The sequence below is a fragment of the Micropterus salmoides genome, unplaced genomic scaffold (genome assembly GCF_014851395.1).
Source record: "Micropterus salmoides isolate LMB-PRFRI ecotype aquatic unplaced genomic scaffold, ASM1485139v1 Ms_hic_scaffold_9, whole genome shotgun sequence".
NCBI lineage: Eukaryota > Metazoa > Chordata > Actinopteri > Centrarchiformes > Centrarchidae > Micropterus > Micropterus salmoides.
The window spans coordinates 208,074-280,162 of NW_024044681.1; the positions used below are offsets into that span (position 1 = coordinate 208,074).

Below are 72,089 nucleotides of genomic sequence, written 5' to 3' on the forward strand. Positions count from 1 at the left end.
TGTGCAATGATCTGTGAGGTAAAATTACTCTTTTTCTCAATGGAGTCTGGTCAGGTTTGTTTTGGTTTGAAATGCTGAAGCTCTAATGTGACATTTAGGCACTTGGAGCTCCTTTTTAAAGGAATTGTTTGACATTTTGGGAATATTGTTTTTTTTGTTTTTCTGAAGATACCACTGTAATATTGATCAATTTAATATAAAGCTGCAGCCAGTTAGCTGGGGATGGGCTGAAAAAAATACATATGTCTGCTGGACGGGATTAAAATCTCTGACTTGGGTAGTTAATGTTAAAATCACCCCACCCCTGAATGATAAATCTAGCCTGAGGTCTGGGCTTTACAAGATTTTAAAACTGTTGTACTTTCCATTAGTCCAGTTATTCATAAAATAAGAATGTATTTATTTTTTATCTAAATGATTTATGGAACTGATTGTCTGCATATTTGATTGGTTGGTAAAGAGATTGTTTGGTTGTGTTTTCAGGATTCAGAGCCAGATTCAGAGCGCAGCCACCAGATGGCAGCGTTACGGTCTCTCTGTCTACCTCGCCTCAGCTTCTTACTGCTCAGTGTGCTGCAGAACTCCTCCAGACACCAGGAGGCGCTGCGCCTCGCTGACATCATCTCATCAGACCAACACCGCCTCTACCAGGTAACTACAACTGGGCTGACGCTGTGCAATTTGTTGAGTGTTTTTAAATCCCAAGAAATCTGCTAAAATACTTTTATTCTAAAGTTTGCAAATAGGAATAAAAGTAAAGGATTTGTACTTTTTTCTGTGAACAGTTTGATTATTCTGGCCCCTTTTCTTTGAGGATCTTGTTTCTTTCTATGATAATGTTGATGGTCTGCTGGTTCTCTCTTCATCAGGTCATGTTTTTTTTATGGTCCGCTTGTTTCTTTCTGCCTTCTTCTCTCCACAAATTCAGGTTTTCTCTAAAGAGGAGCTGAGGAGGTTCCTTCAGAAGTTGAGGGAGTCGTCGCTCTCTCTGTTGGACCAAACACTCGACCCGCTGGGCTACGAGTTACAGCCATGAACACACAAATAAAATACACACACACACACAGCAGTGTTTGAATCGCTGTCTTTTCAGATTGTTTTGTTTGATTTTGTTTTTTTTGCAAAATAAAAGCCTGTGTTTCCTGTAGTGGTCTAGTGTAAACTTTATTTAAAGCAGGTTTTTCCAGGAATAAAACTGATAGTTAGGTTGCCTTGAGAGAAAAATGTTATATGTTAGACTTAGATTAGGTTAATTGGATTACATGTGCATGTTTTATCATTGTTTACGTTATCATTAGTCCCAAGTGTAGACCTCAACATCCAGCAGGAGGAGTTGAAGTACTAGTCAGAGCAACTTCCAGTATGTCCCACAGTCCTTTTGGCCTGTCTGGCAGATGGTTATTTAGAACTGATGAAATGAAATATTCCTTATAATGTACATTGTAGAACTGAAGGGTTTATCTAAAGGCTTCCTTTGGGTTCCTGCTCATGTTGGTGTGGAGGGAAACGATCAGGTGGATACTCAGAACCAAGCACATGTAACTGTAAAGCTGAAGCTAAGACATATTTGCAGCCAGTATGGCAGGAGTATTGGGAGAAACAATGAAACTGGAAGACATATATACTATACCCAGGAGAATGGTGTGCTGGAAACGACGGGAAGAAATATAACCAGTTGTCTGAGAATAGGTCATACAGGTCGAAACCATAGATTATATAAAATAAGCAAACCCGCTGGAAAATACTGAAGGTGTCCAAACAGTTTCAGGGGAGGCTCAATGAATTGAAGTGAAAAAATATTAGTTATCAAACAGAAATCACATAGAACAGGATAAATGTGTGATTCGGTTAAAGAGAGAGTTCAGAGATACAGTAGTTTTTGTGGATTTTTACAGTTTTTCCTTTATAAATTCCTTTTCCACTTTGCCAGAGTCAGGAACTAAAACATGTCTTAGGACAGACCTTTTCTGTTTGTTTTAGTCTGAAGTTATTTTAAACAGCAATATTTACCAGCCATGGCTCAATTCTTGATCAAAATCATGATCCCATAGGATTAAGCGAAACTTAACTTAATGAAACTTAACCTGCTAGTATCTATTCTACTTTATCAAAGATGTGATGTATTGTGTTACATTATAATAAAACAGACATTTAACAAATATATGAACATAAATAACAATGAAAAAGGACATTTTACAGCAATAAACGTCAATTTCCTACACACGAAATAAGTATTATACTCACATACTATAAAGATATCAATTTTAAACATGGTTCTGTTTCATTTTGGATGCTGATATGTTAAAACTGAGATGATTCAATATGAAGTTTGATTAGATAACAATATGCTACTGAGTTTTCTGCATACATGTAACTATAAATACCACCGTGAGTGTTTTTCCTCTTTTGTTCTAAATGATGTGTTTTATTGTTAATTTTCAATACATATTCATACATAGCATAACATAAAAACAAATATTTTGCATAATGTGTTGTTTCCACACACTCCAGTAGCTTTCTACACTTCTCCCAGTAGAGCAGCTCAGGCTGCAGTGTCAGGTTTCAGCCAGCAGGAGCGCTACACGAACGTGTGTCTGCAGGATCACTGAACGGTAAACAGACCGACTATTAGTAGTTCAACTATCAGGAAACGCTGTTGTTGGATATTATTTAATCAAGAGTAACTGCCAAGGTACGTACAATTGTCTTTCCATTTAATTACGCCAGTGTTTAGTGCCGTAACAAACAGCAGGGGCACAAAGTTAGCAGGTGCATTGCAGCAGCGTGCTAGCAGGCCGCGGAGCCTCGTGTTTTCTTGGTTGAGTAGCCCTGGACGGAGGAGCAGCGACGCGGCCGTTTGTCGCCGGCTGGCCTCCTTTGTTGACAAGGTTGCGAGGTAAAAACAAAAAGGCTGAATATATTAAGCTTGGAAAAACTAAAAATCATCACTGCAAGAGGTTTTACTTGAGGCTCTACGTTCGTTGTAGGCTTGTATAGTAGGTTAGCTAAATTGTTTGACTTGAGGTAAGTTAGCTTTAAGCTAAGTTGTAAGTTGGTTAACGTTAACTAACTTTTTTTGTTACGCCGCTGCGTTTGCATTTAATTTGGGGGTTGTTCCTAAATTATATGTTGTCGTGAATGTTGTGCTGACCTAACGTTAAGTTAGAAGTGAGTACTGTGTTTTTAGCCTGCTGGCTAACTCACAAGAGTGAGTAACGTTAGACTTACTGGTTTGCTTTTAGGCAGAGGTGCTGTTGTTATGCATGCTAACTTGTAGTTGTTATATAAATTAGTGTCATAGGCGTTATTAAACACTAGCTTAACACTTAACTTTTTATTTAATATACCTAAAAAGAGAGATATAGCTGCCACGTGAAAACAGCAAGACGGAAGTTTTGCATTGGCATCAACACACTTAACATGCAAAATGTTTAACCTCTCTAATCTTTTTAAGTCCATCAGCTGTTTGAACCAGAGTTTCTGCGCATTAATCTTCCACTGATGTGCAGTTAAAGTCATGTTATCCTCGTGGTGATGAAAGAGTTCAGTCTGCCTCGTTCAGTTGTGTTTCTGTGCAATAGAAAGTCAGAGAGACTCGGGCGGGACGAGCGGGACAAGTCCGGGCATATTTTCACTACGTGTGTTGCTGTTGTAACGGCAACAGCTGACTCACGCTGTCTGTCAGCTGTTTGTGAACAAATCATTCTTTCTGTACACCCACTCAGACCTCTGCCCGGACATATTCACACACTTTAGGGCTAAACAAGGCTGTTTTATCGACTTTTGACATATAAGACATTTTGCGTCTTTGCTGTTTTACTGTGGATTATTTAAGAAGCTGAACATCACTTATAGTTCAAAGCTTCAATATGTGTTTAACCAGCCTGGTGAGCATTTTATACAGAAGATTAAGATCACATTTAGTGATTCCACAGTTTAAATGGGTAGAAGAGATGTTTGCTGTGCTTGTAATTTATAAATGTATCACACAGCCTTACTGTATAAGTATATTCATGTATTTCATCTTTTTATTTATGATTTATTAGTTAAAGTAATTCACTCTTGCAGAATTTACTGTCAGTCTGGAGTTTGAAATCCATTTCCAGGCAGGCTTTTATAAAAGAAAACCGTGTTAAAAAGCTGGCAGAGAAAACGTTAATGTTTTGGAATAGGATGGGTTATCAGTGCCACTGTTAAGGAAAACAATCTGAGGTTTTGGGAATTAAGACATGCTTATCACAATGACATAGATATAAACTATGGGGTAATATTTTGAGAATAAAGTCACAACATTTCCAGAAAAGTAATTCTAAATTTATCGTAGTATTTCATGAACAAAAGTCATCTGTCACATTTCTAGGCAGAGTTTAAATGAAGTGGCTGCGGTGCTTTTGCTTGTCGTTATTATCACACAGCCTTATTCTATAAATATTTTTACTCCCCTCTTTTCGTTCTTCTTATGATAGAGTATATTCATATATTTGAATCCTATTTTTATTCATGATTCAAGTATTTCACTCTTTGATATCATACGTTAAAGAAGTATTTTTTCTTCAGTCCATTTGATTGCTTATAAATCCACTTCTCTCACAGTTTTTACAGTGAGTCTACAGTTTGAAATCAATTCCCAGGCAGGCATGACAATAATATTACAATAAAAAAAACGATATAGTATATGTTAATATTTTGAGAATAAAGTCATTTCAAGATCATCATCTTTTGTCATGATACTTTATGAACAAAAGTTACATTTTCAGGCAGGCATTTAGGAAAGAGAACATTATTAAATGTTGTAAAAATGTTTGTGGGCGGGACTTAATATAATTTAATCTGCTGTCCAATTAAATTTTCCTTAAAGCCAGAAGACAGTCCTGCTGTGGAAACATGCTCAGACCGAGCAGTGTCACATCCAGTGTTCAGCCCTGGTTACCATTAGTTAATATGTTTATCTTTAGCCTAGTTAGCGTGGTTATCTAATTTTGACAGTGATGAGTCATCCTGGACTAGTCCTGGCATGTCTGCACAGAGCTGTGTGATTAAATCAGCTGCTACAGTCAGTTTGAACATAAACACACAGTACTATGCAAAAGTAATTGCTTTTTTAACAAGACATGTTTTAGCCAACCTACCTCCTGAGTTCCCTCAAACTATGTGCAAGTGAAGCATTCATTTGATTTAGAGTTTTGTTCTGTTGACTCACTTTGCATTCACTTAGTTGATTCATTCTATTTGTGAAAGTATTCCTACACCTGCCTAAAACATTTGCACAGTACGGTACAACACACTGCTGCTGACTCAGTCCTGATAGGCCCCAGTCAGACTAGGCCAGGCCCAAGTCTGGTCTAGTCCTGACATGTCTGAGCAGCACTATAAGAGGCTGCAGCTCCTCTCTGCTCCACTCTGACTGCACTTTATCTGCTTTGTCTTGCACAGGATGGACAGCTGATACTTTCTGCTCTGTATATACTGGTAAGACTTTTCATTTATGTCCAAAGACACAGATGAATGCCTAAATACTAGTAATAAAACTGGTTAATAATAGACAAGTAACTCCTTTCACCTGATAACTATTTGCGCTAAGTTGTTGTTTTACAGAGTTCTGTTATTTTTTAAATTAGTGGTTTCAAAAATTGCAGTTTTGTAAAACTATTACAGTTTTAACAGTTCATTGCACTGAACCTTTTAATAGTTATATTTGTAATTTGTTTGGCATATTGTGACTTATTCGATATGGGGATTGTATTATTGTTATAGTAAGATTAATAATTAAATTTTCAGACCAACAGTCCAAATCCCAACAGTAGTCAATGTACTATCATAGATAATTTAAAAGTAATCAAATGTTCACTCACAGCAGCAGGAACCAGTGGTTTTTAAAAGCATTTTTACTTTATAAAGATGATTTTTACTGATTAACTGATTAAATATACACCCAGTTTCCAGCTTATTTGGTACACCTATTGTAGTTAAAATTTAATTATTTATATTCCAACAGCGCTGCAAGCAATCCAACATTCAAAATAATAGTAATAATAATAAATTAGGAAACTTCGCCATGAGAAAACAAGCATAAAACTTGTAAAAAGCTTGGCTGAAAAGATGAGTCTTAAGTCTACTTCACAGTAATTTTGGAAGCTGTAGTTTTTAATGCTGTTGTTTTTACTTTTGTCCACCACATTTATATCTGTCAGGGCTGACTAATAATTAGAAATAACTAATAAGTCACTGAGTGTTTTAATATACATATATCAACATTTTAATCTAATCAATTAAAAGTTCTGTCTCAGGACCTTCAATCTTTGGAGTAATAAGCTGAAGTACAGTTGGCTGCGGGTGTGTCTGATACATTTAATCATCATTAATTACATTAACATTGATTAGACCAACAAAAGGTGATTAGACTTGTTTGTGTTGTAGCTATTTTGGCCTGTAGTTACTTGTAAAAGTTGAAAGGTAAACCTAATAAGTGGTTTTCAGTAAATAAAGCTCTGATGGCTGATGACAGCTGGTGAGCTGAGTGGATGTTGAGTTGGTAGAGATCAAAGCAGGGCCAACATGATGGTGAATATTATGTTCATTTGGTAGCCAGAAATATAACTTGAATATTTGCCAATGTTGCTGTGTGTCTCTGCTGAATGTGTAAATAGACAACAGTTTGCTAAAAAGGTCACCCCAACAACTTTACTCCTTGTTCTAACAGCAGCATCGGATTTTAACATTAACTACTCATGGGCTGTCCGGTGAGATCACAAACAAGTTAAAGTGTGGATTGTGGTGGACGTACAGTCCTGTTATTTTAATTTTTTTGCTGTTGTAGAGTTTTAGTCGGCACCATCACCGTCTCTACTGCTACAGGAAGCTTATAGTCTGAAAATGTGCATGTGTCTATTTTAGCAAAAACTGAAATCATTGGTTAATACATCAATAAACTTGTCCGGGTCCAGGTTGCGTTGATTAGTTCATTAGTAGGGTCGGGTATTTTGGATATTTTTTTACAAATCAGTACTTTTTAAAACAGTGCTGAACAGATCCTAAAAAAAAAAGAAGAGGAAGTTTTCTCTATTTAAAATGATTAAAGTTGAACAATGTATTAACTGTTTAATGTATACTCAAATACAACAAATTTACGAAACTTATTCACAATCCAAATACAGTAATTTAATAAAAAACAGTACTAACAGAAACACAATTTAATTTAAAAACCAGCTTCACTGTGTTATGACTGTTGCATTAAGGCAGAAAGGGGCTGTTTGTTGTAGTTACCGTGTTCTCCAGTGTTTCCAGGAAGTCAGTGAATGTGTCATGGCTGTCAGCGAATGTGTGATATGTGTCATTTATTTTCCTACCTGTGATTGGCAGAGCGTTGAAGTTAACACGTGTAGCTCGCTGTTGAGCCAGGTTTGGTGAATGGTGGTGACGCTTCTTACGTCCGTTTCGGAGCACCAGCGGGGGAATATTTCAGTGGACACATTTAAGTGGCACCAAAATATTGCATTTTAATTCGGTCCAGTAGATATTGGTGATATAGGGTCCAGTTCCATATTGGCACCCGACCCTAATCATTAAGGATTATTATTCTACACTATTTGGAATTACTGGAAATAATGTCGTCCCTACTGGTTTTCCATCATTCAGACAGTGGGATTGTGATATAAATAAATAAATCAGTCTAACCATTAATAACCTGTTTGTGTGCAGAAACTTTCAGCTTCAAGATGTCCGCTAACAGGGAGCTCAACACAGACGGCGCTGACGACAACGAACTGGTGAGAGAAACTACTAGTTACTGACTTTAGTGGCTGTTCGCTGACTGTGAAGTTCGTGTTTGACTAAACATTTTCCTGTTTGTGTGTTCAGGTCAGACCAAAGTTAGAGTTTTGTTCTTTGCTCCATCACGCAGGAGCCACAAAAGATGTTTTCACCATGAAGGAGGTACGGGCAGAACTTGTTTGGCGTTTTATCTGTATGGAAAAATACTTCGCTTTAGCTCATTTAGCATGATGGGGTGTCGTGAGTCCAACTGGCAGTTGTCTGTTCAGTCTGGGTATTTGCATTTCTTCCATCGCGCATCTGTGTTTGTCTTCCTGCAGGTGATGTTCTACCTGGGCCAGTACATCATCCAAAAGCAACTGTATGATCAGAAGCAGCAGCACATAGTCCACTGCTCCCAGGATGCACTGGGGCGGGTGCTGGGAGTCGACAGCTTCTCTGTCAAAGAGCCACGGTGAGAGATACGCACACGATTTGTTGTCACAGTCTGCTCGGTAGTGCTCTGCAATTACATTAACGACATCAACCGACTCAGAGTTTCTGTCAGTAATTTAAAGCGTAATATTTTCTACTTACAATAAAAAAAAATAAAAAAATAAGATAATACAATCCTTTTATTGGTCCCCAGAGGGTAAACCCAGGTGTTGCAGCAGCACAAGGGCAGAATAAGTACAGATGAATGGAGAAAAGTAAAACATAAATTATATTAAATTAGAATAGAATACAAAAATAGAAACCACACATGAGCAATTAATCTCAAAATTACAAGGCAAGCAGTACTCATTTACATAGTACTCACAACTAATATGTACTTAATAGTGCTGTGCAGTCTTAAGCAAACTGAAATATATGTAAGAGTTACATACCATCTTATATAGAATATCATGTAGTACATTATGTAATGAAGCAGTATAACATTAACATAAAATATAGTATAATGCCACAATATGCATAGAATGTTGAAGGTTTTTCCAGTGAGGTAATTAAAATATGTTTGTTTCAGAGTTCTCTTTGCTATGATCACTAAGAACCTGGTGGCTGTAAAGAGCCAAGGTAGGACTGCTCGTTCTCCTCCTTTGTTCAAGAAAAAATTCCTCCCATTTCCCTCTTTCCTACCTGTTGCTCAGATTCCGACAAAACTAACCCATTTTACTCTATTTTCCTTAGAGTCGTCGCCATGCTCGAGTCAACCACACAGTAACAGTCAGGCAGAAAGAGGGACGGAGGTAAGACACACAATATAGCTGTGAAATGTTGATGTTGAAGTATTTTACGGAGCTTAACAGATGTAATTAGTGCTGCTGGGAGTAATCCAACGCAGCGTTTGTTAGTAATTGTCCTTTATTTTACTGTTGGTAAAAGTTAAACTGCAGCCTACAACATAAAGGTTGAGTGAAATTTACAGGGGAGGTGTAGACTGCTGCACACACCTCAATGCAAACTAGACCTGTGTCCACCAGCAGGTGGTGCTATAATCAAGCAAGCACGTACATTTTGGTCAGCAACCCCCACATAGTATGTTCACATTCAAACACTTTATATACACGCATTCCTTGAATTGAGCTGCGTCTCGCGATACAGGCCTCGCCTATTTCAGCTGAAATGTGTGAAACCTGCTTTTTCAAACTCCTCCTAGGCGGTGAGTCCATCTGCGCATAGAATCGCGATCAAGCGTTACTGAAAGAATTGATACCCCAAAAAATGTGAAGGAAAATCATGTACTCATGCAAAGGAAGTCCGAAAGTGTCCGAACTGAAGCACTGTGCTTCATTCAAACTATTCTTTTTAAATTGAATGTTTGCCAATCTGCTTTTCACTTGCTCATGGGATTGCTGCTCCGACTGGCATCGCCTCCGCTTGGACCCTGTTCATACCTGTAGAGGTTACAGCTCTAGTTTTAGGATCTGTTTCTATTTTGAGAACACAAAACTTGCCAGATTTTTGAGTCTGGTGAACGTCTCCCTGTACAAGGAAGTTCATAAAGAGTGAATGTTTGAGTTATATATTATTTTTTAAACAATACAAAGTGGGAGACAGAATTTGAGTTCCACGTGTTTCTGTTTTTAGGAGGCAGATTCAGAAAGTCGCTCTTCATCGCCGGACAGAAGGAGAAAGGGGAGGAGGAGGAGGAGGAGCCGCCGGAGCAGTGACCCAGGTGAGTTTTCTCCTCTTGAAGTGCTTCCACCTCATTGGAGCTCCTAAACAAACCTGTGATGTTGTGACTTTAACTCCACCCGCCTGATCTCCTCAGGACCTTCCCACAGTGCAGAGGATGGTGAAGAGGAGGGGGAGTCAGAGGAGGAAGAGGAAGAAGGAGGTAGGAAGAGGAGGAGGTCTGACAGCTACTCTCTGACCTTTGACGACAGCCTGTCCTGGTGTGTGATTGGTGGACTGGGAAGCGTGCGGGACAGACACAGTAGCCAATCATCCGACTCGCAAAGCACGGTGAGTGTTACACAAGCACACACAAGCTTTTATTTTTATTAACCTAGAATTGTTGTACTGGTTTATAATGCAGAGTGTGTGTGTGTGTGTGTTTTAGTCTGGGAGGTCAGAGGTCACGGTTGCAGCCTCAGACTCAGATAGCGACAACTTCAGTGTCGAATTTGAGGTTGAGTCCGTCGCGTCTGACGATTACAATGAAGACGATGCCTCTCTGTCTGCAGATGACCAGGTAAACACCCCGACTACTGAAGGATAAATCTGGTAATATTCTGATTATCAACAAATCGCATGAAAAGACCAAAGATGTTTTCATGACTTTCCCAGCCAAAATAAATAAATCACTTCGGTGAATCTGTACCTAAACCCAAGCCCCTCTTCTTACCTGTCTGTCTGTGTCCAGGTATATGAGGTCACCATCTTTGAGGCAGAGGATGAAGACTCCTTTGATGAAGACACAGAGATCACTGAAGCTGTGAGTCTACAAGCAAACACACACATAAAACACACACAGTCTTGTTGTATAAGTCTAACTGTGTGTGTGTGTGTGTGTTTCTCTCTCAGGACTACTGGCGGTGTGCGAAGTGTGACGAGTTGAACCCCCCTCTCCCCAGAAACTGTCTCCGCTGCTGGACACTGCGGCAGGATTGGCTGCCTGACCTGTCCTTCGATCTAATGAAATCCGCCTCCTCCAGTCCGAAAGCCCTGCCCCCTAAGCCAACCGACCAATCAGCGGCCAAAGAAGCAACCGGTAGTTATTAGCGCCAGACGTTCACTAAGTCCTGCCTGTTGATTGCTATCAGGCTCATATCTTGACTTGGATGTTTTTCAGTCTCAAAGTGAAGTGTCTGTGTGTAGCTTTTATTTGAGGACTTCTCATTAAAAGCTACCAAAATAAGTTTTGAAATGTTTGTTTTAGACATGAGAAAGCACATAACAGTGGAACACAGATTTTGATTATTATATTTTGATCATGTTAAGCGATTATGCATGTTTGTTATCTGGAGAGACATAGAAATATTGGTAAAGAAAATCCATATTAGTATGGTGACAGATTTAAAACCTAATGCACGTTTGTTCCACTGTGAAAAAGTTATAACAATTTATTTTTTGTCTCTCTGTTTTTGCGACTCATAACCAGCACTTTTGCTATTGATGATTGATTGGTTGGCTTGTTTGTTGTGTCCCCTGCAGGTTCTGATGTTGAAGAGAATGACGGAGTCGATGTTCCAGATGGAAAAACAGCGAAAACTCCTTCCCTCCCGTCGCAGTGCCTCTCAGACTCCACTCTTTCTGCTCCTGACTCCGCCTCCTCTGCTCCCAACTCCCAGGATCTCCTCTCATCCTCCCAGCCTTCCTCCTCCTCCCAGCTCAAAGTCTGGACTTCTGAATCCCAGCCCTCCTCCTCCTCCTCCACTGACTCCCAGGAGCTTCTCCCATGTACCCCCACTGACCATCCTCCACCACCTCTTCCTCCTACTGTGGTCCCCGAGCTGGAACGCAGCGTGTCGGCGGAGTGGCGGCTCCCGGACTCATGCCTGGACCCCTGTCTGATATGTCAGTCCCGGCCGAAGAACGGCTGCATCGTCCACGGACGAACCGGACACCTAATGTCCTGCTACGTCTGCGCTAGGAAGCTGAAAAAGAGGAACAAGCTGTGTCCGGTCTGCAGGCTGCCAATCCAGTCTGTCGTCCTCACCTACCTCAGCTGAGACACCCAGTCTGTCCTCACCTACCTCAGCTGAGACACGCAGTCTGTTCTCACCATGACACCCCTTTATACAGCAGGTACATGTAAGACGAACATGCGTTTAACCCAAATTGGCCCCATTAATTGGAGACAGCTGCCACAGGGTTGTCTCTCGTAAACTATAAAGAATTATAAGGAATGATACCAAATGAAAGTTTAGTTTTATTAATCAGCTTCACTTCTTCCCTTCTGTCCACCGGCACATTTCCGCGTTTTATGTTTCTCTTAGTCTGTTATTTTTCGGCAAGCTGGTGCGTCTAGCATAGTTAAACATTAGCCCGTCTTTCAATACTTCCTGTCTGAGGCTCTCATTTCAATTTACAGTGATACAAAACGGGGAAAAGCAGCAAAACATCATATTTGAAAAGCTGCCGCTGCTAAATATTTGGCATTTTGGTTTGAAAAATTATTGAAGCAAAACAGGAGCACACAGTGCATTTGTTGGACTATTTTCAGCGGCGGATGAATCCACATTTGGTGAGCGAGTAATTGGGGCAGCAGGAAGGTATATGTGGGATTCTGGCACAGAAAGAAGAAAGATCAGGCTGTGATACACACACACACACACACACCGGAGTTATTAGGAGATACATTCACTTTTGCTTTTGTTCATGGGGATTTATTGATAAGTAGTAACATGTAGAATATCACCTTTGACACTTAAACCTCAATGTCATTAAATTATTTCTTTTCACCTTCAGCTGAATTTGCTCACATCAAAAAAAAGGACACTCCGAACCCTTCCTGTTTTCCATCTTTACCCCAAATCAGATGGATAATATCAGTTTCATCTCTGTGTCCAGTACAAGAGATTCTCAGCATGACAACAACTGGAGCAGGAGGAAACTGCTAGCCTTTGTAACAACGGATTCACGCCTTCTAATCTGAATTTGGGTAAAAAACAAAATGTCGGATTGTTCCTTTACATCTTGTCCCATCATCCAGGTAACGCTGTCTGTGGTAAGATTTTATTTTATGGGTCTATAATTTCATTCATATTTCTTGGAAAGAATTCTATAATTTGATTCTAATTATAAGGAAAAATAGGAGTTTCCTTTTAAAGAAATGTTCTGTTTAAACTAAAGTAAATGTTCATAATGTTCAGTTCTGACTGAAAGACTTTTACTTTAGCAATTCATTTGAATGAATTATTAATAAGCACACCAAGTGAACAGCATTTTCCCTGTAATGAGTAACAAATTAAACTGTTCTTTCGAGGAGATTTTGTAAATAATTAATTAGGAAATTATTCAAAAATTATAGACCCATGAAATAAAACTTTAACCTTTTTGCTTTTTACAGGTCTGCAATTTTCTAACCCTTTCATTGAAGGTTTCCTGGAAAGAAATTAAGTAATTTGGTTAAAAAAAAATAGGAATATCCATTCTCCTATATCTGCATTGATTCATTTATCAGAAACTTTTTTTTGCCAAACACTTTAATTGATATGTTGTTTGTCCTGCTGTGCACAGACTAAAATATTGTTCAGGTTAAACAGGTGATCAATTACAACTGCTCCAATTAAAACTGTTTTTTTTCATGTAATTAGTATGAAATTACATTGTTCTTTCCAGGGAACTTACAAGGAAATTATTAGAAAATAGCTGCCCATAAACGGAAGTGTCACTTAACATGTTTATTATTTATTAAACATTTATTTAAGATCTATTTTATTTAAGCAGACACTTTTCTATCTTTAAATAAGATGAATATACAAGATCTCTAATTTCTGATGTCTAAGAGTTTTCTGTGAGTTTAATAAAGTTTAATGTGTATCAAACATGAACCTGTTTATTATTTATTGACTTCTCCAATAAATAAGTCTGATAAAATCTGAGAGTTCGTGAGTTGTGATATGTACATTTATACAACTTTTACTTTTCTTGTTTTAATCTGTAAAGTAACGCAGATAAATGTAGGAGTAACAAATAAAATATTTGCCTCTGAAATGTAGTTAAGTAGAAGTATAAAGTGCCATAAATTGAGAATGCGCCAGTAAAATACCTCAAATTTGTACAAACACACGTTAGTACAGCAGCTGAATAAATATATTTAGTTACATTCCACCACTGATGCAAAGTACTCAAAGAGCTGTCCTTTTTCTGTTTACACACATTACACACTAATATTATCCATGTAATTTTTACTAAATACAGTTGCTCATTTCTGCTCATTTTGTATCAATGAGGAAGACTTCAACAGTCCCTATACTGCCCCCCTCTGGAGACATTTCACTCCAAAGCCTGGCTCTGTCCAAAAAGCTAAATCCAAAAAATTTAAAGCTCACTGACTATCAGAATCAGAAATATTTATTTTAATTTGTTTCATTACAGTTGCTCACATAACAAGGCATAAAAGAAATATCAAAGAAATATAAATATATAAAATAGAAGTTTGTGAAATTATGAACAGTACGTGACAGACGCGATGAATAAATAGAAATGAGTACTGATAATGTTGAGAGCTGTAATGGATTTAAAACCTTAAAGAAATGCTGTATTTGGCCAAAAATCTTACAATAAAAAATTTCATATAATTTGATATTGATAATTATCAGGATAAATATCAAATCATTATTTCTTTCAAGTTAAAAGGCTGATTTTTGCTCCTGAGTGAAATTTAAAGAAACCAGATGGTTGATTGTAGTTTTAAACTTTTCTTTATGGTCAGAAAAAACACATGATGCCAAACAGTGGATCACTTCACAAATCTGAGGTAGAACATTCAAAACTATTATAATAAAGTCTTTTTTCAGTCCGAATTGTTCGTGATTCAAATGGATTAAATCAAACATTTATTGAACATTTGTTATATTGTTATTGAGGAAAATTATATTGCGATAAGTATCATTATTGTTTTATTGCCCAGCCCTAGGAGAGAATAAAGCCAGAACATTAACAAGTAAAATTCCAAAGGTCCTGTTTCTCAGTCTGACTCTCTGAGGGAGGGGTTAAAGAGTTTAATAGGCAGGAATAACCTCCTGTGGCGCTCTGTGGTGCAGTTTAGGAGTGAATCATCACGTTATTTCATTTGTTAAATCTGCATAAAAACTGAAAAGTAAAAATTTTATAGACTTTATATTTCAGTGGAAATGTGTTTGGTCAAAAGCACAGAGGTTAAAACCCATTTCGGGTTAGTTGACAATCAAAACAAAACCACTGCAAGAAATCGTCTTATTTTGACACACAGGGCAACAGAAGCCTTAACTCCTAACAGAAACATCTCTTGTCATTCATTTCCTCTGTACTAAGACATTGCTGGTTCCTCTAGCTGATGATAATCTCTTGTGTGTTTCTGTTATACTTGGTCACTTTGCTTAAACTACTAACTAATCTAAAATTGCCTGTTGTTTGGGCTTCTCTGATATTTGTTTTAACTGCCACTTTATGAGTACAGAGAACACTTTATCCAATGTTACTGTGTGAGGTCTGTTTCCATCTTTACACTAATGCCTGATGCGTCAGAAGCAGAAATGTAGCGCTCAGTTTGAAAAGTAGATATTATAACAGACAGAAGTTAAAGAGCAGCAGCAGAAGAAAAAAAATGGGAAGACAAAGAAGAAAATCTGAGCGTGTTGAATCTAAGGCTGTTTTACAAGTGTAAGTCTTCATTAAGTCCACAGAGAGGCAGCATTGTCATATTTATCTCTAGTACAACTACCTGATTAAAAAAGTACTGCTTTTGCTGTTGACAACAGTACTTTGATTTGTCTAATTTAAACTGTTGATGTAACCTGTGCTCTGCATTTCTCTAATACACAACACTCGACGACAAAGTAGGAAAACATAAATGCAACAATTATTTAACAAACTGCACAACTTCACTTTTGTCCACGTCAGGTGGAAGTTCCATAGAAAAAATCTGTGTTAGTGTATTTTTATTAGTTTATTTCTCATCAGACCATCATCATCTGTTCAGGGCAGAAAAACAGCTCTGGTCAGTTTATTTTTTCCTCATAAATTAACATAGACAGAGACAAACCTTTCTTTTCCCAGCAGCTCTAAGTGATGCTCATTCAACACAAAGAAAATAAAATTGTGTTTCAAAACAAACATCCATTAATAATCTTTTTTCCTCATTCAGTGACCAGCCGGTGAATTTGAATCCAGTGTTTTGCAAAGCTGCGTCTCTGTCAGGAGTTTAACGGGAGTTGTGTGAGCAGATCTCTGAAGTGAATGATGAGTTTGTCTAGATGATAAACAGGACGCTCCTCTCTAAAAATCTGTCTGAGCAGCATCAGTGTGTTTGTTAGTTAAACACAGTTTCCTAAACATCCTGACAGGGCTCCTTCAAAAGCATGAATAAACGAGGTGCTCCCAGTGCTCCGACCATTTGGTTTTTTCTTGATAATGAATTTCCTGTTATTTTGGTGGAAACTGGGTCTTAGACTTTGATTTGACGTCTCAGAACTACGTCGGTTTCTGGAGTAACGTCAAGCTGCTGCCAGTGTTTGTGATTTTGTTGCAAGCAAACTAAATATCTCACCCTCTAAAGGGTTGAGTGGTGAAAGCAGGAACACCGGTAAATCTGTTGACCTATAACTGAATAGGGCAGTTTGGGGTAAGATACCCCCTCTAAGCTCAGTGTATTTGCTGACACATGAAAATAATATTTGAAAGGTTTTTTTGTATCTTTGAGATGACCATGCTTAGCGTAACATAGGCTAATATAAAGTAAAATAAGTAGCCTACCTACAGTTGACAAATTAATTTTAATTTAATTAAAAGTGAGTTTTAGGAGAAAGGCATTTTCCCCAGCTACTGGGGTAAGATGCTCTCCCTAAGCTCAATATCTATTTTCTGACACATTAAAGAATATTTTTATTGATTTCTTTCTTGTGGGGTACCCCAGGGTTCAATTCTTGGCCCAATCTTGTTTTCGTTGTTGCCGTTAGGGATTATTATAGGAAAGCACAACCTGTCCTTTCACTGTTATGCCGATGATTTGCAGATTTATTTGCCTTTAAAACCGAATGTTAGTGTCGCTCTAGACTCCTTACTTAGTTGTATTAATGATATTAAGTTGTGGTTGTCGCAACATTTTCTTAATTTAAACAAAGCTAAAATTGAGTGCATCATCTTCGGTAACCCAAATGGTTCAGCGGTGAATTTGGGGGCTCTGGCTCCATACCTTAAGCCTGCTGTTAGAAATTTGGGGGTTACTTTTGATTGCAACATGAAATTTGACATGCAAATCAGTAATGTTGTCAAAATGAATTTTTTCCAGCTTAGTCTTCTATCTAAAGTTAAGCCTTTTCTAAACAGGCATGACCTAGAAAAAGTGATTCATGCCTTTATTAGTTCGAGGTTGGATTATTGTAATGCTCTTTATGTTGGTTTAAATCAAAGCTTCATCTCACGACTTCAACTTGTGCAAAATGCTGCTGCTCGGTTTTTAACAAATACATCTAGGCGTGCTCACATCACTCCCGTCCTCTACACTTTACATTGGCTCCCAGTGCTGTATAGAATAAATTTTTTGATGAAAAAAGATTTTGCTGTTCGTTTTTAAGGCCCTAAATGGCCTGGCCCCGGAGTACTTAATTGAGATTTTAACCTTGCGTGAGCACAGCCGGTCGTTACGGTCTTCAAACCAATTGGTTTTAGAAATCCCAAGGTCGAAGTATAAGCGATGGGGTGATCAGGCGTTTGCAGTTGCTGCTCCGAGACTCTGGAACAAGCTACCCCCTGATATTCGCACAATTGCAGATTAAACTATTTTTAGGACTAAACTTAAAACCCACCTGTTTAGACTGGCTTTTAATACGCAGTAGTGGTGTGACAATTTCCTTTTTCTTGTTTCTTTTTAACTTTTCTTATATTTTTTATTTTTAGTATCTATTGTATGATATGCTGTTTTATTATATTCTATGATGTGACGCACTTTGGATACCTGACGGTTGTTGTAAAGCGCTTTAGAAATAAATGTTGATTGATTGATTTTTTTGTGTATCTTTAACAAGGCTACGCTTAGGGTAACATATTATAAAGTAAAATAAATAGCTTGTTACAACTGTATGTGTTTCTCTGTGCTTTCTCCATGTTTTCTGCCCGGCTTCTGCCTCTGAAGTACTTCAGCTGATTGCTGAACAAGGTCCACCTGGCCTTGGAAGGCGGGCTTTAAAAGCTCCTGTGAAGGCATCAGAAAGGAGGCTTCTTGATTTGGGACTGCTGGTCTTGCTGCCTCTCAGCTGGGGCATTTTTGTGTTATGTTGTGTTTTTGGTGTTCTTAATTTATTGTCTTATGTTAATAAATCCCCTTGATTTAGTTGTTTTAACCCCTTGAAGCAAATGAAAACACAATTTATTGTTTGTTTTTTTGATTGTAAAAAAATTGAGCCATTAAGGGGCTAAAGGTGTTTGTGTGTTAAGTTTGGGTCAGTGTTGGGGTGCTGTTCGCCCCATGTTGCCACCAAAGGGGCGTAACATAGCTACAGTTGACAAATTAATTTGTATTTAATCAATTGTATTTTTTAGGGATAAGGCATTTTCCACTGGGGTAATATGCCCCCTCTAGGGTGTGAAATCACTCTAATAGTTGCAAATTAAGGATAAAATAAACTACATGTAGCTGGTTAAAAGCAAGGGGAATATAGAGATGTTGTAGAAGTAAACTTGCCTTGCCTCATGTTATTAAGGTTGCTAGGAACCTATTTAGCAGAAGGTCTGAAGTAAAATATGCGCTTGCTAGCTAGCTAGCTAGAAATGTGAGCATATCTGAGCTTATAAACTCAAAATTTTACCGATACTGATAGTGAAGTAGCTAGTTTGCTAAAGGGGCTATACAGTGTCAGTAACATCTAACTTACAAACGATCAACTATAAAGGGGCCAGGTGACCGGGGTGGAGGGGCATCTTACCCCAAACATACTAATCTAGCTTTTTTTCTACTTTAACCAAAAACTATAAAAATCTTTCTAAACAATTGCATAACTTATTTTAAAGCTCCCCTTAATGTAAATATACATATACTGAACAAAATTATAAACACAACACTTTTGTTTTTGTCTCCATTCATCATGAGCTGAACTCATGTGTACACAAAAGGCCTATTTCTCTCAAATACTGTTCACAAATCTGTCAGAATCTGTGTTAGTGAGCACTCTGCCGAGATAATCCATCCACCTCACAGGTGTGACATCAAGATGCGGATCAGACAGCATGGGTATTGCACAGGTGTGCCTTAGGCTGGCCACAATAAAAGGCCTTAGGCTGGCCACAATAAAAGGCCACAAAATGTGTAGATAGAGGAAGTCTTTGAGTTCCCCTTCGAGGGAACTCGAACTGCGTCGGTTACGACACTATGGGAACGCCTCTAGGCGAAGCAGGTCTGAACGTGAATGAAATCACTCCAATCCTATTGGCTTGTTGCTAGAACGGTAAGGTGTGACGGAATAACCGGAGGAGTATAAAGCACACCTGTACACACTCATCATTAGCTTTTTTCTATTCAGCAGTACATACAAGCAGTATGTCTTACCTGAAGAAGAAGTCTACCAGCATGTCCGGCAATCAGATGTACAGAAGGTGTGTTTTTTTCTTGCCCTCGGTACATCACGGATGGAGATTCTCATGAGATGTGTGTCTCATGTTTGGGGATGGAGCACGCACGGGCAGCTCTCGAGGGGGCTGCCTGCGCCCGTTGCGAAGCCCTTTCCATGCGGGTACTGAGGTACAGCATGGCTCTCTTTTCCGAGGATGGTCGGATGTGTTTTCCCCGTGGCGCGGGCCATGCGGCCGCTGAGGCGGCCCGGCGGCTTCACTCATGGGGTTCACAGCGTGATCTGTCGGAGGATTTCGGGACGGCTGAGGCTTTTTCCCGACCTTCATCTGCTGGCTCCGACGCTTCCTTTCCTCGTTCGGGAGCCCATTCTCGGCTTCTCCCGCTCGCTGTTTGGATCCGGAGACGCTGCAGCAATCCGACTCCGAGGAGGCGGAGGTGCTCAGCGCAGTGGACGATGACTTCCGGGTGTCGGGGCGGCGTCATCTGGCGGCGCCCGACTATGACGTGCTGCTGGAGGTGGTGACTAGAGCCGTGGCTAAGCTCAACATCAACTGGCCACAGGAGGAGCAGACACCACAGGCTAGTGGTAAGCTGGATGAAAGGTTTCTTAAGCACCACACGCCACCTCCACGCCGGTCTCTGCCATTCTTTCCTGATTTACATGATGAACTGAGTAATCATGGGGCAGACCCTTCTCTACACGGCTTTCCACACCCCGATCACTGAACTACAGTAATGTGATGGGGGTTAGGGACCGTGGTTATGGGAGGATGCCTCGGTTGGAGGATGCGCTTGCGAGCTATCTCTCCCCTTGACTTGCGTCCTCCCTGGAGAAGCCGGCGTTACCATCCAAACCATGTCGCACCACATCCACGCTTGTGGGGAAGGCGTACATGGCAGCGGGCCAGGCAGGTGCGAGCTTGCACACCATGGCGGTGCTTCAAGCCTACCAAGCCGACCTGCTACAGGAGATGGTTCAGAGGGGGGGTCCCTCTGAGGAAGATCTGGCGGAGCTTCGCAGAACCATGGAGCGTTAGACGCAGGGCGGAGCGTTCCGCCAGTACCTCCCTCGCCGGTCTGGACCCAAGGCAGCTGAGGCTGCCAGGCGTAGGTCCCTTCCCTCTACGAGCTCCTACGGAGAGGAGAGGAAGCAGAGTGTTGCTTCTCGGGGGCCCCCCCGAGGAGCTGGGGCAGCGAGACGGCGCTCTCACCCTCAGCCGTCTGAGAGACGCAATCTGAGGACCGTCATCCAGTCCCGACGGAGCTCAGGGAAGACCGGGGTAGGGGAGTTTTTCTCCCCTCCCGCACCCCCCCCCACCCCCCCCGGAGGCCGACCGAGGTCCCCTCCGCCGTGGCAACAGGTGATGTTATCCCGCCGTTTACACATTCAGGACGCACCTGCCACCATCGAGTCCACGCCGTACTGCCTGCCCCGAGGGTCTGCAGTCAGGCGGTGCCCCGACTCACTCACCGTGGATCTTCGTGGAGGATTGGTTCGTCACGATAGATCTAAAGGACGCCTATTTCCAGGTCTCCATCCATCCTTCTCACGGGAAGTTCCTGAGGTTTGCCTTCGGGGGTGTGGCTTACCAGTATCGGGTTCTTCCATTCGGCCTGGCACTTCCCCTCGCACATTCACCAAGTGTATGGATGCAGCACTGGCCCCGCTGAGGCTCCAGGGCATCCGGATTTCAACTTCATCGACGACTGGCTCATCCTAGCCCAGTCTCGAGAGTTGGCGGTTCGGCATTGAGATGTCGTTCTGGCTCATCTGCGGCGTTTAGGGCTGAGGCTCAACGCAAAGAAAAGCGTGCTGGCGCCCACCCAACGGACTACGTTCCTAGGGGTTGTATGGGATTCGACAACGATGCGGGCACAATTGTCTCCGGCACGTGTCGACACCATATTGGCTGCCGTGAAAGGGGTGAAGTTAGGCCACGCCATCACTATGAAACACTTTCAACGAGTGTTGGGTCTCCTGGCGGCTGCGTCCAGCGTAATACCATCTGGACTGCTGCACATGAGACCCCTGCAGTGGTGGCTAAGGAACAAGGGTTTTTCCCCCGAGGGGAAATCCTCTCCGTCTGATTTGGGTTACGCGCAAGTGTCTTCGTTCCCTATCAGTTTGGAAGGAAACTTGGTTCCTGTCCCAGGGGCACGTGCTGGGAGGGTCTTGTCGCCGGCTGGTTATTTCGACAGACGCCTCCCTCACGGGCTGGGGCGCGGTCATGGACGGCCGCTTTGCAAGGGGATCCTGGCAGGTGCATCAATCCGAGTGGCATATCAACTGTCTCGAGATGTTGGCGGTGTTCCAGGCTCTAAGGAGTTTCCTGCCCGATCTCCAAGGCCACCACGTCCTGGCTCGTTCCGAAGAGAACAACACAGCGGTGGTGGCCTATCTGAATCACCAGGGCGGTCTGCGCTCGCGCCCTCTGGACAGACTGGCGCGTCAGATCCTCCTGTGGTCCCAGCAGAGGTTACTAGTGCTCAGGGCGATGTATCTCCCGGGGACGCAGAATCAGGGAGCAGACCTGCTGTCGAGGCAGGGGCTGAGGCCCGGGGAATGGAGACTTCACCCCGAAGTGGTGGAGCTCTTGTGCGAAGAGTTCGGCCCCATAGACGTGGATCTATTTGCGTCTCAAGAGAATACGCACTGCCCGCTATGGTTTCTCTCGTTCCTCCAGCCCCGTTGGGTCTGGACGCCATGGTACATTCGTGGCCGAGGCTACGTCTGTACGCTTTTCCCCCAGTCGCTCTGCTCCCGGGGTTCTGGAGCGGGTCCGCCAGGACAATGTCGGCCTACTGCTCGTAGCCCCGTTCTGGCCAACCCGGGTGTGGTTCTCGGACATCATGTCGCTCCTGGACGGCCCGCCGTGGCAGGTCCCTCTGAGGAGAGACCTGCTGTCCCAGGCGCAGGGCCGGGTTCTTCACCCTTGCCCCGCCATATGGCGACTGTGGGTCTGGCCCCTGAGGGGGCACAGTACCTAGAGGCGGGTGTAACAGCTGGAGCAGTCGAGACCCTCCTGAGCTCCAGGGCCCCGTCCACATGGAGGATGTACGGCCTGAAGTGGAGTGTTTTCTCCACTTGGTGTAGGGAGCGGTCGGTGGACCCTGTTACCTGCCCGGTGGTTCAGGTACTTGAGTTCCTCCAGGACCGGTTCTCTGCTGGTCTTCCCTTTCCACCCTCAAGGTGTACGTGGCAGCTATTTTCCACACCCCTCTGAGGGAGGGGTCCTTGGGGAAACTTCCCTTGGTTGTACGTTTCCTCCGTGGTGCCCGGAGGATGAGACCTGCGACTCGGTCCAAGGTTCCCACTTGGGATCTGGCAGTGGTTCTTGGGGCGTTGGCTGAGGCCCCCTTCAAACCCCTGGAGTCAGCTGAGGCTAAGCACTTGACCCTCAAGATGGCCTTTCTCCTTGCTATCACCTCTCTGAGGAGGGTGGGGGATCTCCAAGCGCTTTCGGTTTCCCCGCAAAGCCTGGAGTTTGCCCCGGGGAATATTAGGGCTATCCTGCACCCTCATTCAGGATACATCCCTAAAGTGCCTTCTTGTGCGCAGTGCTGCAGGCATTTCATCCTCCACCTCATGTGACGGCGGAGGACGGGAGACTTCATCTGCTCTGCCCTGTCAGAGCACTGAGTATTTACACTCTGAGGTCCTCCCGTTGGAGGAAGGCTGACCAGCTGCTAGTGTGTTTTGGGTCTCCCAGGGCCGGGCTCCCTGCATCCAAACATACTATTAGCAACTGGATTGTTCAGACTATTTCCCTGGCCTATCAGGTGCGCGGTTTGCCTTCACCTGTGGCTGTGAGGGCTCATTCTACCAGAGGCATGGCGGCCTCTCGAGCCCTCCTTTCCGGGGCCTCTTGCAGGATGTTTGTTTAGCGGCCGGCTGGGCCACTCCGCACACATTCATTCAGTTTTACAGTCTTGACCTTCCTTCGGCACCTGGCACTCGTGCGCTCTCCTCTTAGTCGTGCCACTTTATTGCACACAGGGGCAGGCGGGGTTTTCGGCACGGTTTAGTGGGTATCTCGTTCCCATAGTGTCGTAACCGACGCAGTTCGAGTTTCCTCGAAGGGGAACTTCTCGGGTTACGTATGTAACCCTGGTTCCCCGAGAAGGGGAACGAGACACTGCGTCGGTCCGCCGCACCTCTCTCCCCGCCTGAAGCGCCTGCTTCATAGTTAAGCTAATGATGAGTGTGTACAGGTGTGCTTTATACTCCTCCGGTTATTCCGTCACACCTTACCGTTCTAGCAACAAGCCAATAGGATTGGAGTGATTTCATTCACGTTCTGACCTGCTTCGCCTAGAGGCGTTCCCATAGTGTCGTAACCGACGCAGTGTCTCGTTCCCCTTCTCGGGGAACCAGGGTTACATACGTAACCCGAGACGTTCAGCTCACGATGAATGGGGACAAAAAGTTAAATGTTGCATTTATAATTTTGTTCAGTGTATATATATATATATAAGATTCAACACAATTTAAAAACAATTTACAGCTTATTTTAAAGGACAAAATAAATTAGATCAACTTGGGTCAGAATGGCTTTGATCAAATAACTTTCAACAATTGTTGACAGGACATTTTTAGTTCAGCTTCTTTAAAATGTAATAAAAAATGTCTCCTTCAGTTCATTAAAATCCTTCAGACATCTGAAGGCAGCTGGACAGCTACTTAATTCTCCATAAAATTTATTACAAGAAATAAAAAATTTAAAAACAATCCGGCCTGTGTTTCCACTTCACCTGTGGAACAGTTTCTGCTACTTCACTTTCATTTCAGAGGCAAATATTTGACTTTTTACATTTACCTGACATCTACAGCAATAAAACCATAAACACATGAGCATATATATATTAATGCATTTCTACAGATTAAAATTACCCAGCAGTGTATTAGGTAGTTAAACTGAGAAGGGCTGCAAACTGACGATTATTTAAATTCAGATCATTTATCATTTGGTCTTTAAAATGTCCAAAAATGGTGAAATAAATGTAAAATATCTGAAGCCCAGGGGAAAGTCTTCAAATGTCTTTTGTCTTACTTTTTCAAATTCAGCCAGCAGCCCAACACCTAAATATTAAATGTATAAAAGCATTAGTATTCTTGGAGAGATTTAGATGAGAAGATCAATACTCTCACATTTGTCTGTTAAAAATATGGAAGCTAACAGCTGCTAGATTTGCCCAGCACAGCACAGACTGGAAACGGGGTAACGGGGGTAAGTATTTTTTTTAAAAAGGTATCAAAATCCAGCTATCGGCACCTCTAAAGCTCACTATTTCACTCAGCTCACTAACACTTTATATCTTATTTGTTTAATGTGTGCAAAATAAATAAATACAAACAACACATTGCAACTCTTCAGTTTTTTTGTACTTTTAATGAGAGATTTCCTTCGATAACCAGGCTTACTGAGCAGTGATAGTTTACTTTACGTCCAAAGTAGGATTCAGTGAGTGGATCCACTGTGGAAATGCAAAAATTTGTGTGACTGAAGCCTGCAGTCATTGCAGTTCCAACATGGCACTTTTTCACAAACCAACATTTAATATCAAACGGTACAAAAGTAGAAAAACCTGACATTTGGCAAAAAGTTCGAATGAGGGGAAAAAAATGTGCAGAAGGCCCGCTGAGTTTCTGTCCTGAAGACGAGTGAAGTCAGTCTGAGCTGCAGGTCGGGGCAGAAAGAGTGAGGACATTCGCTGACCTCCAACCTCGTGTTAAAATGGGCGTCACACCTGTTGCTGCTCTGAACTTGATCCACTTCTGTGTGCATAATGTGTATATAAATATATTCTGTGTACAGATACTGTATGAGCTGTGGCTGAGGGTTCAGCTGAGGTCACAGGTTTGATTCCCAGTCACCAGGTGTCGCTAATTCCTGGTGTCCCCCCATTTAAAACCAGTGGTTCCCAACTGTTTTGGCTTTTAAAGTAATGTCTACTCGTGACCTCTTGTTATAGAACGCCAGGAGTTTTCAAAGTCTGACTCTGTGAATAGACAGGAGTGTATCTGTGTGTTACAGGAATATAAGACCAACATATAAATCATTTTGTGACATTTTGGCATACTGGCACCATTAAACGTGTACTAAAATAGCTATTAGTAATTCCTGTCTAACGTGTACCCATCAATGTACAGACAGACTTTGGTACTGAATGTAACTTAAAAATATGATGATTCTCAAAGAAGTTCTGGAGTTATAAAGAGCAAGGGCGTCACTTTGTGTTGAAAAGTGGTGGGGACAATAATGACACGTGAAGATATTGGGGTCACAAGAGCAAGACGAGAAGATATTTTAAGAAATATTCAATGGTGAAATGCATGATTGGGGGTCAGTAGATTTTGAGCATTAATCACATAATTCCCTATTTTCTGGAGACTTTTTGTGCAGCAATTTATGGAAATGCATTTATTTATATAAAAGGAAACAATCCAGGTGGCAGGTGACAACTCAAAATCTAAATATATAATGCAACAATCAGTAGCTTGTTTTTTTTAAGCTGAAGTTAATTTTTTTTGGACAATGCAACGTTTGTTTCTTCTATATTTTGATTGCATGTTTTCTTATTGTGCAAATAAACCTTTCTCATAGCATTTTCATTTGTTAGTTAACATTTCTCGTTGCAAGCTATTTTTCAGAACATTTTTAACAAATTATGCTTTTAAAAAGCGATGGGGACAAAATCAGCCATCATGTCCCAAGTGTAAATGACACCTACGTCTTATTTTCTATGATTTCAGAGCAGATTTCTGGACGTTTACTTGCAACAGACATCAGAGGTAATCATATCCTCAGGAGGTGTAAGTCATGCTGAATCCCCAATGTGTGCATCATGTCTACATGTTCAGATTTGACTGAGTTATGACTCAGAGGAGGTGTGCAATTGACGCAAATTATAGCAACCAGGCACTGACGTTTCTGAAGTACCTTAACCACCTCCATGAGCTGTGAGCTGCTGACTGTTAAGTGGCCAAATCAGCAACTAAACTACAATCACCGACTTACAGTTGTTTTTAAACACCTGCGAGAACATGTCCTCTTCAACTCACGCAGTAAGTCAAGCTGCAAGTATTTCAACTCAAGAGCTTAATGTTTTAATATTACATGTTTTGTACCTGTAGTAAGGGACAAGTATTTTTTTAAGTACTGTATGATGTGTTCAAGCTGCGAGGTTCACAGATATTTGATATTTTGTGCACAGATGTCTTTGCTTGTATTGCAGAGTCACATGAAGCTACGGTAGGTTTAGCTCAGAAATAAAGTTGCTGTAAAATAATCTGTCTCAGTGTCGATCTGAGTCTCTCACAACTTTGGTTTCAAGATGTAAATCTATCCAGTTTTCACATTAAAGCAAGTAAAATTATAAATATATAATCATAGAAATATAATCATAATTTTGTGTAGCAGAAATGTGACTTAATTAATTTTGCCATACTATGGGAGTCTCAAGCTTTAGGTTGGGAACCACTGGACTGTTCTGTAGGAATAAATGGGATGGGCCCCCCAGACTACCATCAAATAAGCACAAAGGACATATGAACAACTGTATGAACATGTCTGAGGGCTCGGTCTGATGGTCGGGAGTGGTAAATCAAACCCACCTCAGTGACTTCAGGTAGATGATTAATGTGTGGCGTCACGAGGATTGCTGTAGACATGCTGTATATTGTAGTAATTTCAACACTCGACTACCCTAATGTCTTTAAATTCTACCCTTTCTATAAACAGCATTCAGTCCCTGCAAGTGCTAATTTTAAAGTGCTCCTCCTCACATTTAAGATTACATGGTCTAGCTCCAACACACTTAATGAACCTTATCACTTCCTACGCTCCTTCACATGCTGTAACGTCTCAGCAGGGAAGTCAAAATCCTCAGGCAGTAGAGCTTTTTCCTCCTGCGATGCCGTTAAATACAACCCAGATTTAAAATCTGTTATTCCTGTGAGGATTTCGCTGTCTTGTCCCTTAAATTCTAATGTTTTTTTAGTTTGGTACAGAAGGAAACCAGGAAAAACTCAATTTTCTATCTTTCGAAGTAAATAAAAAACTTTTCTCACAGCTCATCAGTAGTTAATTACATTTCTCCATTAGTAATAAGGATCCAAGAGAATTGCTGCAGGGCCCTGTTACACCAGCAATTAAAACGGTGAAATTTTGTGGCCGGATAAATTATTTTCACTTAAACCACTGCAACCTGCAAATTTGCCTGCAGAGGCAAAGTATGTATATGTGCAAACAAACAAGTTCAATGAATTTCTAACATTGACCAACCTCTCTTCTGCTTCTGCATGTAAAATATGTATGGTAGTCAACTGCGAAAGACAACAAAGTTTTTGTATCCCATTTAAATTGTGCCCTTAATTGCACACACGGTTTGTCAATTTAAAATACAATTTTGCCAAAAAAGTTGCAGTTTGTTGTAAAACAATAAATCATGGTGGTTGATTTATGGTTTTAGTTACGTACTTTCAGTTTTACAACAAACTGTGCAGAATTTTCGTTAAAATTGACAAGACATCATGTGTGTAATTCAAAAAACGTAAAACAAATTACAAAATCTGTTGTCTCCTGCCTTTGACTACTGTACATGTATTTTCTTATGTAGGTCCCATGGTGGTCCAACAGAAGAGGAGGTTCTCTATAGCCAAACATCTTGACAGTGCTGGGCCCCGTTTCAGAAAGCAGGTTCAACAAACTCAAAGTGTGCAAAGAGTGTAAAACTGATCTCTGGGTTGACGAACTCTGAGCTGTCAAACTCCGAGTTTTAGGTTTCAGAACAGCTGATAAGAATAAGTTCAGTCAACTGTGAGTATGCTGAGCCTGATGGAAGCGCGTGCGTGGGGATGATACTACGAGTCACCACGGCAACGGGTAAATAAAGGCAGAGCTCTAAAACGCAGGAGTGGAGGAAGGATCGATACGTCCTACATTTTATACAGCGTTGTTCATTTATCATTTACTAGACTGGAATTTCCTTAATGAATGATAAAGAGCTGGGATTCTCCTCCAGCCCGTTATTTATTTTAAATAGTTTATTCAGCTGTAACCTGACGGGACTAAATGCCGGTGGCAATAACTGAAGATGAAAATATTAATGGAACAGATTAGACACAGTTTAGGCTCCTCATGGACCTGTGATTGTAAAGCCACAGTCCGACTCAGTAGGTCTATTAATGATTTTTTTGCTCAAACTGACTGTAAAGTTTTAGGCGTCTATGTTACATTAATAAAATCTTGCTCATTTCGTATTTTATGAAATGCTGTCAAAACACATTCAGATAATGAAAAACTCACTTTTAAACTACATTTATTTGTTTCAGCTGCACCACACTGCATCCTCACTCAGAAATATTCACATCATATCCGGTTGATAACTACAGTAGGAATGTTCAATCTGTGCGACTACAATATCGAAGGTTCCTGTTCATTCATCAGTTTTATACAGATTAGTTTAAACTGCAGCACTGTAGCACACAGTAAGTGTTTTTGTGCAACTGTTGCCAACCTGACAGCTGCCTTAATGTCCACAGAGTCGCTGTGTTATAAAGGACAGTGTAGCTTATAGATTTTATTCTGTGCTGAGGATAAATTCACGATGTCCAAAGATAACTCTCTGTCCATACATTGATGACAGATTTGATATCGACAGTCTGCTTACTCAGAGTTTTCACTAAACCCTCTTTCTGAAACAGGCTTCTGACTCCTGAAGGAACAGAGAGCCAGGGTGTCCAAAACACAGGAAGCTATTATAGCTTCTTAGCTGTGTTGCACCATCAAATTTTATATAACCTCCACTGAGGGAGTTAAAAGTGCTTCACAATAGGCATCATTTTTAGACAACTGTTATGAGACAAGAGACGTATTTGCAGTGGAACAAATCCGTTAAAAAAAAAAACTGTGTGGACTTGTCCAGCTAGAGGCCGAGCTGATGTTCCCAGGTGACGTCCATGTTAGCTGTTTAACCCTGAAAGTATGAATAAACTGTGTGCTTTTATTGTCACACAGAACAAAGTTAAAATTTCTCCTGGTACACGAGCTGGCTAGTTAGCAATCCAGCTAACTTGGAGTGACTGACATACGCTCGCATTGTTCCAGGCTGATGCGTGTTAGCTGTCAGCTCGCCATAAGCCTTTTACATGGCAGATATTTTAACTTAATAATAAGGACAGCAACCCCTTGCGAGGAGTCACTACATCCCGAAACTTCCAGCACCACCTATATTGGACATGCTTATGACCTTCTTGCTGTGACCAGGGCTTTCACCCCTTTGCCCTCAAGTTAAGTGTTTTTTCAGCAGTGACAAAGCTGGCGGCGAGTTTTAAACCCAAACTCCAGGCTTCAAAACATCTCTTCAGAAACCTCTGCTGGACCACATGTTTTTGTTCTTTGTTTTCTTGCAGGTTGACTGTTCAAACCTGTGACTGTCACACCAGGCTGCTTCAGTTGATTAAGGATCGTAGCGCCGCCACCAGGGCGAGCCCCACACCTAGCCCCGCCCATGTGGGCCTGGTGATGGCTCCGCCTGCCTCCAGGTATAATGTGTAGTTACAGCTTGGGGTGAGGTCAGCTTGGGTGGGGTTAGCCGGGCTGCGGCCAGTCGTCTTGGGGATGTGCTGTAACAGGAAGTCGTGTCTCAAAGCGGAGTAGTTATCAGGACCATTTGGAATGTTCAGTGTCTCTGTCAAAACCTCGTGACCCGGGTACGTCACCTGTCAATCAAAGAGATTAGAGAAGAAAGTTAATGTCATATGAGAGTAACTGTAATCATATTGCCCTACAAATATGAGTGCAGCAACTACAGCAGTAAAATGTTGTGCCTTCCTTTCCATTTGAACTAGTTTATTTGCTAGCGTCTGTCTGCTGGTCTACTTTTATTAATTTAATATTTATGGTTTAGCGAATTAAAACAGGATTTTCAGGGTTCTGTTCTAGATGTAAGGAAATCTCTTTCAAAATCCCACTGACATTTGGAACAATGCTAAACTAACTAAAAATCCAGTCTTGGATCAGAGCCTTTCTCAACAGTATGTCGTTTCTAAAAAAACAACCTACTGTTGTTTCTGCAGTTCAATATTTCTGTATTTTAACACAATTTCCCATGAGCCTTAAAACATTGTGGGTTAAAGGTCACAGCTTGACAGAAGTGGTGAGTTTATGAGCGGGTTGAGGAGTTTAGATCAGTAGTAATAGTTTTTATGAATGATGTAAGTATGTGCGCTGCAGCACACATTTTCACGGCAGCTGTAGTTTATTCTGTTTTATTCTGTTCTCACTGAGTTATCATTGTTTAACTTCATTAAAACCACAGGTTTCAACTAAAAAAACAGTAAATGTTTTAGTGGCGGAGATTTGTCTTATTTGTTTGAATATGGAAAGTAAACTCCAGGAACAAAGGATAAGTGCTGAATGAGAAACTGGCTGTTTTCCTACTACATGCTACCGGTAACCACAATACGTACTACCTACGGCTTTTCATAGTAGTATGCAGTATGAAACTCTTAAATCGTATTATTTTGCAGCGTGTTAGGACAGGCTTAGCTGATTTCTGGTTTTGGGAGGTGGAAGTAAACAATAGGAGGAATGTAAATGTACAGTTAGTTAGAGTTAATTATTAATCTTGTGTAAGGAGAACAGGTCTCGCTAGCTGCATTTGTCCTACTACCCATAGCAAAGCCATACCGTTTAAGTTAAGCCTACTCGGATAATGTTGATTGATATCACAAAGTCAGCAACATTGAACGTAGCGAGCTGTCAATAACAAAACAAAATGATAATACATAACTTAAATAAAAATTGAGTTATGTTTTTTGGTATCAGGGACAGAGCAGTTTTATTTCTCCTTGTCCAGCACTGACGTATGGATGTTAAGACAGCCTGATTAAATAAAGATTACATTAATACAAAACAAGTCCAGTTGTCGCAGCATGTTAAAGCTGTATCGTCCAGGCTCTTTACAACAACAGCTGCTTTTATCTGGATCAAACAGACATAACATACAAATAAACATCACTTTATGTCCGTGGTAACCGCAAAGGTATATCTTTATGAAACTTTACTGTTTCTTTTAACGCAATTATCACAATTGTGGCTAAATAAGTGTTTGCAGTTTATAGAGTAATCAGGCCTGACATTATGTGATTATAGGCAATAATAGAAGCCTCTTGTTGCCGATGGATTATGTGTTTAGTAGGCCTATGTCCAATATCCTTGTTTATATTTGGAAAACAGGCTGTAACCTATAATTAACATGACTTACTGCTGAGTTATACATAAAATAAAGACATGATCTCTTTTGCAATTATCCTTATGACTACATTATTTAACTTGCTGTGTACCAACCAATACATGCTGTTTTACCTGTTGAAATACCTTAAATGGCCAATACAACCCATAACGTGCTGTATTTCACTTGCCTGAAAGTGATTGCAGCTTCTACTTATTGACTGAAAGGTAGTTTCTGCCTCAAAATGACTTGATTTCATTCATGAGGGTTATATTTGACTGATTATAACTCACCTAGAACTTTTTACCTCTTTAAATACCTTTAAATGGCCAAAAGAACACAAAATGCAGTATTCTACTTGCCAGAAAGTGATTTGCAGCCTCTATTGACTGAAAGGTAGTTTCTGCCTCAAAATGACTTGATTTTATTCAGAAGTTGTATTTGACAGATTATAAAACCGAAATTGTCCCCCTGTTTTATTTCATATATAATAACATTATATTTTTTAATCACATACTGACCACCAAAACAAAATTGTCCCCGGTTTTCATTTCAGAAATCTGGTCACCTTAGAATTAATATTTTTTTAATTACAGATTACAGCTAGAGAAAAATCGGTTTTGTAAATTTTTGTTTCAGCTTTATAGCTAAGGCTAGTCCGATGCTATATCATTAGCTAGCTTTCAATTAAGTCCAACAACCAACTTTATAGTTGTCGGACTTTAGCTGTCGAGCAGTCTTGACAATTTAGTACACTGTTTTCAAAGAAATTTTACTACGGCTTAATAATTCTTTACATGGTAAAATACTTCTTAAAGCAAAAAGCTTTAAATACATTTTGACCAAATATGTGTATTTCTACCACTAGAGGTCGCTGTATCACTGTGTGTGTTTACTGTGAAGGTGTAGCTTCCAGGCAGCAGCAATCTGTAGTATTCTCCGTGTCGGTCGGTTCTGAAGGGACACATATTCCTGCGACCTTTGACCTCCACCACTGCGTTCTGGACCGGCACTCCGGAGCCATCAAACACACGACCTTTGACCCCTGAACACACACACACACACACACACACACACACACACACACACACACACGTAAAGGAGACAGACAGTTAAAAACATAGACGAGTAACGAAAAAGACAGGTAATAGTGAGACAAGTAATGAAACAAACACAATGGGGGAGCAGACACAGGTAGACAGACAGGTCAAGAGACAGACAGACAGGTACTGACCCAGGTGGACCTGCTTAATGAAGGCCAGCAGAGCCTTCCTGTTATCCGTCCACAGTGCAGGAAGTTGTTTGACTGGAGGAAACTTGCAGCAGGAAACCTCCAGAGTCAACTCCAAACACTGAGCCCACACGTAGTTATAGTCCTGCATCCCACCTGCAAATAAACACACACACATTCAGAAATTAATTCACACACACACACACACACACACACACACACACACAGAGAAGAAACATGTTCTTTGTGACTATCGCGTATGTGTAGATTTGGAAATGGACAGTAGGGACATGTCGACCATGCTGAACTGTCCCTTCCAATAAGATCCCGGCTTGCCTAGGGCACCATCATGGCCAGAAACGTCCCAGTGTACATCTGTAGTGTACAGTTTCCATAGATAAAGTCAATGAGGTGATCGGGTTGCAGTAGTCAAGTTTCTGCAACAGGAAACCAGAGGAGGCTGATCAGGGATGTTTCTGTCTTTAGTGTCTGTCTGCAGGTTTCCACTGAAGTCTTTCTAGGAATTCAAACTGAACAATAGACCTCAACATGTGCATGTGCCAAAATGCTAGTTGGCGTTTCTATGATCCACTCTGTTGAGTTTCTCCCTCTTCAAGCAGATCATGTTGGAGTTGCAGCTGATCAATGTTGAACAGCAGTTACTTTTAGTGAAACTACTGAAATGCATAAACGAGAGAAGGCGTCGGAGATGGTATGAACGACAGTTGGACTTGGTTGAGGCTGCCGAAGATGGACAAGCCGACACTGAGTAAGAGGAAATGTGATGCTACCAAGCCGATCAATCAGCGACTTGTAGTTAAAGTTTTTGGGAGGTCAACTTGAAGTTATACCGTAGATTCGACCCACAAGTATAAATTGACCTTGCAGCAATGTAGAAAGTAAAGGTTTGAAGGGCGGGCTGTGTAGTGCATTCAACTTGGGAGCTTTTATCTGGTCTCAGATAAACAAATAAAGTTAGTTTGATATGAACGACTGCAACCTTTCATAATGTGTTTGAGTTGAAGATGACTGTTTGGGCTCAGAAGAACACAAATCTTTGACATAACACTGAGATCAGCCGACACAGTATTAAATTCAAATGGTTAAACTGACATAATAACCAAGATATAAGTTTAACCAAAACCTCCTGCTGTTTACTGACTAGCCAAAAAGTTATGTATCACTGTCCATGTTTACTATTGCTTGTGTGGCAGAGGACTTACTTTTCTGGGTGGTTTCTGATTTAATATTTAAAAAAAATATAAAATATTATATAAAATATGAAAATAATCGCATCCTAAATTGGCTGAATTGAATCTTATCGAATTGGCTTTAAATTGCGGCGTATTGTTCCAGACTTATTCTTTTAATTTTATCAAATTGTCTGAGAGGGAGAGATACACACCCCTGGTTGTCACTGCCTAGCTCACCCTTGATTTAAAACACTGCCTTTCATGCTGACCTTCAAGAGGATACCACTGGTATCCATTGGTAATGCCATCTATGAAGGGTCTGCCATCGTTGCAGCTGTCACCAAGGTGCATGGAGGCGTGGTTGTAGGAGTACACCTTGGCCAGGTGAACAAACACGTCTTCATCAGGTGTGATGCTTGCCCCGCCCACAAACTCGCTGCCTGGAGAAACAGATGTGAGTTGATCTGAGATGACACTTTATTTTTACACTTCAGGTCTATTTTCTTCTGTTTTCTGTGCGTGAATGCAGTGATTGTGTGTTGGGCTCCAAGCACTGCCAAAGCACAAATGACCTACACTCAATACTGTGCTTGAACGCATCCTGTGTACACGGCGCACCGAAGCTGCTGCAGTTTAGAAACAGCTAAAGAGCAGCAAACATTTTTCTTCTGTATCAATGTCCTTGGGAAATAACAGAAATCGTCTGAGTTATGACCCTTAGGGCCTCGAAGTAAGACAATGTTTGATGTGGTGGGAATTACGGCTCTTTGAAGGGAGACGGATTTTATGGCTACGTTCCTTTCCGAGAGCCGGCTCTTTCGACTCCCAAACGGCTCTTGATTTAGTACCACTTCTGCTGTTCAGTGCCTGAGTTACATTCCTATTTGCAAGAAATAAATATGTATCTGCCATTCAATGAAATATTCTGTCAAATTGATGGTTTAAAAAGTGGAATATGTCAAGAATAACTATCCTAGTTGTTTGTAACAAACATAACACCCTACCAGTTAAATAATTACACAACTCTGTACAAAGATGGCACCTCCTCCACTGAGCCAGTTCATAAAGCAGAAGGTTAGCAGCAGGAGGGTAACAAGGGTACTTAGTAGAGGGGACTCTGTTGTACAGTACAGATGTAAGTTTGTAGTGCAGTACTTGTTGAAATACTGTACTTATGAAATTGGGCACTAACTTTTACAACCTGTCCAGGGACTACAGATGAAAATTAGCTTATTAGCTAACTCCAATGCATTGAGGTGTAAACCGTGGTGTTGATTAATGTGCATTGTCCTTGGTAAATAAATAAATAAATAAAACTAATGAACTGTATATTTAAATCACATTGCTATGATATTGGCTAATATGAAACTAAAAATATTTCTGCTCTGTTAAAAAGTGTAATTGGTTCATTGTCTTGAATTTCTATTTCCACTGGTTGTGGTCGACTCTTAAGGGCAACTTTTTGAGCAATGTTGCTGGGCAATGTTGCTAGCAGCAAGTCAGATAGCGGTGGTGCGGGACAGGTGGTGGGGGAAGGTGATTATGGTACTAATCTTTACTCATTACCATTGTCGGCAACGTTGCCCTGCACGATTGCTCTAAAAGTTGCTCTGTGTCTCATCAGCTTTAGACATGAGCTCCCATCGTTCACTTAAAAGAGCCGGCTTATAGAGCGACCAACACTTCACTAACTGTTACAGCTCAGTCTCATACGTATCTACGAATCTGGAAGATGGAGTTAAATAAAAGAGCTGTTCTGGCTTTATGCAGCAAAATTATCCAGAAAATTCTGATTTGTAGGATAGAATTTAATAAAGGATATTTAGTTTGTGTTCTTAAAAGACACCATGGGGGTCCCAGCATGTGGACCAAGTTGCTCAACTGAACTTGTATATTTATCTAACGCTGTTCCACAATGTCATGGGACTGAACCTGAGGGCCTGTTTCTTGTCTCTCTCTCTCTTATTCTGCTTTCATTAAAGGAAAGATTGCCCAAAAATATATTGTTGTGGACCACCTAGTTCTGTCTTACTTTCATTGAGTTATCGTCTTGTTGTTGTTTAACTTTCAGCTTCATTTTTGTGCTGAGAAACTTTCATGTTTCCACATTCGGCTGTGGACTGAACCAACAAATGTGGAGACATATGTTTGTTTAATGAATTACTTATAATAAATATAGTTTCTATCTGTGTGTGTTTACCTCTGTTGCTGTTGTCGTAAGGATAACTGGCCACCAGAGCGCCTCCATGAAGGTTGGCAGAGAGAACAAAACTCTCAGTCCTCAACCAGCCAATCACGGCTCTGACCTGAAACACATCACACAGCAACCTGCCAATCAGAGAAGATTTAAAACACACATCATATTTTAAATATAATTTAAAGGATAACGCTGTTAATACTCTTTAGTTTATTTATTTATATAATTATTTTATTACACATTATTTAATACAATATTTTCATTATTATAATATTTATTAAATAACATGAAAAGACTAAAACCATGTTAGTCTGTCTCTCTGTACTGTCTGACTTCCTGTCTGTGGCTCTCAGCTCCAAGTCCATTGGCTCCTACTGAAGATCTTTAAAAACCTCTCACAAATATCGTTTCATTTCGTTTACAAATCTTTTTTTTTTGTATTTGTGGAAGGTATTTTCTATAAACAGATTACACGTTTACACACTGATTGTCGATCTGTTCGCACAAATAATGCTGGGACAAAATGTGTGGTCAGCGGGAAAGAACTGCTGACAGTAAGTAACCAGCGTCTGTTACTGGTCCCAGTCTCAGCTGACACACATGACGAACCTCTGCCTGCCGCTTCTCCTCGTCAAGCTGCTGTTGCCTTCGGAGACCAGCGAAAGCATCGGGGAAGTTCCTGTTCAGATCAATGCCGTTATAGTTGTACCTGAAATAGACAAAGAGACAGAGACATACTGTGACACCGGAATCTGACTGACTTTAAATTTAGAGATCAGCAGCGTTGTCCCCACATTTCATTTTGGGCTTTAGCGCCAAACCTTATTTATGATGTCCTGGTCGTTAATAATTTGAGCCATTTGTCAAGCAAACGAGTCTCTACAGAGTCTACAGAAACTTTGACGGCACTAGACGAAAAGTTCAGAGTTCAAAGAAATTACAATTCAGGGGGGGAACAGGAAGATCGGGACCAAACTTCATTCCGTCCCAAGATATTTCACTCAAAACCACAAACGTCAATGTCATCATGGTGGTGCTAGAGGTAAAGTCAGGTGGTCACCAGGGTTCATCATATGGGAACTATGAAAAAGTAAAAAATACCACAGCAATCCATCTAATAGTTATTAAGACATATCAATCTGGACAAAAATGTTGGGCCATCACTACAACGACGCCACAGGCGTGGTTAAAAACAAACATTCTCAGATTCCAGCTGTAAATATACAATTATAAAACGTCCGGGCCGAACAACGCCCTTAAACGGTGACATAATAAGCGTATCCCATGGTCTGTCGTGAGTTATTGCTTAAATATCACTGTTGGTTGAATATTTTTGGATTCTGAGCTGTTGATTGGACAAAGAAAGCATTTTACAAACATCATTGCAAACAACAGTAGTTGTAAATAGAATCTTTTGTTATGTTTTGGGTATTTTATAGATGATTTATTTAAAACAATTATTTTGTCAGTCTGAGAGAAAACAGCAGCAGCTGCTGAAGCCCCCATAGAAAACGCACTCATGTTGAAAGCACTTCTCAAGATCTTGTGACAGCCTCCAGCCTGTGAGTGTATCATCATCTATACAGCGGAGTCACAGAACAGTAGAAAGAGTAGATGAAAGCTTTTGGACAGCATTTTGGGTGCAAATTCAGGAGGAACATCTCGCTGCACAGCATGGAGACGCATTCACAGAAAGAGCACTCTCAAATCCATCACGAGAGCAAAATCTCAAAGGATTATGAGGATGATGAACTGCATATTTCTGTTTTTCAACAGGCTCAACAGTCAGTAGGTGGTAGCCTATTAAAGTAATGTAACTCTTGTTGTTCAGGAAGCTAATGATACGCAGAGCTGCTCTAACTACGATGCATCAGTATTAACAATCTATAACGATATTTTAAAGCAGAATCAGTGATTTTGCTTTCCACATTTTAAATACATTTTGCTAATACATTTTTTGTACTTGTAATTGAGTATTTTTACCCCACGGTACTGGTACTTTTGCTCAACTAAAGGATCTCAGTACTTCTTCCACCCCTGTTCAGTATAAATGTCTTAAAGCTTAACACAATAACCAGAAAGTGACATTTAACAACAATAATAATTTCAAGCACCGTCCAGTTTTTGTCGTTTCATCCACCTGAACAATGAATCACATCAACAAGTCTTATTTATCTACAAAATTCAACCAATTACAAGGGTAAGATAATTCCTCTGGCTCCCACTGCAGTTTCAGGAATAAGTGTATCCGAAAAAAAAAAGACATCTGTACAATAGAATCAATAAATCTTTAAATAGGTTTATTTCCTTCCCAAACTGGTGAAAAAGCTCACCACATTGGCTGATTGTTTTCACATTGCTTCAGTGCAATGTTTCCTTTTACGGTTTGGAAAGTGGTGACCTCAAACAGTCCCCATAATGAGACTGTGCGAACAGATTTACGTTTCCACAATGTGATTAATGCAAACACACACACACACACACACACACACACACACACACACACACACACACGAGTCTCCTACATACAGTTCATTAGAATGAGTCAAAACACTTATAATTAGAAACTTAGAGGCTTTCATTGTAACAGTAATCTGTCTGTGTGATACAAATCTACAGTGTGTCTGGATTTCCTGCGTATCAGAGTGTTTTGGGCGTTGGAGCGTCGCACAGTTTAGTCTGTACACAACAATCATGACGGCACACACGCACACACACACCCCTGTATGGAGCAGACGGTTGTGGTGTTTGTAGCAGGCCAGAAGCAGCTCCTGTTTTTTCTTCTGTTTTTAACCACGTCTGTAATCAATATTTTCATATTAACAATGGATCACGCGACTACTTGTATGAGAAATGGGTTGCTTGTAGCGACTAACTCACACAGACGCTGCACACAGAGAAGAGGGACATGCTAAATGCTTTTAATGATCATTTTGAAAAGGCAGGACATATCTTTGAGGACACATTTGGTGAAACCTCTCTTGTTCAACATAGTTCCCAGGTAGCAATAGGTGAAATTCCCCATGGCGAACCCAACTCACAGGAAACTTGGAACTATTTATTCCTGGCTGAACCTAGATCCCAGTCACTACAACGGGAAGTAGTTTCTTCTTCTGTTTCTTTGACTTTTGAGCTTGCACCATTCTTTGAGTCAGATATTTTGCATGTTTCGCAGAGCATTGACTCCAAGAAGGCAGTGGGGCCAAATGGACTTGATCCTGATCCTATTAAAAATGGCAGCACAAATTATAGTGAAGCCGCTCACTTACATCTTTAACCTTTCCAATTACACAGATACAGTGCCTAGTTCATGGAAATGTCACGTCATTACTGAAAGCTGGGGATCCATTTGAATAATTATAGACCTATCTCAAATTTTTCGGTTTTAGCAAAGGTTTTGGAGATTTTAGTGTCTGATCAATTAAAACCTTTTCTGGTTTCACAAAATATCCTTAACGACATGCAATCTGGTTTTAGATCTGGCCACAGTACAGTTTCTGCCTCTTTAAAATTTATTGATGACATAAAAGCGACGATTGATAAAAAGTTATTCTGTATGGCTGTGTTTATTGACCTTACAAAGGCATTTGATACAGTAGACCATTTCATGTTAATCAAAACCCTGTTGAATATTGGTGTGGGCATAGAGCTGTAAATTGGTTTCATGGCTATGTCTCTGAACGGACGCAAATTGTAAGGCATGGGAATGTAACATCTGACCCTGTTGTCAAAAGGGTGTCCCACAAGGATCAGTTCTGGGTCCTTTGGTTTTTATCATCAATATAAACAATGTCTGCAGTAAATTTAAACACTCACAGTATCATTTGTATGCGGATGATACAATTACGTATTCTTGTGCCCCTACACCTGATACTGCCTGTGTAAATTTGCAGTTAGACTTTGCCTCATTACAATCTGTCAAAGCTTGACCCTCTTTATCATGCGGCTCTCAGGTTCATCGCAAATGCTGGCTATCAGACACATCATGCATCTTATACAGTAGGGTACATTGGCCATCACTCAAACTGCGCAGGATGCTACATTGGTACTTTTTTATTTATAAATCTATTTTAGGTCTGTTGCCTTCTTATATCTGTTTAAAATTGTTCATATGCAAAGTACATATAATAAGGGGCATTATGGAGTTTCCAGAGGCCACTAGCGTTGCGGTTTTAAGATTGTAACCAGGTGTGTGCTCGTACGCGTGCTCACTTGAACTCATGGGACATTTCTCAATGGGACATTTCCTGTTTAAATAAAGGTTTATATATATACACACACTTCACCTCAGCTCTGCGGAAATTTGCAGCTAATTTTATCTAATTGTTTTGATTTTGGTTTTGGTTCAGTCTCAGGGCTTTTCATCAGTGTCGTTTCCGACAGGCTGTTGTTTTCAAAAGCTCTGATAAACAGCATCAACTGCCAGCACAGACACATAGAGAGACAATCTGGTGAACACAGTGAAACATTTAGCAGCTAAAGAGCGAGATATTTCCCACAGGAGCTTGCAGAGACTAAAAGCAGAGCTAACAGAGAGAGAAAATTGAACTTAATCTTCATCAGGTGACACAAACATGACTCCACATGCATGATGTTGCTCTGTAACTGCTGGATATTCACCATATGAACGTTATATGTTGATGATATGTCAATGATGTGTTAGAGCTTGTTTCCTCAGTATAGCAGGTTTAAAGATCCTCTACAAACCCACCCATGACAATCACTTGTTCTCTTGCAAATTCAATTTATGCCAGTTGTTAGATCCAACTTTCTGTGTCCAAACTCTTGGTGCTTTACCTAATGACTGTTCAATAAAGTCCAATATTTACTAGCTCTCTTGGTCTTTACTAGTCTCTATCTATGTCTGTCTGGTGTTTGGTGCTGGGCAGGGAGTGTATAGTGGGGGTTTACCAGAGCTGAACAAAACCAGTAAAAGTACCGGAAAACCAAAACTAGGAGCTAAAAGAGGCTAAAAAGCTCAGCAGAGCTGCAGCATTTGTGATAACTCTGTGAATTTGCAAGATTTTAAGTTTATAAGTCATTAGATTCAACTCATAGATACAAAAAAATATATTAGTGGATCTTTAATGAACCATAACATTTGTGTGTGTAAGTACCTGCCCTGGCTGTACTGGCAGTGTGTGTCCGATGCATCAAAGCCATCTGGGTTCATTGTCGGCAGGATGTGGATGCGCGTACTGTTCAGCAACTGCAACGACCACGTTTCGTTGTTATGATAACCGCGCACCAGGTCGTCGATCAGCTGTAGCAGCAACACCCGGCCAAGAACCTACAAACACACGCATATGTATATTACAAACACAAATTTAATACAAGTTCAAATGAACCAAAAGCTATAAATTTAAGCAGACAAAGATCTAAAAAGTGCAGTAGACACATTAAGTAATTTTTAGGGAATTTGATTAAAAGCTGAATGAACTCTGGTGCTTAAGAATGGCAAATTACAACTATTATTAAACATCATTTCATCCTTCTACTCAGTCATTATTTATTTCCACACAGTGTCTGTTTTTTAATAACATGACAGGACGTTTAAGCTTGACGAGCCTACATGTCATTTCCCCGATGGAAAACAGCGGGGGAGGAAGTGATATCGTGAGTCAGCGAGAAATCGAAACGCGATCCAGAGATGAGTCAGAGGTTGTTTTCCAGGCGATTGGATAGTAGGGAATGAAAAAAAAAACTTTGTGAATGAATGGGAGCCTCAGGGGAGAGAAAGAGAGAAGGGTGGGAAAGGTGTCTATGTACAAAGCCGCAACACACACACTCATGTCAGGACTAGCTCCACCTCTGGCCATCATTTTGTTTTCCTTTGTCTAAACGCGCTCCCTCTTTTCTCTCTCCACTGCCGTCACATTACAACACACTCCTGCTTCCACACTTCTTAGTTACTTAAAGGACAAGGCTGCTGATATTCTATATTAAAACCAACACTTAATGTATCCACTAATGAGTATTGTGTGTGTTTCAAAACCTGATATATCTCATTCCTCTGTACCAAAGAGCTCCATTGGTGAGAAAAAAACTATCACACACACACACACACACACACACACTGTAGTGAACACATACACTGTCCTGCTGCCCCAAATACTCACAAGAGCACCAGATGTGGATTAATCCGCCGCTAGAAACAGTCCCCAACAAATGACAAAATAAATTTTTTCTATTGATAGTCTTAGTCTTAGATAGCCCCTATTTTATTTTCTATATTTATAAATAATATTGGAAAGGACGTGCAAACTGCTAAACTCAACCTTTATGCGGATGACACAGTGATATATTCAGTTGCCCCATCACTGAACCAAGCCATAAATGACCTTCAGTTAGCCTTTCGACACCTTCAAGTCTCACTACATGGCCTCAAGTTAGTGCTTAATACTACAAAAAAAAAATGTATGATGTTTTCGAGGGCTCGGTCCCAATCCCCAGATAATACTATTAACACACTAAATGGGGACTTTGATGAAAATGTTTCATATAAGTATTTAGATTTTTGACTGGATGACAAACTGTCTTTCAAAGTTCATGTTGAAAACCTTGTGAAAAAGCTATAGCTAAGTTTGGGTTTTTACTTTAGAAATAAGGCTTGTTTTAACATGATAGCAAGACAACTTGTGCAGGCTACCTTTCTAAGTGTTTTGGACTATGGTGATGATGTCTACATGCATGCTGCCTCTAGTACTCTCCACCTTTTAGATTCTGTATACCATAGTGCTCTGCGCTTTTTAACTAACTCTCATTCCCGTACTCATCATTGTACGCTTTATGAACTGGCAGGCTGGCCGTCACTAAGTCTACGTAGACAACTTCATTTGCATATTTTTCTATACAAGGCCATGCTGGGTAAACTGCCGGCATATTTATGTAATCTCCTGAAGCAGAATTACAGCAGTTTTCATCTCTGTTCCACCAGGTGGCTCTCTTACCATGTTCCAAGGGTTTTTACTGAACTGGGGAAAAAAAGCCCTCTCTTACTTTGCTCACTGGTCTTGGAATAACTTGTAAAACTTGCTGCATCTTAATGATCTAGTCCCATTAAATGAATTTAAAGCCATGTTAAAATGCCATGTATTGAGAAATATAACTGCCACATGTGACCTGGCTTAGCCCCTTTCCTTTATGTGTGACGCTTGTTTGTCTGTTTTGACTATGCTGTATTTCGATTTAAATTGTGACTGGTGTGCTGTCTTGGCCAGGTCTCCCTCAGAAAAGAGATTTTAATGTGAGCTGTTTTTAAAGATTTGAGTCTTAAGTAGGAACCAGTGAGCCTGGAGCTGAGAGCCATGGACACAGGGTAAGGAATTATTGGATATAGTTATTTGAATAAAGAAGTATTGAGAGATGGACTAACTTTTTTTTCTTTTAATGCAAGAAGAAAAAACACCTGCCTTATCCTTCAGCCTTAAACCCAAGTTTAATCACTGTGACTATCTATTGCAAGGTGGGGACCAGACAAACTGTCCTTACTTTCCTATTTTCCAAAAATGTCCTCAAAAATTGGCCCCTTTATCAGGCACATCTAATGGAGCTGGATCGGCAAATGTGTTGTGGGGAAGCTACGATAGGGAAATCCGCCGTAGCGTCCGGGCACGACGGACCCCCCTATAAACCTATGGAGAGGAAGAAGGAGATCAGGAGGCATGACAGAGAAAGGGGTGGGGAGAGAGGGATGCAGGATACAAGAGCGAAGGGGAGGAGTTAGGACGTGTGGGTATTTATGGAAATGCTGGCGATGACGTGCTTGATGTGTGGTCCTGCTCCTGAAACTCTGCTAATTAGCACCACAAAATAATTATGGATCAGCATATGCCCTTCAACCGCATGAATATACCGGTAGGTTTGGTTTCAGTGTTACATAGTCACACAAATAATGTGCTGTCCATAATAATGACTGGTGATAATGAATTATGTTCCATTTCAGTTTCATTTAGGACAATATTAGCCCGAGGTAGTGTCTTCAGTTATTCCTTTCAGGCTGCAAACATTCCAAAAACAACTTGAACAATAAGGTAGGGCAGCCTGTATGTAGCCTGAGGGCAAAAAGGAAACATGGGAGTTGCTGGTCTACAGCTGCCTCGGTTGGTTAGTTTGTGTTATTGTGGGACTTTGATTTTTGAAGGGTTAAACCACAATTGAGGAAGCGGTAGAAGAGAGAGGTAAAATTGCAGTGTTTGTCAAGGGAGTCTGGTGGCATTGACGAGAGTGATATAGCATCTGTTTCTGGTTAAACAAAAAGGATCTTACTCTTTAAAAAGAAGTCTAATTCTTTAGGGATCCTTTCCACAATGTCTCAGACACCTGTTATAATTATCTGAGCCTGCCACTGTCAAAAACAAGCACTTTAGTGGATGTACTTTGACAGGGCGCAAAGATTACTTTGAAGCCCTGTTTGGCTTGCTCAATAGTGGACCAATTTCCAAAAGTGTTGTCCCAATTAGTCGCATGGGTGAAAAATACCAAATGTTATGCTGTGAGAGTAGGTTACTAACTGATGACGACTTAGATGAGGGTATCAAGTCCGATCTTCTTTCATCTGACTAAAAGCTGTGGAATTACTTAAGGATAGGGAGGTTTTCCCTTGACATTCAAGCAAGTTTAGATAACAAGATTAAACCAGTCCAGCTTTGTTTATGTTGCTGTGCATTAGCAGACGTAGGCTAATGTTCAGTGTTGTAGAGTCTACTGGTGGGCCACAAATACACTAACACTGTTCATGAAGGAAATTCTTGTGGGCTGCTCAACTCTAGTGATGAAGAAGGTTTCAGGAAACTCAGGTTGTCTTAAGCAGAAATATTTATAGGAGAAAGGCAAAAATGAGAACACAGCGTAGGACCAAACCAAATGAGAATAATCCTTCCTTGCAGGGAGTACTAGATCTACTAGGATTCATTACATGTCCAAACATGATTATTCCACACTTACATGTGTGAAGATTGGGTACTGGATCCTAAACAAGAAACTATGGTTACCTAAGTCACATTGCATTTCACTCTGGTCACATGTAGCACGTTATTCTGCCCGTCTGTTGAGTCTGGGGTAGAAAACAGCCTATCAATCCGTTCAATAGTTGCTGATGTATTTGAGTCTGAACCAAAGTGGTGGACTGACCGAATGCTAGCATGGCTAAAAACAACTGAGAAATATGCTTATGTGATTCATATCTATACAGAGCTGGAGCACAGATAAGCTCACCAACAGGCACTCAAGTGAATCTAAGCATGTTGGAGGAGCGGTTAAGTATGATGTGATGTGCTTGGTTAACCAAGTGAAAGGAGTGAGTGGTGTCTTTGTTTAAATGTAAATAGGTGCTGTTCAAACAGAGTTTAAAGCTCCTGAAAGACGTTTGTTTGATTTGACATTACTGAACATACTCAGGATCAGCGATATCAGTAGACATCTGACTTCTTTCTCTCAGAGATCAAAGATTAAATCAATGTCTTACAGTCGTCATTCTTTGCGTCCTGTGTTGCAAGTGTTTGCTAAACAACACAGTTTGTGCCTACAAAAACCATGCATACACCATTTCCTACAAACACAGAAGTATTTATACAAACAAAATGTGCTGCAAGAATGTGTGCACTTCACGCATACACTATACGGCGTGAAGTATTTTGACACTCAAACCCCCCAAACACCCATATCTGATTCTGGGCATTAATCTGCTGCTCTAGTCATTAAGATTCATCCACTTGGAGCCAGGAATGTTTGTACAACTGTTTGTGCCATTACATCTGGTAGCTGCTGAGATATTTTACAGGGTAAGTGAACACTTTGACCAGGTGGTGGTGCTAGAGAAAAAAGTCAGGAGATCACCAAAGTCATTGAATAAAAAGCAATCTATAATATACCAATTAAAAGGTGCATTTCTAAATTTTATTCTAATTAAGTCAAAGGCACCTATATCAACTTATGCTGACAATAGAAAGGCGTTTGATACATTCTGGAGGGATGCAATCTGGCAAAGTAGGCATTAATGGTAAATTTTTCAAAATATCATATCTTGTGTACTTGTTAATGGTACTAAGTCTGAGTTCTTTGCAAGCCTAACAGGAATAAGACAGGGTGAAACATTTTTTTATGTCCCCCCAAAAAAGGCATACAGAAAGCAAATGATTTTTGTGAAAAGTGGAAATTACAGATAAACAATGATAAAACAACCTGAAATAATATTGCGTACGGGGAACTGAAAGATACCTACTCTATGTCGCAGTTAAAACGAGGACTGTTGGTTATTGGGCGAAGCTGTTAGAAGATAAAGAAACTAAACTCGCTGAACCTGTATAATGCAGGTGTACATATGTCACAATGGGTAATGCATGTTAAGCAGATCCTGGATGACAGTGTTTTTCTTTCTTTTTTTTTTTTTTACCTTCGGCTGAAATAAAAGTGAAACAACATTAACTGGTTGAATCTACCTGTTGAAAAAAGAAACTGAAAGACCAGTTTATGAAAAAACATCTTAGAAGTATAACATCAGGTATTATTTATATAGAGGATAAACATGCGTTCAAAATGGAAATGTATCTGCTGCATAACAACCAAAAGTATAGACAGGCTATTTGTAATTTCACAAACTGGTGTTAAAAAATGTTCTTCCTCTGTTTAAGTAGTATTTGTTTCTTGTTTATCAAGCCGTATGCTGTCATCTTGTCATTTCTTTTTGGTCTTGAGCAAATAAAATAAATGAAAAATGAAATGAAAGGACTTTACCATTTACAGCAGAGAGTCAATATGTGATCTTTGCTACAGCCTACGTAGATCTTTAGTGTAGCTCACAGTTTGCAGAGCTGTTCTGAAGTCTTTTGATCCATACAAGTCCTTAAGACTTGACCTACAAGTTAAAAAAAAAACTGTTTTTTTTATGCCTAGTATAAAAATTCTAATAGCACAATGGCCAAATACTACTTTTAAAAAAATGGATACGGTATTTATCGCCCAGCTGCAACTAAAGTTGTGGATTAGGTTTTTGAGGCGTTGCGTGCATCCTGATTATGTTATCAATTATTCATGACAGTTTGGCAGAGCTCCAAAAGGCACTTTACAGTCAGTAAAGTGTTTTTCAATATTTATGGGTCACCAAGTCAAGTGTCCTCAGCTTTTTGTCTCAAGTACGAGTGTTTTAATGTCTTTCAGCTCATTGTTTTGGGTTTTCCAGCCTGCAACTATACTGTTTCTGATTCAGCGCTCTCATCAGTGTCGTTTCCAGCAACAGCAGGCAGCAACAAACTTTATATGCCAGTCAGTCTACCCACATCTACTTGTCAGATTTGATATGCGTTCCTGGGTACTTCATGCTCCACAGAGGATGAACCCTTTTGATTTTAATGACTCAGTGATCTTTCCTCTAGTGCCGCCCTCAAACTTAACATTTTGAAATCCACTACCAGTACATTAAGACTCTTGCTGCCTCTAGGGGGCCACTAAAACCAAATGACAGTTTCTACTTCGTCACGGTATAAATGCGGACATTAAGTGTGTTCGACAACCTCGATGGAAAGATATTTTCTGGGAACTGCTCACATAAATACACACACAGCAGATCTCTACACGACATCTTTTTAACTTTTCCACAAAGGCTACATTCCTGCTGTTATAATGTGTGTGTGTGTGTGTGTGTGTGTGTTGACTCAGTGAAAAGGCCATTTTGTAGAAGTTTCCTCTGAATCGACACCCTCCACCGACTCTGTTTGCGGACAGTGTGTGTGAGTGTCTGTCCAGGCGTGACTTGTCTATTTAAGGACATTTCCATCGACTTTCACACACATGCAGTGTGATCAGCAGCAGGCCGTTGCCACAGGAACGCGATGCTGGTCAGAGGGCTCTAAGATTTTAATTTACATAGTTGAAGGTTTTTCGCTTCTTTAATTCATATTTATTTTGTCTAATTGTATGTATTCTTAAATGTGTCATATCAAACTGATGTGATTAAACTCTATATTGACAGTTGTTGATGTAATCTAAGCTTTTCTTGGCACCAGACACACCTTAAACTTATCTTTGTGTTGCTTTTGCTGCTTATTTTCATCACAGATTTCCCCACAATGTTAACCTAGTGTTGCTGAATCTACAGCAGTGCAGAGCTGACATTCATAGAAAACCAAATCTCTCCTATTGGTTTTCTGTAAAACAGAATATTTTCAGTCACAGTCTGAGGTGTCCACATAGTGGCTTACACACAAAGAGACCACATGAATAAAGCTGGCGCCAGGATCTGTATCTAATGCAGCTTAACTTGTTCGTGTAGCATCCCTTTTCTGAACTGCTACATGGCGTTCAGAGCTTTGACACCAAACATCAACTGTACAAACTTTGTTCTCACATATTAATGACTGAACTTTTATTGTTACAAGACAGACTACAGCCTTGCTAGCCGCTCTGTGAGCCAGACGAACATGCTGTTCACCATCTAGTTAAGCTTGTTAGCATGCTAACATTTGCTAATTAGCGCTTAACACAAAGCACAGCCGAGGCTGATGGGAAAGCCATTAGTTTTGCAAGCAAAGTATCGGACAAATTCAATTTCTGACCTGATGGTGGAGCTAGATGAACCAACAAAGTTATTAGGATTAATCCTGAGAGGAATAGAATTTCAAGGCAATCCATCCAAATTTTGTTCACTTCATTTCACTCAAAACCACAAATGATAGCCTCATGGTGGTGCTAGAAGGGAAGTCAGGGGATCACTAGAGTCAAGAGGATTTAACGTCTGGGCACCGTGAACATCTGAACCAAATTTCATGAAGATCCATCCGATAGTTGTTGAGATATTCCAGTCTGGACCAAAATCTGTATAATTCTTATCCTTCTCATTAAAACAAATATACTATAACAAGAAAATCATCTTGTTATAATAAAAAAACATCCATCGTCAACCGCTTATCCTGCATACAGGATTGCGGGGGCGTTGCAAACTCCTCACAGAAAGGCCGGGGCAACCGGAGTTTGAACCCACGACCTTCTTGCTGTGAGGTGACAGTGGTAACCACTGCACCACCACCCCGCCATAATGAAAAACCACCAAAGCAAATAAAGTTTAAAGCAGCATACATGACACTACACTGTGTAGATGAATGTGAACCTTTCAATGAACTAAACCAGTAAGCTATTCTACTAATCTTTCTAAGTATACGTGAGTATGAGATGCATTTGTCCTTGCTGTGTCAGTTAGTGATAGACGAACGTTGGAGCTGCATTATTTTCTCTCATTGAGTCTTTCCTGTCGGTTACTGCTGCTGCTGTTGTTTATAAATCCATAGATTTGCTTTACAATGTTGTCTAATATTTTAGTGTTGACTCAGCGTACTTTCCATTTTCAACTAAGATTAATACAGATCACACACACACACACACACACACACACACACACACACACACACACACACACACACACACACACACACACACACAGTCTGTCGTCTGAATACAAAAGTGTGTATGGAGTGTGTTTGACTATGAATGGCTTTTGTTGATCTCTTTAGTCTCCTTTTAGTCCTGCTTCCTGTCAACAGGGAGGGGTCCTGTTGTGTGTGTGTGTGTGTGTGTGTGTGTGTGTGTGTGTGTGTGTTCTCTCACCTCGTTTCCATGCATGTTAGCCACATATTTGAACTCCGGGATGCCGACGGTGTGGCGGCGAGCACTGAGACCCAGAGCCAACACCCACAACTGCTGACCTGAGACAGAAAGAGAGTAAACAAGCGTTTTATTTTACATTTATACAAGTTACATTTTGTGCAGCTTGTTTGCTTCTGAGGGAAATATTTCTTTTTATACTGAATCCCAGACTGGAGTGAGCTCTAAACTGACTTTGTGATAGGCTCAGTCCACTTCTCCTGCAGTGCTCTCACAGAGCCTCCAGTGAATGCTAAACATTCAGGAGGGAACAGGCCTTAAAGCTGCACCAATGAGTATTATTATATGAACAATGTGAAATGTGTTGTGGGGAGTGTCAAACGAGTGTTGTATTATTGTATTATAGTATTATAGTATTTTTAATATTTTTTGTATACTTGTACTTTTTTTGATCTTCTTACTTTTTATATATTTATATTACTATTTATGTTTTATGTGTACTGTAAACACCAATTCATACCAAGGCAAATTCCTCATATGTGAAAATGTACCTCGCAATAAACCCGATTCTGGACACACAGGAGTATTTTCACCTCTGCGGTTCCTCTTTCAGTTACTTCCCGCAGCTTTGCTGTTTTGCTTCAGTCTCAGTGTACTTTTTAACCTCAAGCACTATTTTCATATGAAAATATAAAATAATAGAAAGTAACATAAAGAATCAGAATTATAACCAATTTATTAGAACTTTTTTATTTTAGTTCATGTCGCACAAATTGAGGAAGCACATAAGTCGTTTCCTTTTATCATCTTTGAATCGCAATTTAGGGAATGGGTTAGAAATATTTTTTTATGTAAGTAGACTAAATATTTCTTTATCCAGATGGTTAGAGGATTCTGGGAATTATTTTAAGAAAAATGTAAATGTTGTCTAATGACCCTCTGGACCTTTCAAAGGTTTCTTTTTTTAACAGAAGCATAGCTCTGTAACACTGGAGCTAATATTTACCAAAAACAGTCCATTTGAGTGACACACCAATGTGGTATTCATGACTTGTTCTCAGCAGGACACAGAAATACGGAAAACATGGAATCATTAACTATTTTTCAAATGGGGACAAGGTTTATCATTGTTTTCACTGTGAAGCAACAATGTTCTTACAACCGTGACCACTAAATCACTAGGAAAAGTTTGCACTCATTTCTTATACTGAAACTCAACCACACACAATAGGCAGCACAACTCTAAAGTAAAAACATGTAGCAATGCTAACTTTGCAGCTGTAGTCAGGCTTATCAATACATCCCGGTCGCCATGACTGACAAGCTGAAAGCATGGTAAAAGGCTCTGATGAATGTTTTTACAGCATGATATTATATTTTCACTGAGCTCTGGTGCAGTTTTTTAGTGCGCAAAAGTTTCTATGTAAACACAACTGCTGTAACTATTTTGAGTGTCAGTACTGCAGATTAGTGAATGAGGCTCTGCAAGCTACAGCAGGTCTCACACACACACACACATAGCAATAAACCATAGTAAAATGTGAGTGCGTCATCACAGCAACAAGAGGGAAATATTGGCTGCAGACAGACAAGGTGACACACACACACACACACACACACACACACAACACACAACAGCACACACACAAATTGGACACAGGCCAGCTGGTGCCCTAGATTAGCCCAGATTAGTGTGTGTGTGTATGTGTGTGTGTGACTAGCCAGATTAAGCCGTCCCGGATTAAATTAACCTGTGTTGCAGTCCCGTTATATGATCACACAACCGCCAGACAGGCAAAAAACAAAACCTAAACAGAAATATAACTATAAATTTATGTATGTATGTATACACGAAATCAGGATCTCAAGAAAAGTATCTTTTAATAATGAGATCCAGATCTTTAAAAAGGTTAAAGTGCTCGCTATTTGATTTAACTCTTGATCTAACAGATTTAATTTGCTTCCTCATTGATTAGAAAAAAAAATTAAAATTGGGAGACATTAATGTCACAGAATAACCTGCATGGTATCATTATTGGAATATCAACATTGTGCATTATACCATCATGTTTGATAATAAAAAATAAAGGATGATAAAAAGACGTTTGCAGAAGCAATAAAGCTGAAGTTCTTAATCAGGTCACAGAATCTGATCGGTCACATGGGCGCTACTTGTAATTATTATTTCCATACTTTTTATATCTTGAAAAATAGGTGTGTTGTTACCTCTGACAGACCGGCCGATGCTGTACAGGTGTGTGATGTCGGGATTGGAGGCGTTGAGCTGGAGGAGGTACTGCTCGATCTCACGGTTGCTGTGGTAACGAAAGTCCAACGTCGAGGCTGGGGTGAGGATGAGGAAGGGGAGGAGGAAGACGAGTGATGACATCACTGCAGTGCGACCTGTGGGAGGAGAAACCAGAGAGCCAACAGGTGTGACGCTGAATGTTCCTCAGTTTAGGTGTATTTCACTTCAAAGTCATGTTAATAAAAAGGATAAAAACAGTCGATGAAAATAAAAATGAACCGATGAATCCATCTTTAATCACTTTTAAGGGAGAAACTGCAGTCAAGTCACAGAGAGCAGATTGTCAGACATATGAACTACGAATGTGTTATTATTAAGTTATCCTGTTAACAAACAAAAGTTCTGTATACATTGAATGTTACTCACCAAAACACACACTGTCTGTATCCTTGAGGTCTAACAAACGTGTTGAATGTTAAATATTAATAGTATATCAGCTAGCAGTTTTCTTCCTTATCATGTTGCCCACATACATGAGGACGTGCATTTGCATTCTCATGCGTGTACATGAGATACAAACAAAATGGGGACCCAGTATTTTGCTCTATTGTGCTCCTAAACACTCCACAGGGTACCTTTAAACCTGCAGTAACATATTTCAGGGCCACTCAGGAGCAGCAGAAACACATTGTGAACACAACATTAATATATTCTCACCTTTTAAAGTTAATCATAAATCATTTTTGTGTCCACCTAATGAAGGCGAGTCCAATATTGTTTCTCTTTTCTAGCTCTGTTTTTGGTCTCCACCTGCTCCTGAGGGAAAGATCTCGCTAGCTTAGCTGCTAAATGCTCCACTATGTTTACCAGCAAGTCTGTACCTGTTTTTGTCTGCTGTTTGGAGCTGGGCAGGTAGTGTACTGTGGCTTTTTACAGCTTCTTCTCTGAAAACAGCTGCCTGCTGTGGCCAGAAACCATCCAAGCAGAACAGTGAGAGTGAACCAAAACAGTAAGGCGCAGATCAGACAGAGCTCTTTTTGCAGGTTGCGAAAATATATAAGAAGGGCATCTTGCTTTACATTTGTTTTGTTGCTGCTGCTAAATCACATGGCCTTAGCCTAACTGTGATTGCGCTGTAGCTTTGCAATGTAGAAACATTTCCTGGTTCAACTTTACAACTGTGATAATTTGCTGCTTTTCATTGTCTTATGTGACAGAACTAAATCTCTTTTTGGTTTAGGACAAAACAAGACATTTGAAAACGTCACTTTGGGCTTTAAGCAACGCATGTATAATTATTTTCTGACATTTTATGGACCAAATAATGAGTTGATTAGTAGAGAAAATAAATGTAACATGAAAAGAATTGGTTACAATCCTATTTCGCTGTGTCTAAAAAGAGCAATAAGATGAAATGGAAGCTCGATAAAGCCTTTGTCTGTTGGATGATGACTGCACACTTACGAAAAAAGCAATTATCTGGAGCAGAGGGATGCTGGAAAGTGAGATCCGAGCTCTAATAGCTGTATAGAAACCACTCATCCAGACATTTAGGAAGTCATGGGGGACTTTAAAATTAAACCAGTCAGCAGAAAGAAACTGATGCATTTAGACATGACTGTTCTGTGTGAGTACTTGTGAAACTGGACCCCATTTAGATTTAAAATATGTTAAACTTGTTAGATTAGTCAGTTATGTTTATTGTTAATTTTTATGTTTCATCAAACAGTAACTGAACCTTTGTGCTTTATGTGCTGTCTGTCCTGAGTTGCATCCTCATGCCGGGCTGAGCAGCTGCCTGCTGTGTTCATGTCATGTTCAGGAATTTAAACCCATGTGTAAATCTGTAATTACAGTTGTGTGCAGCAGTTTGCGGTGTCTGTAGATCACTTCATGAACACTGTCTCAGTGAGCAGTTAGATGAGTTAACAAACTGTTAATGTCACTGTCTGTGGATCAGTTCTCATATAATAACTCTTCTCTGGGTTTTCATTAACTCAGATGAGGCTTTAGTTTTGTTTAATCTATTTGTTTTAGTTGATTTTATTTAGTTTATACAGTGTATTTGACCTTATTTGTTTTTTGCTTATGTTTTATTTCAGTCAAATTTAGTTAAGTTGCACGTTATATTTACTATGGTTACTTTAGTTTTTAGTTTAAGTTCTTTCCTTATGTTGAGTAAGCTTCGCGTCAGAGTGTGGATCAGTTTGGTTCGTTACAGCTGCCAATCAAACATTGAAATGTTGTTTTATTATTATCTGAACATCCTCCCAAGACAAGAACCAATGCAAAAACTGGAGCTATACTATAGGACTATCACACAAGTAGTAGCATGTTAACTTTAGTAGTTTCTGCAACACAATATATACAGTATCTCACAAAAGTGAGTGCACTTTCTTCTTATAGCCAAGGCCATCTTTATGTAGAACAGCCATTCTTTCTTTCAGATCCTCAGAGTTATTTGCCACGTTGAACTTCCAATGACCGGTATAAGGGAGTGTGAGAGCAATAACACCAAATTTAACACACCTGCTCCCCATTCACACCTGAGACCTTGTAACACCAACGTGTCACATGACACCGGGGAGGGAAAATGGCTAATTGGGCACAATTTGGACATTTTCACTTAGGGGTGTCCTCACTTTTGTTGCCAGCTGTTTAGACATTAATGGCTGTGTGATGTGTTATTTTGAGGGGACAACAAATTTACACTGTTATACAAGCTGCACACTCACTACTTTACATTGTAGCAAAGTGTCATTTCTTCAGTGTTGTCACATGTAAAGATGTAGTCAAATATTTACAACAATTTCTGTGAGATACTGTAGATGTCTTTGACAGGGTGTCAGAACTGTTACTTCTTTACATTCTGTTTATAACTGTCAATTTGTGAATGTTTAAACAAAAATTCTGGCCAAATGTTATATGTTGTACCTTTAACTCAAGGTCCACGGACAACAAGAGGCAGTGGAGAGCACTGGAAAAAGCTAGTAAGTGGACCTTGAGTTAAGATTGTCTTGTAAAAATATGAAAAAATAAGTTTATACACAATATAAACAAACCATAGACAATAACTAGAAATATAAAAAAATATATAATATAGACACAAACTGCCAACATACAGGAAAATTCTGTCAGACCACTACTGAGACAACCATTGCAGTACAGGAATGTTATTGAATATTATAGAAATACTAGAAGAATACTGATTATAAAGGAGCGCCATTTCATGACCACTACTGTATAACTACTGTCTAGGATAGGTACTCTTGAACACCACAGAGACATCACAAGAATCTTACAGCGACCATTAAAGTGCTTACTTTGTATCTTACTGTCTTACTACTATATTGTCTGCTATGTAGCAGAAGGGAGTAACAAAACTAAATTTCACTCTATAACTTGTTATATTGTGACAATAAACAAACCTACCTACCTACATTTACTCCAATACTTAACTTAACTTAAAGAGGTGGTATTATGCTTTTTGGCTTTTCCCTCTCCATTATTGAGTTATATACCTTTTTTGTGCATGTAATAGGTTTGCAAGGTGAAAAAGCCCAAAGGGAGTTCCCATCTCCCACAGAAAACTCTGTTCTGAACTGCCTGAAAACAGCTCGTTTGTAGTTCAGCCGCTTCCCTTTCATCCCTGTTACGTCACAGGGATGAAAGCTAAATGCGCCTCATATAACGCTCCCCAAGCAGCTACTACGCCCTCAAAAACACCAATAACAGTGAGCTGCAGCACACAGCTCTCCTCTCCCTTCCAAACACTAGCTACCCTCCAGGCAGTCAGTGGACATAAAGTTGTTCCTGTGATGTAGAGACAGAGCTCAGTTAAAACTTTATGGATGAAAGATACTTTTGTTACAGATTAATAACTCACCACTCTGAAACTCTCGCTCCAGTCCATGTTGCTAAGCTGGTCGGCAACATGTACAGCTGAACCCGAGCTGTTTACCGGCTTCTCACTGACCCGCCCTTCTCTGCTTCTGATTGGCTAGTAGTCCTTAAGTAGGAACTGCGCATGTGCAACTCCCAACAAAGATCATTTAGAGACAAGATGCATCACTCCACAGCTAAAAGCCTTCAACACAGGGTGAAAAGAGGAGCTGCAGCAATTTGCAGTAAGACAAAAAATGTGTTGTTTTTTTGAAAATTAAACAATGCAAACCTGTTCTGGTACAACCCGTAAATAAGATTTTGAACCTGAAAATGAGCATAATACCACCCCTTTAAGTACCAATTTGAGGTACTTGTACTCTACTTGATTCTTTTCTTCTCATGCAACTTTCTTCTTCTACTTGACTACATTTCAGTAGGAAATATTGTATTTATCTGACATTTTTAGTAACTAGTTACTTTACAAATTATAATTTCTTTTGCATGAAAAACATTAAGAGTTTATGAAATTTGATATCTTGTTTTGTGAGGTTACAAGGTAGATTACAAGGTTGTTTATTTGTCATACACCACAAGGTTGTACAATGAAATGAAATTTGTAGTTCCTTCACGCTGCACACAGAACATATAATTAAGTGTTTATTAAAATATGGTAACATATATATTATATATAAACATGTATACACCAAGAACATTCTGCAGTGCATTTTATAAATTTGCATCTGGGGTAAATGTAAACAGCAGCAACCAGATGGTAATATGAAAGTTTCATCTTCACAACAAAGTCTGACATTTGAGTCCATCTTGACTGTGTTTGAGCACCAAGCATCGATTTAAAACACAGAATCCACCTCCTCTCATCTTGCCAGGGTCTAATATATAATATATTATAATCTAATCTATAGCCCTACAGCTGAAAGATGAGTCCATTAATCAATTAGTTGATTGACAGAAAATTAGTTGACAACTATTTTTATAATGGTTTCAGTCACTGTTCATGTTAAGTTGTGAAGGGTCTTTGTAGCTTAGCCTAAATGTGACTGCATTTCTCACTGTTTTTACAATTTTTTTTTTACAAACAAAACAGTCAATCATTAATGGAAAACCTAATCAGCAGATTACTCCTTAATGAAAATAAAGTTGCAGTCCGATACGAAATAGTTCAAAATGAGCTCCACCTCAACACCGACAGCAGTAAAATGCTGATGCTGTATTAGGCCTAATAATAATCTAATGATAGGAGATACAACAGCCACAGAGACATGTTTCTACAGTGTGTAGCCTATGCATTTTGCTGACTTTTACTTCCACCACTGATTATAGGAACACTATAGAAGCCTAATGTCCAAACAGGTACCGACGAAGGTGTCTTACCTGTTTCCTGCCTGTCGGTCCGCCGGTTCGTGTGTCGCCGCTGACTCTAACAACACCGACCAACACCGGCTGACTGAGGAGAGTCCTGCTCCTGCAAGAGGTGAGCCAGTTAAAAGAGCAGTCGCTTCTTTGAATGGATGTTACTGATCTCTCTCTCTCTGCCTCCGGCAGGGGCGGGGCTTAGAAAAGTGTGTGTGTGTGTGTGTGTGTGTGTGTGTGTGTGTGTGTTGGGCGCACAGATTCAACAGGTTCATGAATGAAACAGACTGACGATTCATTCAGTTTTAACCAGGGCGACACACAGAAAAGGCTCATTTTGTGTGTTTTTATCTCATTCAACATCCAAGCTGTCAAAAAATGTGGACTGTCTTTTTTTGCATTCAATTTTGCCTTGATGTTTGAAAGCATGTGTGTACTTTTGTCAGGACTGTTAAAGAACCTTTCAATACAGGAAGACAGGAACCTATGGAAAGTTAATTTGTGTAGCCTACAGTAGGCCTATGCATATGCGCAGAGCTGCACCAATAAGCTGATTAGCTGATCACCAGATAATCAGTTGGATACAATTTTAATAATCGATTAATCGTTTTTTCAGCCAAAAAACCCCCTCAACTCAAACTGTTTTCAGCTTCTCAAATATGATTATTGGCTCCTTTTCTTAAGGTTTTAGACTGTTAGTCAGACAAAACAAGCAAAATAGACACATTATCGTGAAATGTGTATAAGTTGTTAGCAGCCTTATTTATGTGCATACAGATGTGTGTGTATGTTTTTACCGTAAAAATCTGACCCTAACTATCATTAGCCTTAACATAAACAGAATCAGTTTCCACATGAACCATTTTCACCATTTTAACCCGTAAACAGACATTTTAGATGTTTGTTTGCTTAAACAGTTTCTAGGCAAAGCTCTTCTGCTGTTAACCCTTTAGGGAGCCAACATTTTGACTGACAGAGAGCCTTTATTGCTTCTTGAATAAGACTTAAACCAGGAATAACGTCTGTGATAGAAGGAAGAGGGCAGCAGAGCCATTCTCAAAGGAAACCAGCTGATGGACTAAAAGGCTTAGAATCACACCAGGTTTGTTTCATGGTGATTTGGCATCATCTGCTGGCTGCAGCTCTAAACTACAATATTTGACGTAATCATTTGAGGAAGGTTTGCACAAATGGAACAGTGTATATCCCTGTCAAAGTCTTTCATGACAGGTAAATAATTGCCTCTATAACATAACATGCATAGATGTATACCAAGAAGGAATATTCAAGTGTTGGAGCAGGAGACAGATTAGAGATGTATCAGCATGTACTCATACATCACTATGGTTAGAAACTAGTAGAAAATGGATGAGTAGGGGTCCTTAAGCAGGTTCATGGTGTTCTTTGAGTACAATGTATAGCTACTTAAAAAGATGTATGGTACCTGAGAGGGTCCAGTGGGGAATCCTTGAGGAGGTTGACATTATGGTCCTTGAAGAGGTTGTAGAAATCTTTGAGGAGGTTGCAGGGTCCTTGAGGACATTACAGAGGTGCATCTGAGAAAATTAGAATATCCGTAATTTAATTTTAAAAAAAGTTAAACTTTCATGTATTTTAGATTCATTACATATAAAATGAAATATTTCTGGACTTTTTTTTTTTAAAGAATGTATAATACACAAATGTTGACCTGAGAAGAGCCTTTAATCTCTGTTTGTTCAGTATACAATGCAATTATCATGGTGAAGACTTCTGACTTGACAGTTGTCCAGAAGACACTCACTGTATCAAAGCATATTCATGGAAGGTTTGAGTGTCATAGGAAAAGGCGCACAAGCAACAGGGATGACCGCAGCCTTGAGAGGATTGTCAAGCAAAGCCGATTCAAGAATTTGGGGGAGCTTCACAAGGAGTGGGCTGAGGCTGGTGTCAGAGCATTTTGGGCCACCAGGCACAGACGGGTCCAGGAAAGTGTCACATTCCTAGTGTCAAGCCACTCCTGAACCAGAGACAGCATCAGAAGCGTCTTACCTGGGCTAAGGAGAAACAGAACTGGACTGTTGCTCAGTGGTCCAAAGTCCCCTTTTCAGATGAAAATACATTTTGCATTTCATTTGGAAATCCAGGTCCCAGAGTCTGGAGTCAGTGATGATTTGCGGTGCCATGTCATCTGCTGCTTTTGGTCAAGTCCAGCGTCAATGCAGCGTCTACCAGGAGATTTTAGAGCACTCCATGCTTCCATCTGCTGACGAGTTGAAGGCCGCAATCAAAACAACCTGGGCTTCCATAACACCTGAGCAGTGCCAAAGGCTGATTGCCCTCCATCTCACGCCGCACTGATGAAGTAATTCATGCAAAAGGAGCTCCGACTAAGTACCGAGTGCATAAATTAACCTTTGTCAGAACCGTTCCAACTTTTCAGAAGGTCAACATTTCTCTATTAGACATTCTTTATTCTAATATTTTAATCTTTTGAAATATGGACTTTTGATTTCAATGAGATGTATGCCGTAATCATCCAGATTAAAACAAAAATAATCAGAATATATGTATATATGTTTCACTTTTTTATCTTAAATTACGGAAAGAAATTACTTTTTCACAATATTAAGATTTTCTGAGATGCACCTGTAGTCCTTGAAGAGGTTTTAGAAATCTTTGAGAAGGCCGTAGGAGTCACGGAGGAGGTTATGGGCCCTTGAGAAAATTTTAATGATCATTGGAAGGGTTCATCATCACTGATTTTTAAAAAAAATTTATTTACTCAATTGAATTGAATTTTTGCTTTTGTAGCTGCTTTCTGTGTTGAGACAACACAGACTATTTATGTTCAGTTAACACAGATAATTTATGTTACAGAGTTAATGGAATGTGATTACTGTAAATATTCCAATTACATATAATGAAATTATAATTAATAAGTTATGAATCTACAATCATACAAATAAACCAAATGCAAGTTAAGTAAGTTATTAGGAAATAAAAAAAATAGCAAATTTATTTCCACACATTTCACTTTACCACTGTAAATACTAACCATTTATTTTCATTAAACACTATGAGACTGTTAAATACCAAACATTTATTCCACAAACGGACAGCACAGGTGTGTGGCCAAAAAACTGCAGAAGATTTTCCAAAATTAAAATTCATAAAAATGTGCCATGGGAAGAACAATGTATGATGGAAATAAGAAGTTGTTCTTAAGCGACCTGCCTGGTTAAATTAAGGTTAAATAAAAAAGATAAAATAATATAATTGTTTTAATATTATGATTGAATGTTACTGATATATTAAAGGTTCAGTGTGTAATATTTCTGAGGATCTATTATCCATAACTATGTTTTCAGTGGTGTATAAAGACCTTACATAATGAACCATTATGTTTTTATTACCTCAGAGTGAGACATTTATATCTACATAACCGCGGGTACCCCCTGCTGTGGAGGTCGCTGTATTTTATCATCATGTGTCTATGGTAGCCGACAACAAACAGCGCTACAGAGCGTGTTTAGTCATCATGGCGTTCTTCTTCTGCTTGTGTAATTCCGGTAGTGTAGACGCCTGTCACAACATTGAATATGTACAAAGAAGAAGATGAGGGACTAATAATGATAGTAATATACAGTCTCTGAGTAGTCTTCTGGTTTATTAGAAGTAAGAAGAGAAGTGACATTTGGATAAATGAACGAGCACACAGCCAGACACGGGACAGACAGCTGACGGCAGAAATCACAGATTTTGTGTTTTTTCCCAGATGGAAGGCTATAACGTTAATGTGTGACAGATGTTTTCAAAGCGGTGCTGAAGTTGTCTGTTTTCTGCTGGACAGGTAATTAACTGTCAGACTTTAGCGATGCAAATGCCAACTGCTGTTTGAGAGCTTTAGCTATTGGCTGGCCATAATCACACAGAGACGTGACATGTTTCCCCTGTCAGTGTGTGAAATATGGATTAATTTCATGTCTCCTACTTATTCTCCAGCCTGTAGTTTGGCTTTATTTTTTGTTTATTCTGGTGTTATGTTAGTTGGATTAATTTCATGTAGTTACTCTCTCTCTCTCCAGCGCTCTGTTTTGGCTTTGTCTGTTAGGTTTGGGAGACAATCAGCTTCCAGCATCGAAGCTCAAATCAGCAGCTAAACTTCACATTTTACTGCCCTGGTGGAAATCATGTATTTCTTTTTACTGCTAAAGGTGATATATAATAAGACCGTGCGTCTATCAAGTAACCAATGATAAATACTTTCTGAATTTGCATTAAAAAAAAACTTATAGGATATTGCCTCCCACTGTGCTCACAAATATGTAATTTGTACTTTCACATACTAAATGCCCATAAAACACGTTGCACCGTTTTACCACAAGCTGAAATTATGGTTGTCAGTACTACTTCGTGTTTCTGTTGCATTTTAAAAAAGACATTTTGGTAATATTTGCAGATTGCTTATCTAATTTAGCAAAGAGCCTTGATCCTCACCTCACTATGCCTTTGTAAACTTCATGTATTATGTGTTTTATAATGGGCTGTGGTGCAGAAACAATGAGGCTTACATTATCCTGTTATCTGTCAGTGGTCATACTTGATGCACTAGATGTGATAGTGTTTGAGAATTTCTTCATTTACTTTGGTATGTTAGTCCAGATGAGCCAACCCTCCAAGATGTAAAATAATGTATTACAGGACTATGAGACATCATATAGCACTTCATTTCTTCATGTGGCTGTTGTTTATTAATGAAAAAGTAACAATAATATTCAAAAAAATATTTGGTTTATACATTTCTTAACACATCTATCTAAAGAAACCTCATTTCTTGAATGGCAATCTCTTTTATCTCATAGATGACTTCTTTGTCCTGTCTCAGGCACCGTAGCTACACTGCTCGTTTGGGGAGGGGGGATACAATTCGCAACCCTCACCACTAGATGTCACTAGAACTTACACACTGAACCTTTAACACACGGAATAGTAAATTCAAAGGTGCCTGGTCCTGTACAGTAATTACAAATTGTAAAACTGGATTGCATACAGTAGCTGAGAAACCAGAATGTTTGCCAACAGTCATGTCCTGAGGTCAAATACCTGTGTCAAGTTCTTATCAGAAAGAGTAACAGAAAGCATTCTTACTGTAAACGTCACTAACTGGTGTGGGATGTGCACGGCCCGGGACAGGAGGGCTCTGCAGCGGGGGATTAAAACTTCTCAGAAGATCATTAGTACCTATCTCCCGAGCATCAGTGATCAGGATCAGCATCAGGTGCCTACGCAGAGCCTAAAGGTTACTAAAGGACAGTACCCACCCAGCCACAGCCTGTTCACCCTGATGCCTTCTGGGAAGAGATATAGAAGTTTCAGCTGCCGCACCACCAGACTGCAGAGTAGCTTCCCCCCCCCAAGCTATCAGGCTCTTAGCTCTAATTCATCCTCAGCACTGCTCCACTGATGACATGCCAAAGATATTCTGAAGTTGAATTACAGACTGCATCTACAAAATAAATGCACCTTAAATGTGCAATGGGAAGATCAAGGTTTTTGAACAATGTAATATGAACAGTAAAACACATTAACACATGGAATAGTAAATTCAAAGGTGCCTGGTCCTGTACAGTAATTGCACTTGAATGTCACTGGACTGCCAAAACCAGGGTGCAACACCACTCAGTGCTGGAGTATAGAGTTTAGAGACTAAATAGGTTTGCCAACAGTCATATGACCTAACCCAACCAAGAGCCAAGTCCAAAGAGCTCTCTTCACTCTATCCAGCTCCTTGATCATCTTTTGATTTGCTTCACAAGTGTAGTGCAGTGGAGCTTTGTAGGGTACTGCATGTTTGAGGCATAAAAGAGTCCAAACAATGTAGCAGACAAAGGGCTACATCATAAACATCCCGATGTCAGAGAGTTTGCTGTTGGCAGTGACAACACCGTAGATCCCAACTGTCATCATCTCTATGGCGCTGAAGAAATGGGTCTTAGTGATTTCCTGGTGAAAAGAGAAGATACAGTTATTTAACTCATTTTCACACATTTTGTTTGGGCTAAGAAATGCAGAAATAAGTAGCATCTCACTTCCAACGGGGTAATCATTTATACCTAGCTACCTATAGCCTACAGGTTTGTGTTTCATCATATATGTATTTATGCTGGCAGACACAGCCTGCATTGTAAGACTCTATGTCCAGACATAGGCAACCACTGGTTGAAAATTCAGTGACCATCAGGAGGCAAATAAAACATGAACAGACCTTATACTTTATGAAATTACTATGCCAGATATAAAAAAACATGTAACCTTATGTATTGTGTTGTAAAATGTGTGTTTTACCGTACATACTGTCCTAGTCTAGTGAAACCCGTGAGGAGTTGTAGTCTTCGCGTAGTTAATGTTCAAGCCATATAAAAACAAAATATAAAGATGTCAAATCATTTAATTTCCTCAGAAAAACACTTTAAAATGATCGGATTGTTCGCAGTACAGTTTCATATATGTTGGTGCAAATATTGCATCATCTCTTAGTGTAAAACTGTACAAAACATTCTGTATACTATCTGTCGGAACAGCGCAGGTTCTGCAGTAGCGAAAAACATGTTAGGATATAAGAAAAATCAGTAAATATAAGCTGAGCTGTTTAAGTTCAGTTGCTATTTTCTTTGTTGAATCAAAGTTGAAATTAGTATTCTGGCATCTCCTCCGCTCGGTGTCAGGTGCAGTTTTCTGCCTTTTCAGCTTATGCTTGCATTAAAGTGAACCCTCCATCTTGTACATTGAGGTAATAATGTTGGAGTAATTGTGGCTTGGGGGGGGGGGGGGGCAGGCTGGCTGGCTGATTGACAGCTCATTTAAACAGACACACTGAGTTAGAAGCGAGGCGAGGTTCAAAAACAGGAAGTTAATGAAGCTGGAGGGATGCACGACAGATACAACATCACTGATACGCTCGTATGTCTCTGTGTAATTGAAATCTCATTTAGTGAAACGCAGTGATGCTGATTCACCCGTTTTCTCTGAAACCAGCGATCACAGACAAAAAGCTTAAATTTACCTGAAAACAAGAAATGAGTCTCTTTAAACTTTACATTCAAATCAGCAGACCGACACAGATACAAGTGGAATTATCTGTCTCAGTTAGACTCCATTCAACCTAGAGGAGGTTGCAGGAGTCACTGGGGAAGTCGTAGACCTTGTAGGCATTCTTGAGGAGCTTGACCAATTACAATTCATCTTCATGCCAAATTTAATGGCAGCCAGCCTGGCTTTGTCCGAATGTAATAAAAGTCTGCCTACAGCACCTCTAAAGCGCAATGTAACTCAAAGGAACATTATAAAATGAATGTGTTATATCTTGTTTGTGTAATCAGTACAAAACGAGTAAATGTGGTTTGACGGTGTGATGTTAACATTACAGCATGTTAGCAATTAGCTCAAAGTACAGCCTTACAGAGCTGCTGCGTTGGCAGTAGATTCTTTGTCAACTTGCTTGATGACAGACAGTAAAGCCCATATTGCCATGGGAATTTCTAAATAAATGATGGCAAGGCTTCACTCTCCAGATTCCTTTCTTGGTAACCTTTGATGACTGAAGATGATCTATAATTATAGTGAAACATTGGACTTATCAAACCAGTTCAGGAAGAACAGGTGACATTTTGGGTTAAGCTAACCCAAATAGATTTCGGTTTGGAGAAGGCTTATTGCATTGTTAAGAAAGGATTATTTAAACAAACCAAAACCTGCACAGTGACACACCTTCTTGTCAGGTTTGGATTCAGTACTTCTCACCAAAACACAATTGTATGTAGGGTTGGGCTTAAATAGTGTTGAATCATTATTCATAATCATTATAATTCTCAACCTGTAGCTACAATCTGAAAATGGGATGAGCAGCAGAAGGTAGAAAATCTTTTTCAAGGGGGATCCAAATGTATTGCAATTCCACAAAATCAAAAGAAAATGTACATCGATGTGTGCTCCCATCCATTATTATGCAAATATAAGGAGGTGGGCGCGTCAAGATAAACAATGGATGGAGCTAATTCTCCAGTCGGGTGCCATTAAACTGTCACAGAAGACGAGAGCACAAGAAGATGCATTTAAAAGCTTTAGGGACAACTCAAATAAAAACACACAAATATATGCTTCATGTCATGTCAATCATGTTGGGGCCTTTTCCAAGCAATTTACCACCAAAATAATAAGAACCACCAAATAATGTAATATCTTAAAATGTTCAAAAATACACTATTCTCTCTCTATAGTTTTTTTCGTTGTTAGTGGTGGAGTCCGCCCCCCTGCACTAGATTCCAATTGCCTTCACATGCATGAGGGATTCACACCATGTAATCCAGTGTTACTGGTTTTTATTTAATGTCAGCCTCACTGTTCACTGCTGTAAGTTACCGCTAATGCTAACACAACATTTCCTATTGCTGCTGCTTGTCATTGTTGTGTTCCCTAGCCGATATACCCCGCTGGCAAGAATATTTTACCTACACACTGAAGCTGACTCATGCCCTAAAACATATAAGTACAGGTTTCTGTTTTTTACATACGCAGTTAAACATTATTTTAGAGCCTGCTTAAGAAACCTAAGATTGACTGTGTTAACCAGCTTATCAGATGTCTATGAAGATTCTCAGTCATCCAGGTCATAGTTATCCAGCGAAGGTTAAAGTCAAGGGCAACTGGACTTGGTTGAAGATACTGGAAGACGTTTCGTCCCTCATCCAAAGGACTTCTTCAGTTCTGACTGACTGGCAGGGAAACTCAGCTATTTAACCTCAGTGGGGTCGTTGGCCCGGGTCATCGATACCGCTGGTTCGTTAGTGGTCCTTGTTGCTGTGACGACAGTCGTTAAGACTACCTGAGGCCAAGACTGAACGACCATCATTGGTATCTTCACCTGAAGCCAATAGGTTACGTTTGTTGAGTTTCCTGGGAAGTGATGAAAGGACAGTATTGTAAGTGGGGGATAAGTGGTGGCGTAGACCCCCTCCCCTGTTCAATGACGGCTTCCTTGACACCTCTTTCAAACCATCCATCTTCTCTGTCTAAAATGTGCACCTGGTGGTCCTCAAACGAGTGTCCTCTGTCCTTCAGATGTAAGTAGACTGCAGAGTCTTGACCTGAGGAGTTGGCCCTTCTGTGTTGAGCCATGCGTTTGTGTAGTGGTTGTTTAGTCTCCCCAATATACAGGTCTGTGCATTCCTCACTGCATTGGACCGCATACACTAGATTGCTTTTCTTGTGTTTGGGTGTGCGGTCTTTGGGGTGGACCAGCATCTGTCTTAGTGTGTTCTTGGGTTTAAAAAACACAGGGATGTTATGTTTGTTGAAAGTCCTCCTGAGTTTCTCTGATACTCCAGACACGTATGGAATCACAATGTTGTTGCGTTTGACCTTCTTTTCCTCCCCTGTAGTTTTGTTCTTCTTGGATCTTGTGGCTGTCTTTACAAAGGTCCATTTAGGGTATCCACAGGCTGTAAGTGCCCCCTTCAGGTGGTTCTGTTCATTCTCTCTGGCTTGGGCGCTTGTTGGTATGTTTTCCGCTCTGTGGTGCAGTGTTTTCATGACCCCTAGCTTGTGCTCCAGTGGGTGGTGGGAATCGAACAGTAGGTATTGGTCTGTGTGTGTGGGTTTTCTGTAAACACCAATCTGCAGGCTCCCGTCCTCTTCAATGTGGACAGCGCAGTCCAGGAAGGCCAAACTGTTGTTCTGAACATCTTCTTGTGTGAACTTGACATTACTGTCGACAGAGTTGATGTGTTCTGTGAAGGCTTGCACTTCCTGGCTTTTAATTTTGACCCAGGTGTCGTCCACATATCTGTACCAGTGGTTTGGTGCTGTTCCTCTGAAGGAGTTGAGGGCTTTATTCTCCACTTCTTCCATGTAGCTAAGATGGTAGAAATGTGTTTGGCAATGTTGTAGGTGACCGAGTTAATGCTGCTGATAATCGGCCTGAGTGGGGCTCCTTCTTTGTGTATCTTGGGTAGTCCATAAATACATGGAATGGCTTCTCCAGGATACAAACGGTAATATTGTTCACGGGTGATGGTGTTGTCCTTCTGTAACTGTTGTAGACATTCTATGGCCTTTTTCTTGTATCCGCTGGTTGGGTCTCATCTCCTTGACTTTAACCTTCGTTGGACAGCTTATCAGATGTTTAAGTCCTCTATGCAAAAAGCAAAAGTATCATGCATGCAGGTAACTATGTCAGAAGGCTTTGATATTGGTCAGTGGAGAATAACACTGGATGCTTTGCAAAGTAAGAGATGCGACATGACCTTTAGCATAGGTCACACAGGTGCTGCGGTTCTGTGGCAAGTGCTGCTGTCAGCAAAAGGTGCAAACTGAGGTGTGATAAAGATATTTCTTAGGGCTTAATTGATGTAACAGGAAAGTTAAGGCATGTCTGGAGTCATTAGCTGTCACCACAAGTGTGTGTTCATTGAACCTCCCAGCTTTAGATATTTGCCTCGCTTACTGTCCTTGTTAGGGTGACGACAGTAAGACTGATTAGGTAGAGACAGTAGCTCAGCCATCAGGCCAGCAGATATATATAAGGTTGAATCTTACAGGAATGTTTACAAGACTTACGGGCTTTACAGATTAGAGTACAACTCATGGATAGTATTAGATTCCAGTGTGACGTAGGGAATGCAGTTGAGTCTAAACATCAGACAGACTGGTTGTTAGGGTCCTGACAGTGTTTTACAGTGGAAATTTATTTATCTACACTGAACAAAATTTTAAACGCAACACTTTTGTTTTTGCCCCCATTCATCATGAGCTGAACTTCAAAATCTGTGTTAGTGAGCACTTCTCCTTTGCCAAGATAATCCATCCACCTCACAGGTGTGGCATATCAAGATGCTGATCAGACAGCATGGGGATTGCACAGGTGTGCCACAATAAAAGGACTAACATCATCATAACATCATCATTTATTGAGAATTCACAATATTTTTAATTCTACCTGCCCTTTACTCTGCTGTGCATTAAGTAATTGCTCTGTTGGTAATATCCAGTATAGACTCTTGCAGTAACATGAGCCGCTGAATGCAAAGCCGTGGTCAAGCCAGCCGCCGTCTGATTTCTGTTGCAACTAAGGCAGTGTTATTATGGTCAGGGCTCCAGACTAACTTTTTTGACCTCCGTCCCGGAACCGTCCTGAAGTTAACATATGTCGTCCCAAAATCAAAATGTTGTTTCTTTACTTTATTATTTTCTCTATAGTTTTTAGTGGCATAATAAATGATTATAAATTGATAAAATAAATAATAGTTATTTTGCTTAATTCCAACAAAAAGATTTATAAACAAAACTGAAAAGTTATCTGGTGGAGCACTTTTTTACCTAGATGATAAATTATATTATTTCAATTCAGTTATAAACTCCTAGAGGCGTCGTACAGAATATTTCTCTTCATCCCAAACACATTTTCTATCGTCCCCAGGACGACAGGACGCCGTTAGTCTAGAGCCCTGCATGGTGTTACCTATTTATCTCCTTCCTACTGTTTTACTTAATTCAACTTGTATACATACCACTTTGAAAATCCCTTAAAGGTAAAAGTTTAGTCAAATTTTAAGTATGTTTTATCTTAGCTGTTGGAGGGATTATTAGACTGCAATTTCTCTAAGTTGGTACAGTAAAATGTTACGTTATTTGTTCCAGTGATAGTAGATGACACTAGGAAAGAGATGATATGACAACCATGATGTCACATCATAAGGAATTGATTTGGTCAAAGTTCAATAAAAATGTCTCTTTAATTTTCACTGTTTTGGATTTTTATTGCGACTTCTTCAAGCTGGTAAAGTAAAATGTCACTACATTTGGGTTTTGTGTGCAATAATAATGTTTTTTCATTATTATTATCATCATCATCATCATCATCATCATTATTATTATTATTATCATATTACCATCACCCGTCCCCCCAAAAACGTGTATGTGTCAGTTCACAGTCCCAAACAGAGCTCAGTTACATTACCATTCTGTCACAACTGTCTGAACTAAGGTGTACTTGATTACTATCGCCGGTGTCAAATTGAATACTTCGCCTATATACGTTGCCTATGCCACGGGCTGGCCCTGGTTCAGATGAAGGCCAAGTAAAGATGACCTAAGAGGCAAACCTACAGGCACTATAGGGAGAGAAGACAGAAACATAAATGGCACCAAAATGCTTGCCAACTATTCATACGGAGGACAAAGAGATAATACACCCGTAGCTCAGGTGCTAATTGCTTAATTACTGCGTGCACTGCTGAACTGCCGGTCTGACCAGAGCAACTGTCCCATGTCAGTTCCACCCAGCTTCATATCTACCAAAACACAAGGTGGTTTTAATTTGGAAGTAGTCATAGTTAACACTTTTTTTTGTAAAAAAACACCTCAGAAACAAAAGATACTTTAAAGCTGGGGTTGGCAACATTAGCTACATTTTGAATGTATCCAGCCGATAAAATCCTACCAACTCCCTTCAGCCCTCCCTCCAAGGCAGTCAAAGCCAGTCCCCAAAAATGCATGTTGACGCACAGTGAGTGCTCGAGCAGAGTACGCAGGCAGTAGTGTAGACAGGTAGGCAGGTAGTTAGGCAAGCCAATCACGTCATCCGGACTGCTTCTCACAGTCCTTTGGCAGCCACTGATACCAGATGTTTTTCATGTTTGTGTAATAGCATTTGATTTCGTGATTGCTATAGGGCAACAACTCAAGCTTTTAATAAGCCACATTGAAGTTGAAGGAGAGACATGAGCAGAAAGAGACACACCTTTGTAGAAAGACAGAAAGAACCAGAAAACAGAGACAGACAAGTTGAGAGAGACAGAGCTCCACTGAAAGTTAATCTGTTTGAGATAAAACTCTCTAAGTCTTTGAGCTTTGGAGGAAATCTGAAATCCACACCATCAAATTTCCATAATCTGCCTCATATCCTAACCAACCAGTCCCGACACACTCATTTTCATTCCCATCATGCACCTGGCCTCTGATACATTAGCATAATCCATCCAATCTGTACATACTTTCAGCTGTAGTTGCTCTTGGAGTTACAATGATATGTTTCCTGAACTGAAGAAGTTGAAAATCTTATAGGCAAAGTGTAGCCCACCTGTTTGTACAAAAACGTTTTTTTTTCCATGTGAAAAAAAACGTAACACACTGCTACACCAACCATAACCTAACATAACCCCAAAAATGTAATCTATCTTCAACTCCAAGTCTTGTCTTCAACAAGTAAATCCGTCACACCTGAGCAAAGAGCTCAAAATGTCATTTGCTAATCCCCTTCCACAAACAGAAACTGTTGATTCATAGTTTAGCTATGAAGGTATTATTGGAGCAACACAACTGCGCACCTGTGACAGTTGAATTTGTAGCAAACAGTCACACATGCGTATCAGTAACATTTAAGGTCACAGAGAAAAATGCTATAGATGTAGCAAAATATATATACAGCGGTGTTTGCGCCCTTCCTGATTTCTTATTTTTTTGCATGTTTGTCACACTGAAATGTTTCAGATCAAACAAATATTAGACATAGAAAACACATGTAAACAAAAAATGCAGTTTTTAAATTAGTTTTAAATTGCAAAAACATTTAAATTAATGTGTGAAAAAGTGACCCCCCGTTAAAACATAAATCAACTGTGGTTTATCACATGTTTGGAAAGCTGAGTTTAATTTCTCTAGCTACACCCAGACCAAAAGATCCTCACAATCTAGACATCATGCTGGACAAAAACGGCGTGCATGGCAGAGTTCCAAGACGAAAACTACTGCTGAGCAAAAAGCCTCATCTCAGTTTTGCCCCAAAACATGTTGATGATCCTCAAGACTTTTGGGAAAATACTCTGACGAGACAAAAGTTAAAATTTTTGGAAGGTGTGTCCCATTACATCTGGTGTATAAACAAGAAAAGGAATATCAGACCAACAGTAAAATATGGTTGTGGGAGTGTGATGATCTGGGGCTGTTTTGCTGCTTCAGGACCTGGAATTGTTGCTGTGTTAAATGGAACCAAGAATTCATTGTCACCTGCAGGACAATCATCCAAAACACTCAAGTCACAGCAAGTCCACTTCTGAATGGCTTAAGAAAAACAAAAAGAATTTGGAGTGGCCCAGTCAAAGTCCTGACCTGAATCCGACTGAGATGTTGTGGCATGACCTTAAAAAAGGAAACCCTCCAATGTGGCAGAATCACAATAATTCTGTAAAGATGAGTGGGCCAAATTGCCAGTTATTGCAAACGCTTGATTGCAGTTGTTGCTGCTAAGGATGACACAACCAGTTATCAGGTTTAGGGGGCTAATCACTTTTTCACACATGGCCATGTAGATTTGGATTACTTTCCTCCTTTAATAATAAGAACCTTCATTTAAAAACTGCATTTTTTGTTTACTTGTGTTATCTTTGTCGGACAGTTCAATTTGTTTGATGATCTGAAACATTTCAGTGTGACAAACATGCAAGAAATTAGGAAGAGGGCAAACAGTTTTTCACACCACTGTATGTATTTTTCTAGTACAAATACAAGTCAATAACTACAACTGTTTGAATTATACAAATGATGAGGAGCACTGAGCATGTAGGACATTTGAATGTTAAGTAAGGATAAGCCTAACCTAATGAGCCACAGTGACTAGCCTTTAGGACTAAGCT

At 40.1% G+C, this 72,089-nt stretch overlaps 3 protein-coding genes across 6 annotated transcripts in view; 2 read left to right on the forward strand and 1 right to left on the reverse strand.

Annotated features, from left to right (window-relative positions):
- nup107 (nucleoporin 107) overlaps positions 1–1,073 on the forward strand; it is an 18,630-nt gene extending 17,557 nt beyond the window's left edge. Inside the window, exons 26-27 of the mRNA XM_038707723.1 lie at positions 484–651; positions 929–1,073. Of these exons, the coding sequence (XP_038563651.1) occupies positions 484–651; positions 929–1,036 (276 nt within the window). The 3' untranslated portion in view covers positions 1,037–1,073. The remainder of the gene's footprint in view (positions 1–483; positions 652–928) is intronic.
- Positions 1,074–2,545: 1,472 nt separating this feature from the next.
- Positions 2,546–13,748, forward strand: mdm2 (MDM2 proto-oncogene). Of its 4 annotated transcripts, XR_005443012.1 has the most exons (14): positions 2,546–2,692; positions 5,434–5,469; positions 7,699–7,766; positions 7,858–7,932; positions 8,091–8,224; positions 8,774–8,823; positions 8,938–8,996; positions 9,838–9,925; positions 10,022–10,215; positions 10,313–10,444; positions 10,616–10,687; positions 10,777–10,963; positions 11,407–12,000; positions 12,664–13,748. XR_005443012.1 is itself a non-coding variant. In XM_038707724.1 (13 exons), exons 3-13 carry the CDS (start codon positions 7,716–7,718, stop codon positions 11,922–11,924), a joined length of 1,560 nt encoding a protein of 519 aa, XP_038563652.1. In that variant the 5' UTR covers positions 2,546–2,692; positions 5,434–5,469; positions 7,699–7,715; the 3' UTR covers positions 11,925–13,748. The 4 variants fall into 4 exon arrangements, 3 of the variants coding, with proteins under 3 accessions (XP_038563652.1, XP_038563654.1, XP_038563653.1); XM_038707724.1 differs by having other exon boundaries at positions 11,407–13,748; XM_038707725.1 differs by lacking the exon at positions 2,546–2,692 and adding an exon at positions 2,769–2,896 and having other exon boundaries at positions 11,407–13,748.
- Positions 13,749–29,450: 15,702 nt separating this feature from the next.
- cpm (carboxypeptidase M) lies at positions 29,451–57,561 on the reverse strand. Its single transcript, XM_038709612.1, has 10 exons — positions 57,442–57,561; positions 52,143–52,319; positions 49,920–50,017; positions 41,441–41,613; positions 36,933–37,032; positions 36,327–36,432; positions 34,396–34,566; positions 32,937–33,089; positions 32,599–32,747; positions 29,451–30,188 (listed from the first exon to the last, which is right to left on the reverse strand). Exons 2-10 carry the CDS (start codon positions 52,303–52,305, stop codon positions 29,919–29,921), a joined length of 1,383 nt encoding a protein of 460 aa, XP_038565540.1. The 5' UTR covers positions 52,306–52,319; positions 57,442–57,561; the 3' UTR covers positions 29,451–29,918.
- Positions 57,562–72,089: the final 14,528 nt, after the last annotated feature.

Coding starts and splice junctions, on each gene's coding strand:
- mdm2 (XM_038707724.1), top strand. CDS start 7,716: ATGTCCGCTAACAGGGAGCTCAACACAGACGGCGCTGACGACAACGAA. Junction 10,216..10,312: donor CATCCGACTCGCAAAGCACG/GTGAGTGTTACA, acceptor TGTGTGTTTTAG/TCTGGGAGGTCAGAGGTCAC. Junction 10,445..10,615: donor CTCTGTCTGCAGATGACCAG/GTAAACACCCCG, acceptor GTCTGTGTCCAG/GTATATGAGGTCACCATCTT.
- cpm (XM_038709612.1), bottom strand. CDS start 52,305: ATGTCATCACTCGTCTTCCTCCTCCCCTTCCTCATCCTCACCCCAGCC. Junction 34,567..36,326: donor TTACGACAACAGCAACAGAG/GTAAACACACAC, acceptor CTGTTTCTCCAG/GCAGCGAGTTTGTGGGCGGG. Junction 30,189..32,598: donor CTGGAAGCTACACCTTCACA/GTAAACACACAC, acceptor TTTGATTGACAG/GTGACGTACCCGGGTCACGA.